The 72,089-nt window shown below is 32.5% G+C and overlaps 1 protein-coding gene and 1 pseudogene across 2 annotated transcripts; both read left to right on the top strand.

Moving 5' to 3' along the window:
• The first annotated feature begins 37,323 nt into the window (after positions 1 to 37,323).
• Positions 37,324 to 38,443, top strand: LOC130975434 (uncharacterized; annotated as a pseudogene).
• Positions 38,444 to 45,593: 7,150 nt separating this feature from the next.
• Positions 45,594 to 52,844, top strand: LOC130976789 (protein SCAR2). Of its 2 annotated transcripts, none has more exons than XM_057901715.1 (9): positions 45,594 to 45,986; positions 47,248 to 47,411; positions 47,519 to 47,642; positions 47,756 to 47,876; positions 47,991 to 48,049; positions 48,169 to 51,847; positions 51,931 to 52,017; positions 52,115 to 52,219; positions 52,355 to 52,844. In XM_057901715.1, exons 1-9 carry the CDS (start codon positions 45,832 to 45,834, stop codon positions 52,406 to 52,408), a joined length of 4,548 nt encoding a protein of 1,515 aa, XP_057757698.1. In that variant the 5' UTR covers positions 45,594 to 45,831; the 3' UTR covers positions 52,409 to 52,844. The 2 variants fall into 2 exon arrangements, with proteins under 2 accessions (XP_057757698.1, XP_057757697.1); XM_057901714.1 differs by having other exon boundaries at positions 47,988 to 48,049.
• Positions 52,845 to 72,089: the final 19,245 nt, after the last annotated feature.

The raw sequence follows: 72,089 nt of genomic DNA, 5'->3' as shown, positions 1-72,089 counted from the left end.
GGCTTGCTAAATCTAAACAGTCGCCCCAACCAAAGTTTTCATTATATTGTATGGAAGGAAAGATCGAGCTTCCTCTACTTTCTGTACCTCCAGATGAGCTCATTCAGCTTTATACTAGAGGAGATTAAAGAAGTATTTATTTCCTAAAAAATATAAGGACATTTAATTCAATGTTTTGTATTACATCAATGGCCGAAAAAATTGACCGTGGGATGAACAATGGAACTGCTCCTCTAATTTTTAAGCTTGGGGGGTCAAAACTACCATAGCATTGGTAGCTTACTTCCTCCTGATAGTTTGCGACCAACATTTGCCCAACTATATATCTATGACACAGAAAATGAGATTGATAATCAAATAGGCACACTTCGGTAATTTTTATGCAACCAGTCAAACTTTTTAGTTATTTATTATCTGTAAGAGAAAATAACATAATTTTTTTTTGCAGTTCCAATGAAGCTATAAATGAGCGGGATAGGAAAATTATGGCAATATTAAGAAATATGCTAGACAAATATAATAGTTTGGCAAAGAATTTTCGCTATGCAAGAGATAGGTACCAATAGAAAAATTACACAAACATAAACCTTAAGTTGATTAGTAAAAGGACTACAGATAACAGGTCATACAACTTGCCATCTGCATCTGAAATGGCTGCGTTGATTGTTGGCGATGTCGAACAACTTAGCAAAGATAGAGATATTATTATAGAGAGTCAATCTAGAAAGCTCCAGCAGATTGATATTTTTCATCCATCTTATTTAGCCTTGCAATATCCATTGTTATTTCCGTATGGGGAGGATGGATTTCGTTTGGGTATTGCAACATCAGATTCTATCTCTACTAGGCCTACAAAGAAAAACAAAATAATCACTTTGCGACAATTCTTTGCTTTTCGACTACAGAAAAGGACGGGTGAATCTCCGTTAATTCTGAGATCAAAGAGATTATTCCAATAGTTTCTGGTAGATGCCTACACAATGGTAGAATCAAATAGGTTAAAATTCTTTAGGTGTAAACAACTACAGTTGATGGTTGATAAATACAAATGTCTGCATGAAAGTCTTATAAACGGGAATGTAGATGCTGCAAGGTTTGGAAAAAGAGTCATTCTTCCCAGTACTTTTACCGGTGGACCTAGGTATATGATGAATAATTATAAAGATGCATTTGCGATTTGCAGATATGCAGGATATCCTAGCTATTTTATCACCATGACTTGTAACCCTGAATGGGATGAGATAAAAGAGAAGTGACTCCCATTGGATTGAAGGTAGAAGACCGTCCTAATATATTATGTCGAGCTTTCAAGATCAAGTTTGATGGTTTGATTGATGACCTAAAAGAGGGAAAAATCTTTGGCAAAATTTTGGGATGTAAGTCTGTGTTTATGCAACGCTTTATTAAAATCTTATGTTGTAATGCTTTGCTCATTTGTCTTTTTCAATTTTCAGACGTTTGCACTGTAGAGTTTCAAAAGAGAGGGCTTCTACATGCACATATCCTTTTATTCATGAGTAACGAGTTCAAGCCACAAACACCAGATGACATAGACAAACATATAACAGCTGAGATTCCTGATGAAAATGAAAGGCTAAATCTACATGGAACTTTTCAAAATTATATGGTACATGGTCCATGTGGTCCGTACAACAAGAATTCACCTTGCACGAAGAATAAATCATGTTCAAAGTTCTATCCTAAAGAGTTTAGACAGCAAACACTCATTGATGAGGCCAGATTTTCCAAATATAGGTGTACTGATAACGGTCGAACAATGAAGAAAAGGGAATGTGTACTAGACAATAAGTTCATTTTTTCGTATAATCCAGAATTGTTGCTCAAGTTCGGGTGCCACATAAATGTGGAATACACATGCCAAATAAGTTCTATTAAGTATCTGTTTAAGTATGTACACAAGGGTAATGACCGCGTAACAGCTACTCTAAACAATGCTGGAGATCCGTCAGAAGCCACACAAGTTGTTGACGAAATTAGGAATTACTACGATTGTAGGTACATTTCGGCATGTGAGGCAGTCTAGCATCTATTTGGATATGAAATCCAAGAGAAAGAACCATTTGTGATTAGACTTCCATTCTATTTGGAGGATGAGCAACTTGTGGTTTATGGTGAAACTTCTAATGTGAATGATATCGTCGAAAGAGCAATATCTCATAAGTTCATGTTTTTGGGATGGATTACGGCGAACATGTCATATCCCTATGCTTGAAGTCTGACTTATGCTGAGTTTCTAACCAAGTTTGTTTGGAAGGACGATTCTTCAAAGTGGTTTCCTCGAAAGAAAGGCTTCGCAATTGGAAGGTTGACTCATGTACCTGCAGGTAATGATGAGTTTATATTCAATTTTGATCTTACTTATTTAATGATTTAAATTTAAAATCTTAACAGCCTGTACCACACGTCCATTTTATTCGATTTATCTACACTAGAAAATAAATGTTCAAATAACTTTCAACAGTTATAATCTGTAGATTATACAATTTTTATTTTTCTATATTTTTTAAGAAAATTATTCTTATACGGATGTGTAGCTATAATAATTAAAATAGCATAGCTTAATCTATTTAACAAATTAAAAGTGAGATTTTAACCAAGTTTTTTGCAGCAAATACTGAAGAATATTACCAACGACTTCTCTTGAATACTCAAAGAGGATGTATGAGTTTTCAAGATATAAGAAAAGTAGGAGGAACAATTTATGTTACATATAGAGATGCATGCTTTGCCCTTGGACTCTTGCAAGATGACAAAGAATTCATTGATGCAATTAAAGAAGCAAGTTCATGGGCCTCAGGATCATATGTTAGGAGGTTATTTGTCATTCTATTAACATCTAATAATATCTCAAGACCAGAACATGTCTGGAATAGATGTTGGCATGAACTCTCAGATGATATTTTGTATTGACAGAGAGCCATGATGACATGAGGGGTGAGTTTTTATTAATTACAATGATAAAAGTTCTTTCTTATTGATCATTTTTAGTTTGATTAAATTTTTACAGTATCGTATAATATGCAGAGTTAACAATGTCAGATGATGAGATTAAGCAGTTGTGCTTAGTGGATATAAACAAGATCTTACATTCCTATGGTAAAACCTTGAAGGACTATCCTCCTATGCTTTTAGCAACTGAACTTAATAGTTCTTTGTTAATCGAAAGGGTTATTAGGGAAGAGCTAAACTTTAATAGGGATGATTTAAAGAAAAATGCCTCAGACATATTAGCCATTGCAATACCTGAATAGAGATATGCATTCGATAAAATTGTTACAGTTGTGTATTGTGATGAAGGGGGTTTTTCTTTGTATAAGGTCATGGGGGTAATGAAAAAATATTTCTTTGAAACCTTATGTCTGCTAAGATTCGCTCAAAGGGTGATATAGTGTTAAACGTTGCTTCGAGTGGTATTCATCTTTACTTCTTCCCAATGAAAGAACCGCACACTCAAGGTTCAAAATACCGCTGAATATAACTGAGGATTCTGTATGTAACATCAAACCTGGTTCTTCTCAAGCAATGTTGCTGTTGAAAGCCAAACTTATAATTTGGGATGAGGCTCCAATGGTTAGTAGGTACTGCTATGAAGCGCTTGATAAATGCTTGGGTGATATAATGAGGTGTTCTCCAATATATAGCAAAGATTTTCCCTTTGGAGGAAAAGTGGTTATACTAGGTAGAGACTTTAGACAAATTCTTCCTGTCATTCTACGAGAATCGAGACAAGATATCGTTCATTCAACCGTGAATTCGTCTTACCTTTGAAAGTTTTGTCAGGTGCTCAAACTAACAAAAAATATGAGACTCTCTGTAGGGACGACTGCTTCAGATCAAGATGAGACAGAGCAATTTGGTGAGTGGTTATTGAAAGTTGGTGATGGTCTAATAGGTGATAATATGGATGGTGAATCTGAGATATGTCTTCCAGGAGATATTGTTATTCCTTCTTTGGACCAGGCATTTGATGAGTTTGTTCATTTTTCTTATTCAAATATTTTAGAAAACATGTCCTCAAAGGATTTTTTCAAAGCAAGAACTATAATGGCTCCCACGCTAGACATCGTTGAAGAGATCAACAACCATCTGATGGCTATCATTCCTGGAGAAAAAAAATTATATCTTAGTTCAGATTCTATTCGTATGGATGAAGGGAATATGGATAGTCAACTAGATCTCTATGGTCCTGAATTACTGAATAGCATAAATTGTTCTGGTTTGCCTCCACATAAATTAATACTCAAGGTTGGTGTTCCGGTGATATTACTGAGAAATATTGACCAATCCAGTGGTCTTTATAATGGTACAAGGCTACAAGTTAGGAAGCTTGGAAATCATGTCATAGAATGTGAAGTCTTAACGGGTAACAATGTTGGTCATATTGCTTTGATTCCAAGAATGAATATGGTACTAACAAATGAAATCGTCCCAGTTAGATTCCAACGAAGACAATTTCCCATAATAGTATCGTTTGCCATGACAATTAATAAGTTCCAGGGACAAATTTTATCTCATGTTGGATTGTACTTGTCCAAACCAGTTTTTACACATGGCCAACTATATGTGGCACTTTCAAGAGTTAAGAGTAAGAGAAGTTTAAAAATTTTACTTATGAATCACGTAGGAATGTCTGCAAATTTAACCATCAATGTTGTTTATAGAAAAGTTTCTAAAAAAATAGTATTATAATATAAATATTTTAATTTTATTTTAAATTCTGTGTCAGTAGATAATTATTTTACCTTAAAAAATATAAAATAATTATTACTCATTTTTTTAAGTTAAACTTTAATTTTGATAATAATTTTATAAATTTTTAAAAATAATAATTATTTTATATTTTTATTTTAAATATCGAAGCATATAATTTTTTTTTATAAATTATTTCGTGCTTAGTACGGGCTCATACACTAGTTTATACAAATAACTGATGTTATAACTGTATTTTTGATGTATACATAGAATAGTTACAAATATACTACTCATCCAATAATGATTCGGATTTTAAACATTCTGTAAATCTAACTATTCTATTATATTAATTTTTTTAATTAACTAATTAATCATGTTTCCTATATTTAAGGAACGACTAAAATTTGATTTAATCTAAATTTTATAAGAGAAAGTATAGGAAATTAATGAAATATTTATATAATTTGTAAAATAGAGGTTTATAGAGTATTAGAGATATAACCATTAGTGTTATCCTTTTTCATCAAGAACTTTAGATCCGAAATGTCAAGAATTCGATCCTTGATGAACCCCAAAATAAGTTTAAACTTTTGAGATGAGTGGTTTCTTGACCTGAAATGTTGTAACTTGTAAACTACCTTGTAGAAAACACTTCAAAACGCGAAAGAGTAGCATTTTCCATTTTAAAACAAGAGTAATGCTAGGGGGCCAGCAACATTTGTGATTAGTAGCCATCAACTAGCCATCAATGATGATTTGATGGTATGAGATTGGTGTGAAATTTCATCCAATGGCTCATCTTTCTCTGCTGGTTACATGCTGGCCAAAATGTAATAAAATTACTGACTCCTAAACTTTTTCTTAAAACAATTCAAATAATTAACTTGCGCTAAAATTTCTTTCTTTTTTTCTAATTTTCAAATTGGAAGCATGTCGAAGCACGCATAGAGTAATATTTTCCATTTTAAAACAATTCAAATACAAATTTTTACTTTTAATATAATTATTATGTATTTACTAAATACATTTATTATCACTTACATTTTCAATACATTTTATTAGGTAATTAATACTTTAATCGTTCCACAAAATAAAAGATCAAATTCAACCAAAGTTATCAGATCCGAACCGACAATCAATTTGATAAAGTTATTGGTTTACTGGATTAGTAGTTCAACCGATGGTTCAGTAGTCGAATCGTTTAACCCGGTAATAATTAAATAAATATATATAATTATAATACAATATTTATTAAAAAATAAAAATTGGGGTTTAATATTTCATATTATTTAAATTTAAATAAATTATATATAAATTTCATTAGCTTATTACTTTAATATGATATATATATATATATATATATATATATATATATATATATAATTTATATAAATTATTAGCCTTTAATTTAATGGGTCTAATCTAAAAAAAAAGTTACATATAAATAAAATTAATGTTAAACATATGAACTAGTGTATGGTTGTTGGCTTAGAACATTCTCATGTGAACTTTCTTATTATATATATTATTATTAGCCTATATTTACTAAAGAAGAATGATTGGCTTAGTGGCAAGGGAGCTGAAGCTTTTGCACAAGGTTCCTGGTTCGAATCCCAGGTGCCGGTGCACTGTAGAGACACGCAGTTCATGCATCCGAACCGCATTAGTTTGCGTTGACTCGTCCGGTTTTCAACGGATTTAATCACCGTTGACCGAGTTAATTGCAGAAATAGTCTATATTATAAACCGAACCGATCAGATCACCGATTTACCAGTTTTTTAGTCGAACCGGTCAGTTCGGTCCAATTCTGATAACTATGAATTCAACATTGCTATAGGGTGTTTTATTTTTATTTTTCCTATTTTTTTTACTAGAAGCTATTAAAAATATTAGTTTGTTTACAATTAAGATTTTGTAATCAGTTTTAAAAATCAAATATACTTTTAAATTTTGAAGATTCTTTTGAAAATTAACACATTATATTTATAATTTATAAAAACCTTATTGTTACGTATTATTTTTTGAATAAATTTGGGTGAGCTTCGATTGTGTTCTAAAACATTTTTTACGTTATTATATTATTTTGGATGTGCTGCAAAAATTAAATATAGTATTCTTTTAGTTTGTTTGTTTAACACATGTTTTCTCATTTATATATCAAGAATTATAACCAATTTACGAAAAAGAATTCATCCTAAAGATTGTTGCAATTGCTACTTATTGGTCATAAGGCTCTTAACTAATTGTGTTTTGTTTTTTGTTTCTCTTTTTATGTATTATGAAAATTATTATTCTCTTTTAGTGTTCTATATAATATCACAAAAATTTTTTACACAACTATTATTTACATAAACAAAGGGAAGATCTTTTGTTAGGTTCAAGTAATATATACCGTGCAAAATTCTTATTACATCGTGTTAATGAAAAATATAGCCATACATTTAAATGAGTTAGAGGTGTTCATAAAGTATTTTATGTGATATTTTATAATTTTGGATGTATTGTAAACTTATATTTCTAGTGTCTTATAAAACATAAATTAAAAAAAAAAACATACATAACTTTCATTAAATTGAATTTTTAAATCAAACTATGATGATCGATTATAGTATTTATCATATAGTCACAGACCCAAAAAATTTTAGAAGTGTGGCAATAATATATATATTAAAATAAATTTTGTTGAATATTATTAATTATATAGAGATATAAAAATTAAAAATAGTTAATGAACATTCTCTTTCTTAAAATACTATTCATTATATATAATTTATAAAAACATAATTTTTTATTTCTAAAACTTGAACTTAAAAATATTTTAATTAAATTATAGATAACTTATTATTCTAACTAATTTTTTATGCATATTTAATAATAAAAGACTGAATCAATTGGCATATTAGCGCCTAATGATACACTAATATTTATAATTTGAAACTAGAATTATATATAAATACTAAAAAAAAATTTAAATTTGTATATAAAAAGCATGTTTATATAAAATAAAAAAACTTAATTTACAATTTTTTTCTTTCTTTCTTTTTAAAATAATTAAATTTGTTATATATTTTTAATTTAATTTTGATATAATGTTAGATGAAAGATTTTATTCATATGTTTAATTATGTATTGTAATTAACATATTTTTCATTATTATTTTTAAAAATAAAAAATATATTCTAAATTAATAAACTAATTAATTTATTTTAAAATTTTATATGCAACATAGATACATATAATAGAATAAAAAATAAAACACAAGTAATAAAGATGAATAAATTGAAAATAAAATAAAATATATAAAATCATGAAGAGAATAAAATATTAGATTAATATCTAAATTATAATTGTTTGAATTAAAATTTGTAATTGAAATTATCAAAAAGAGAAACAATAAAATTGGAAGATACATAAAATCATGGAAAGCTATATAAAAAAACATAGAAAATTTGAAATTTACCTTTTGATGAAGAGAAGATGATCAATAGACAAGAAATAGAAAAAGAAGGTTGAAAATATAAAAATAAGAAGAAGATTTAAGGGAATAAAAGAGTGACGACACAAAAATTAAATTTGATTAGTTAAATAATAGTTAAAATAATAGAAAAATAAAAAAATAAATTTAAAACTTTGGCCGAATAAGTTTAACTTATTTGTTGTAGAATCATTTAAAATTTAAAGTGAACTATATATATATATATATATATATATATATATATATATATATATATATATATTTTAAAAAAAAATAAAAAACAAAGTTGGGGCAAGTGCCCCTCATGTTGTTCCTTGGTCTATCCCTGAATTCATATTCAAAATGTAAGATAAAAAAAATTATTTATACTAAAACTAATTGAAATTAATGTATTTTCAATAAATAATTTATGTAGTATATTTTCTTAACACATACAAAATTAAAAGATTGAATACTAAAGAATTTTTTAACACATTTAAAATTCAAAAAAAAAAAGAAAAAGAAAAAGTTACTATATGCCTTGAAAGAAAAATTTGAAGGAATACATTCTTTGAAGATAAAGATGTTTTCATTTGGAAAAAAATAGAATTACGTTTCTAAGTACACATTGGCTTAAAAAGACATCGATGACATATAATAAATTTTCTAGTAAGGAATACTTTAATCTAATAAGATTACGATTTTTGTACATTTATTTTTTAATAATCTCAAATTTAATAAATCAATATGTTATACATTGTTAAATTGTTGATATTCCTGTAACTGAATTAAATCACATTTTTCTGGAAGCCTAAAATAAAGAAGAGGAAAAAAACATTCAACAGGGAGAAAACTAAATAAAGGTACATTGTTACGCTCTACACATTCAAAATTTATCTATAAGAAAACAAATAAAAAATGAAAACAAAAAAAAATTAAGATAGCAACATGTGTTTTTGGGATTTGTTTGAATTTTATTTTTTATTCTTGAATTAAATTTAAATTACCTACTTTTTTGTATTTTTAAATTTGTATTTTAAAATTTAAAAAAAAAAAGTATGAAACATCATATTTATTATATGTGTTTTTTAAATTATTTTAATTTTTTTTAAATTTATGTAATAAAAAACTAATTAAAGAATAAATTTAAAAAATATCTAGTCGTATTATAAGCATATTTAGTGTCTCTAACTAAAATTTCTCAAACTTTTTTTTCAAAAATTAAGTAATTATTTTTATCCCTGAACAAAAATTAAAATTTTATAATCATTTTTAAATGTTAAATATACTTTTAAATATTGAATATGCTTTTGAAAATTAACACATTATATTTAAAGTGATGGAGGTAAGGAGTATCAATTGAGGAGAAGGAGTTTACATATGTTCCAATATGGATCTAGTTTTGGGGTTTGCCAGAGTATTACAAAACCAAAGAATTAGCACGAAAAGTAGGTGGTGCTTTGGAAGAGGTTTTAGATGTGAACTTTTTTTAATATAAAGAAAAAGGAGGAGCATAAAATATTAAAAATGCAGATCAATTTAGATATAACCAAGTCACTGAGAAGAATTCTAATTATAGCAGGTTTGGATTGGAGAGTAATTGAATTAAAGCTGAGATATGAACGAATTGGCAAATTTTGTAATTATTGACTTACTGCAGACATGTGGGACATGAGGAGGTATGTAGCTGCCATGAGCAATTGAAGGATGCTGTGAATAGAGAAGTGAAGAAAGATATGTGGGGAGGATGGCTGCAAGATGAACAGAGTAGAAGAAAGATAGGGACAGAAAAGCAAAGCAACAAATACTATAACAGTAGGGAGGAGACAAAAGGAGTATCTCGAAACCAGAACCCTACTCCAGTTAACCTGCTTAAAGGCCTATCAAACTTATCAGTGAAAGAAAAAGCTAATAGAGAGAGTAAGGAAGATGAAGAAATCCAAAGTCAGCTGAAGATACAAGGGAAAAAGCGAAAATTCAGGTGCTAAAGAAAATCGTTGTAAATGAGAATGTTTCAGATAACTTTTTGCTGGAAAATGCGTCAGAAGTGCAAAAGAATCAAGAATTCCAACAGCAAAATCAATTTTATTTTACTAGTGTAACAAATAAGGATAATGTAGAAACTGGAAGGAGGCAAAAATTGAAACAAATGGCAAAAAAAAAAATCAGAAACAAAGTTTCTTTGCCGGATCTAAAAGAAGCATGGAGGATATGGAGGAGAGGAAAACAATAGTTGGAAATAAGAAACTTTGTCAATCAGGAGAACAATCTATGGAGATGGGATAGGGTACCACCCGACAAGAGGCACCCAACGTTCTATGAAGATGATCATATAAAATTGTCAAGGTTTGAGAAAATCCCTGACAATTCACAGCATGAAAGGATTTTGTAAAATCCATTCCCTCGAGGTATTATTTTTGAGTGAGACTAAAAATATCACCTTGAATGTGGAGAAGATTGTTAGAGCCGCTGATTTTTCTAATCTATTCTATGTTGAACCAAGAGGACAGACGGGAGGTTTTGTGGTGGCTTGGAAGGAGGAGGTGGTAGTGCAGATTTGCCACCACAAGAATTTCTACATTCACTACAAATAGAAAGATTCTAAACTACAGAATGTGTAGAATGTGATTGGAATTTACTTGAGCACAGATGATAGGTTGCGGAGTGAGCAGTTTAACAGTTTACTAGAGGTGCTTGATTCGTGTGGTAATCTTAATCTAATTATTAGAGATTTCAATGCAATAGTGGCACAACATAAGAAAGAAGGTGGAAGAGTTAAATCAGCAATTTTAATACAGACCTTCATAGACTTTATTAATGGAGGAAGCCTATGTGATCTTGGGTATGAGGGTCTGAAGTATACTTAGTCTAATAGACAGTTCGATAGTGCGCTGGTCAAGGAGAGACTAGAACGAGCATTGGTGTCTACTGAGTGAAGAAATTCCTATGCAAGGGCCTTAATATCGCATCTAAGTGAAGTTGGATCAGGCCATTTTTCTTTACTCCTAAATTCAGATGCAATGTCGCTTAAACCCGAGAGGAGATTTAGGTTTTACGAGCGATGGTGCGAGAAGGAAGAAGTGGTTGGGCTAGTGAAGGCAGTATGGGCTATAGAAGTAGAAGGGTCTCCAATGTATAAGTTATTTCAAAAATTAAAACAATGCAAGCATGCTATCATCAATTGGTAGAGGAGAACGATCTTAAACTCACAAACTCAGATTGCTCTACTCTTAGATAAGTTGGAAGAGAAAGGCAAAGGTATAGGGGCGACTGAGCTGGTCATTCGTCAATTAGAGGAGGAGCTGGAGGAGGCTTACATAATGGAGGAAAGGTACTGAAAGAAAAAGTCCAGGGTCTAGTGGCTCAAGTGGGATGATAACAACATAAAATTCTTTCATTCCAAATTCCACTCAAGAAATAGAAAAAACGAAATCTGCAGACTGACAAATGATAAAGGGAGAGCAGATCAGATCCAGAAGAAATAGCGCGCATTGTTCAAAATTATTTTGAGAATTTATTCAAATCCTCTAATCCAAAAGATACTATAGCTGAAATAGAGGATGTGCTAGTGAAAATTGAAGCCAACATCAATAGAAGACTCACTAGAACAGTTACAAAAAAGGAGGTAAAAGATGCTGTTTTTTCAATAAATTCTTTTTCTGTCCCAAGAGATAATGATTTTATTGCTAAATTTTATCAATTTTTTTTGGACATTATAAGGACTGAAGTTATACGGTCAATGGTTAGCTTTTTCTTGGGGGGTCATTTATTGAGGGCTTTTAATCATACTAATATTTGTTTGATACCAAAGGTCCCTAATGCTGATACTATGAAGCAAATTCGTCCTATTAGTCTGAGAAGTATTTTTTATAAAATTATTTTCAAGATTCTGGTGCATAGATTACAGAATTTCATGGATAAAATTATTAGCTCAAACCATAGTGCATTCATCAAAGGTCGACTTATTAGTGATAATGTGCTAATTTCTCATGAGTTCATGCACTTTCTAAAGAATAAACAGTTTGGAGAGAGGGAGATGGTTCTCAAACTAGATATGAGTAAGGCATATGACAGGGTAAAATAGAGTTTTGTCTGGGTTATGATAGAGAAGATGGATTTTTGCAAAAAGTGGGTGGACTAGATGAAGCAGTGTGTGATGACAGTCTCTTATTCTGTTACTATGAAAGGACAACCTTATGGTTTTTTTCAAACTATATAGAGGATTGCAGAAATGTGATTCTCTCTCTCTCTATTTCTTTTTTGTGCAAAGGGGCTTTCCCATCTACTCCACAGAGAAAAACAGAGGCAAGAAATTGTTGGCTTGAGACTTAATCGCAAATGCCCAGCTATTAGTCACCTATTCTTTGCGAACGACTCAATTCTGTTTAGCAGAGCTACAGTAGAGAATTGTCAACATATATTGAGTGTGCTATATACCTATTCCCGGATTAGTGGTCAAGTCATTAATTTGGACAAATCATCAATTTTTTTCAGCTATAACACACCAAAAAATATAAAGAATCAGCTAGCGGATGCATTACAGGTGCCTCATGTAGAAAACCAAGATAGATATTTGAGTCTCCCCTCCGTGATTAACAAGTCGAAGAAAGCTACCTTTAATTATATTAAGGATAGAGTTTCTAAGAAGTTTCAGCAGTGGAAACGATCTTTGCTATCAACTAGTGGCAGAGAAGTACTTATCAAAGCGATCACAACTGCTATTCCTATTTATACTTTAAGCTGTTTTAAATTTTTAGAGACCTTATTGAAAGAACTTCACAAGATGATCATGCAGTTTTGGTAGGGACAAAGATGAATAGAAAAAAAGATGCACTGAATTAAATGGATTGTAATTTGTAGACTAAAATTTTAGGGAGATTTAAATTTCAAGAAATATGGCTATGCTCGGGAAATAGAATTGGAGGCAACTGACCAGACCTGATTTACTAATTTCTAGAGTATACAGAAACACATACTTCTGGTATTCAAACTTTCTACAAGCTGACTTAGGTAACAACTCCTCTTGGGATGGAGAAGCTTGTTAGAGGGAAGGAAAGTCATAGAAAAAGGACTTATTTAAAAGATAGAAAAAAATAACTCAATAAAGGTTATGACAGATACTTGGATTAAAAATTTTTCATCACTAGCTATAATTACTCAAACAAACAGCTATCCACAAGCAGAATGGATTGAACAATTAATGATAGAGTACAAAGAATAGAATCATCAAGCAGTAAGTCAGTAATAGCATAATTCAGCCCAAAAATTACCCGAGCAATCTTACAAACCAAAATTACAACGGAAAAGATAAACTTACCTGATCATTGGAGAGAAAAGGCTTGTACATTGTATCTTTGAGGTATAAGGTAGCTCATCAATTTTATCATTCACCGCTAGAGGTGCTTCCAGATCAATGTAAGTCAAAAAAATTCTGGTCTTCCTTGTGGGATCTGAAATGCCCACAAAAAATTAGAATTTTCTTATGGAAAGTATTTCACAATGGATTACCTGTTGGAAGAAGACTCCATGAGAGGTTACTGAGATTTTTTCAATCTTTTTGAGATGTGGCCAGGAGGAGGAATCACTTCAACGTTGTTGGCTGACCTGCCCATGGGGGACGACAACCTGAAAAATTCTGGTGTGACACCCACCAACGTGGACGTTGATGCTGAAATGTGGAAATGATGGCTTAAGCTCCATGAAAATTTGGAAGGGAGCAGAAATGAAAGGAAGAAAATTCAGTTTATATATCACCTCTTGTGACAATTGTGGATAGCAAGAAATAAATTAAATTGTTAAGGAGAAAGAATTGAGCAAATTTTAGATGCAACAATTAAGTTGAAAAATGAATTTTAAGCACCAACAAGAGGAGAAAGATGAAGCTCCTCGAAGACTACATCAATCTTTCTTATTAAGTTTATTTTCTTTCACTTTTTTAAATTTTTTCTTTCTTTTAAGTGATATCATTTCAGATTATAGGATATCTCATCTTTATTCTTGTATGGAGTCCACTATAGATCCAATTTTTTAAGTTTCATTCAATAAAATTTTTATTTTTAAAAAAATGAGATGCCACATAAATGCTAACGGCACACTTCTAAAACAATTCCAAATTAAACTCGTAGTTCTATTTATTATCATAACGTAACAAATTTAGCACAATATGTATTACTTTAGTATATCAAAAAGATTTGTTGTTATTTATGGGATTAAATATTTTTTTTATTATCCCTAACGTCTTTAGTCAAAATTAAAATCGTCTCTAATTTTTTCTTTTATTAATATCATCTTTAACGTTAAAAATCGTTTTATTAAAATCTTTTTTTTTAATATTTAGACTAAACTGCCCTCTAATAAAAAATAAAAATAAAAAAACCTCTCTTCTCCTTCACCCTCATTCAATCTCTTTTTGCCTTAATTCACCCCCCACAAAAAAACAAAAAACAGAAAAAGAATATATATAATTAAAAATCTTTTTGTAGAATTAAATTATTACATAAATGAGCTAATAATATTATTTTAAGCCAAAATTTATCATAACACATCTAAAATAATATAACAGTACACAATATTTTTTGAACACGTCAACTCATATATAAGGGAAAAAAACCAAATACACAGTAGAGGAAGTTATTTAGCCATCGATTTTGATAAATTGTTTTACAATTTGAAATGTCCAACAAAAAATAATAAACATATATTAAAATTTTTAACATATCTATAATTATAAAATTACACATTAAATAATTTTTTAACACATAAAAAATAAACATGATTGTACAATAAACATTGAAAAAAATTTTGAAGAAAGGAATACATTCTTTGAAAGTATGATAATGATTAGTACACGTTAGCATAAAGACATCGATAATATATATTAATTGTTTTAATAAGGAATAATTTAATCCAATAAAATTAGAATTTTGTTTTGATGTTGTTAATGTGTATTGAGATGTATTTTAGTTTTATTTTTTATTTTTGAATTAAATTTAAATGATCTGATTTTTAGTATTTTTTTTAATTTGTATTTTAAAATTTAAAAAATGTATAAAATATTACATCTATTTGTTTATAAAAAAATGTATTTTAAAATATTATATCAATCTGGTCACACGATCGAATTATATATTGGGTCACTGATTCAACCGGTGGATCACTAATTAAACCAATTTATCCGATCTAATTAAATATAAATATAAAATTATAACAAATAAGCTTAAAATTAAAAGTTTAAAAGTATGTCTTCACAAACACACCAACAAAAATTAAGTATTAATTCTTAAACATAACTAATATTACAAAAATATATAACAAATTAATCATTAATATAAAATATTTTCTTAATTTAAATAAAAAAATATAACACAATAAGTAAATTAAAGTTCAATGATAATTTATGACAACAAAAAATTTAACTATAAAGTTGATTTACAGCAACAAAATCATATTCTATAAATTGACTGAAATCCTCTTAGCAATAACAGATTTGAATTAACTGCATTTATTGCAAGCCTTGTTGTCACCACGCTTGAATTATGTTCCTTCTCATTGAGCCATCTTACTTTATTCCTCAATATACCTACCATAAACAAATCAAATTCATATTAACATTACATGTTTGTTTTAACATCAATTAATTAGTATTAGTCACTTAATTAAGTCCCTGCAAGTATTCTTCTAACCTTAGTGGTGAGCTTCTCATCCATACTGAAAAAAGTAATGTTGAATTAAATATGTAACAATTATATAGAGTCCAGTTCCATTATATATAAACACATACTCCTTGGTTTTCTTTTCCATGGATACATAATTTCTATAATAAAAAATTTCAATCATGTTACTCATCACAATTGTAAATATTGGACCAATGAATTTGGAGAGAACAAAACCAACAAATTCAGCTCATTGATAATTTTTAGCAACAAAAATTTTACCTCCAAATATAATTTACAGCAACAGAAAATTTAGCTAAATCATTATTTCAGTAACACAGCAATAAATTCAACCACCAATGATGATAATCAGCAACAAATGATGATTTTTAGCAAAAAAAAGCTTAGTCATATTTTCAGTAACAAATTCAACTTTCATCAACAAATTCAAGGCATAGTTATGATTTACAACAATGAAATTAAAATAAAAAAGAATATGGCCGAAGAAAGCTCACCTGTCCAGAGATCAACTACCGGTAAAGGAAGCTCACAGATTGACGGCCGAAGACAATAATGACCAAATGCTAGTTCCGTCTGATTTTGCCGTCGACAAAGATGAGCACAGGGAAGGCAACAAATGAGTGCGAGATGGTGACGACACAAAACGCGAAGACCTCTTTGAGACAATGAGTGCGAGACTGAGAGAGAAGTGAGAGACTGGAAATGAGTCACGAGAAAGCTTGAGTGTGACACCATGAGAGAGCTTGAGCGAGGCAAGAGGATTTTGTTCAGAGTTTAGAGAAGTGAGTGAGAGAGCTTGAGCGAGGGTGAGGGGTTTCTTTAGAGTTCAGATTAGGGCATTAGGGTTGGGATGAGGGGCGTCCTTGAAACGACGCAGTAATTGGGACAAATCGCCCTCTTAAGTCCCTCAATTTCTTAATCATCCAGCATGATTCCTCCACCGCTTCTCCTGCTCTCTCGCACTGCTGCCTCCTCCTTCTCCCTCTGAAACTCTCTCTCTCCCTTCAGCTAACTTCTCGCTGCGCTAAAAACCTACGTCTCCGATCCAAAATAAAGCGCAAGAAGTGGTCGGAGTAGGAGGAACAAACCCTCCTATCCAAGTACTCTGAATAACTACTCCGCTTTGGCACTCTCGTTAAGCTCAACACCCATGAAAAGAAGTTCAAACTCATTGCCGACCACGTCAACTCCTTCCACCACCACTGACATCCCTTCGCCTTCCCTTTCACGTGATCATGGCGTAACATCTCCATAAAGGTTCATAACATGCGCCACCAATATCTCAGCGTCAAGCAGAAGATCCAAGCTCTCTCAGCTCACTCTTTCAACTGGTCCGATGGTCTCTATCACCGGGAGAATTTTTTTTATTACAAGGAAGTCTCCAGAGATATTCCTTCATCTCCCTCGATGCAAGAAATGGTTCTATATTTGTTGTTTTGTTGCGGAGTTTTAGATTTTTGAGTTCTGATGATGATATTATTAATGACGATGATGATTGTGATGAGAATGAAGAGGAGTGTAAGTGCAATGGTGATGATTTTGACGATGATTCCGGAGAGGACATGAGGCGAATTGGGGGTGTTGGAGCTAAAGGAGGCGGTGGGAAAGAGGGAGGAGATCGAGGATGAGGGAGAGAGAGTTTTGGAGGGAGAGGGAGGAGGCGGCAGCAGAGAGAGAGCAGGAGAAACGGATGAAGGATTATTCTGGACGGTCGAGGGACTCAGGAAGTAATTTGTCCATATTAAGAAGGAGACAAAGCTATGTGACACATTATCTGACATGTTAGCGTGTGACCTACTATCAACTAGTTGCAGGAATTGGATTGAATAAATACAAAAGTGAGTGAGGAATCAATTTCTAATTTTATAATTGTTAAGAAAAGCTTTACAGTCAACATAATAATACCCTCTACTCGAGCAGAATCATCTAAAAGATACATGTGGTTGTTGAATGTTGATAATGTGTGTGCGAAGTGTTTATTCTTTATTGATACTTGATATTTGATAATGTGTGTGTAATATTGTTATACTTGTAATGAAGGCTTATTAATTATATATGAGTAATGAGATGCAAATTGCAATTAATTTCATACAAATTCAGAAAAGGGTTTCAAACTTTTCAGTGTGGTACTGTACATGATGATAATGCTTTTTGGATGTAGCTTATTAAGAAGCATCCCTTGCATTTCTGGGAAATGCTTGCATGCCTTTTTTCTTTTCGTTTTTTGATATGTTTTCTAAAGATTCTTAGATTCTCACTGAACTTTTGAAATTTACATGAAAGGATCCAAAGGTACAAATTAAAAGGGTTCGGTTTTGTTAGGTTCATGTGATTGAAATTGAGAAGAGCTATCCAACACTATAAATGGACTGTGGACCTGCTTTCTGGTCACCTTCCCCTTTTCAACTTTCACGCCTTTGTCTCCCAAAAATTGAAAAAATGAAAGAAAATATCCCAATTAATGTTTAAATTGGTCATCAATCATCATCACACATAAGTTAATAGCGAAATTTGGTTCACAAAAAATACCAACGAAAATTAAGTTAATTTTTCTGTTAATTTTTTGTTAATGTATATTAAAGTTAAATGTTATGTGACATTTTTTTATATAATATCTTAGCAGTATGATACGTTAACAAAAAATTAATTATTAAATTATTAATTTGATTCACATTGATATTTTTAGGAATTAAATTTAAACACTAAATATTTTGAAAATTATTTCAATTATTGACTCAAACTCTCCGAATTACTAGATTAGATACTTCTTATATATTGCAAAAGAACAAAAAAATCAAATGAAGATATAGATATGTATGTGCCTATGTGGTGTATAAAATATAACATTATTTATGTATTTTTTTAATAGTTTAAAATTTTAGGAGAAAAGTAATTTAGTAGTACATTATATTAATATCTATATAGCACTATTTGTTTTTATTAGACTTCAACGATCTTTTAGTTGACGAAATAAGATTATTTTAAGTAGAATATTCTCGTAGTTATGTTGTTGGAAAAAAATTGTATATGTAACTTTTAAAGTTAAAACAAAAATGATAAAAAAAAGAGATTTTTAATATGTATCACATGATAAGAAAAATAATAATAAAAGTTATTAATTTTTATAATAAATATAAAATAAATATATTAAAATTTTAAATTTTTTATTTTTTAATTTAAAATCTTAACATATATATTAAGAACACAAGTTAGATAAGTCCATAAAAAAATTATGAATATTTAGATTAGTAGTGCAATTCAAGATCAAGTTTTGTTTTCTTCTACGCTGAAATTTAAATGCACAAGTTACCAGACTCGCTTTTATTATTTTAGGAGAACGTTTTCAACTGTAACCTTTTTCTAGTACTCTATCAAAATATTCGGTCTTTTAATATTAATAATATAATTTAGGAGTAGCTTTAATCACGGACGAAGAAGGAAGCTACGCCACTTAAATAAATTAAGCATTAAATTAAAACTCAACACAATCAATGAATCAAAGGGATCAATCTATTTTATCTTTGGATACTTAGGTAATAACATCAAACAAACCACCTTTTTTTAAAAAAAAAAAATTTAATAAGTAAAAAAATTTAGTCAACATTAATCAGAATTTATTTTATTTAGTATTCATTCATTACTGCAGTAATTAATAAATGCTAAATAAGATAAGTTTTAATTTTTTTTATCTTCCTAATATTACCATATTTTTCTGAACACATGTAATGTATTGTTTGTTATAGTAGCATAAAAACTTGTATCGTTATATAATTAACATTTTTTAAGTACATGGACAAATTATTTGTAAAGAGCTCATACCCATGCGTTATGGTAATTTTACCTAACGGATTTTAGTAACATTTAAATAACCTAAATTTTATATATATATATATGTGGTGACTTTTAAAAAGTGCACCCTTTTAAATAAAATGCTCACTTTTGAGGATGAACATTATTGTAAAAGCTAGTTACCATGATGATACACAAGTGTTGAGTGGTGGGTATGACTTATCTAAGCATGTATATTAGAAGTGCATATATAATAATGATGCAAACTTTGCTTAAAAGCCTTGGGATTTTGCTTTTGAAAGTGGGAGTAACATACATTGTGAATCTTTTTTCAATTACTAACAAGATCAACTTTCAACAAACTATATATGTTGGTTGATTATTAATGTTATATATATGGTGGTGGAATAATTCTATTTGTATTGGTGTCAACTCTACTCTTAAGTCTTACCTTTATTTTATATTATTAACACTAATTTTTTTTGTTCTATTTAATTTTTCAGTATTTAGAATCTATTAAACATGTGATTAAAAATAGGTCACATGTATAAACTCTTAACATTGATTTTCTTTAATAGATTTCATATCCAAAATCTTAAATATGAAGAGAGTTAATTTGTGTCTAATAAAAATAAAATACAAAAAGTAAAGGTCATTTATCATATTTTAAAGAGAAAATTTCACTCTCCTCTACCGTGATATGCTAAAATGATATTTTTCTCTCTCTTATTTTATAAATATACATTTTTCTCTCTTCTAACTTTAAAAAAAAAAAAACTCCTCTTTAATCCATTTTAAAATTTTTATGTTAACTAATGTTAACTTTATTCATTTTTTAAAAAAATACCCATTAGTAAAAATTTTACTTTTTTATCATTAAATTTTGCTTACCAAAATACTCTTTAATAAATTATTTTTTTATTGATTAAATTGTATTTTTAAAAAAATTAATAATTATATTATTTTTTTCTAAAATATCTTTTAATAATTTTTTAATTATTAAATTATAATTTTACCAAAATTTTCGTTAACAATTTTTTTATATTTTACTATTAATTTTTCGATATCTATATATATTATTTTAACATTAAATAAAAAATTTAGTAAGATTATTTTTCAATATCAATATATATTAATTATTATACATATTAATAGTAGTAAGATTTTTTTATTTAATGTTAAAATAATATATATTGATATCGAAAAATTAATAGTAAAATATAAAAATAATTGTTAATAAAAATTTTTGTAAAATCACAATTTAATAATTAAAAAATTATTAAAGAATAGATATCTTAGAAAAAAATAATTTAATTATTAATTTTTTTAAAAGTATTTTGATAAAAATACAATTTAATCAATAAAAAATAATTTATTAAAAGGTATTTTAGTAAGCAAAATTTAATAATAAAAAATAAAATTTTTGTTAATAGGTATTTTTTCAAAAAATAATTTATTTTTCTTAAAAAATGGATAAAATTAATATTAATTAACATAAAAAAATTTAAAATGGATTAAAGATAAGGTTTTTTAAAAATTAGAAAGGCAAAAAAGATACATTTATAAAATAAAACGGAGGAAAGTATTATTTTAACATCTCGTAGGAGATGAGAGTGGAATTTTCTCTATTTTAAAATAACAAGTTGGTCTTTCATTATTTAGGCTAAGTTAACAAATGAAAAATTTCTTACAGGTACAATATGCTTAATTTGTTTTCTTATATTGGTAATTGATAAAATTTTAAAATAAAAAAGAATAAAAAGACATGTTATATATACATATATATAAGTGATGGATATGTCGCTTTCGAATTTGGACCATCCCAGAGATTTTGGTTGTCGCTTAAGTACGCTTTGGTATGTTTTGCTTGTAAAGGGCGTAAGTCTCTGAATTTGGTATGAGTTACTTTTATTAATTCCACTATAGCTAGTTTATTAATGGATTCGGTTATAGACTTAACTGCCATATCTTTTGGTTGGTAGCCTTCAAATATGATTTCCCTCACCTGTCGAGGAGTGGGTTTAATTTCTCATTTTTGGACCCACCAAATGAACTACTCTTGCTAAATGGAACCTTATAATAAGTCTTAAGACACCTACTAACTAACCTCCCTCAGCAAGGTACAGGATGGTGAATTATTTTGTCAAGAAAAGGGGAAAAAAAAAAAAGCATCTCTTTGTTGCCAGAACCAAGTTGCTGGGAGAGAAATAATTATCTATCTATCCTTCTATACTATATATATACAACACTACTAAATATACACTAAAATCAACAATAAAAATTATTTATTAATATAAAATATATATATTAAAATATAAAATATATATTGAGTTAAACAATACATATATTTATATACATATACATAATACTTGATTTTAATATATCCATAATATATTATCCGTAAATAATAAAAATACAAAAAGAATTGGTGTCTATTTTTTTTTTCTAAAATTCCTTTTATTATATATAATTCATAAAAGATGTTATTTTTTAAGATTTGAATTCAAGACTTTTGTTATTATCAACAACTTATTATCTCAACTAATTCAACTTTTATTATTTTATATATATTTAATAGATAAAAGAATGAACAAATAGTGCCTATTAATACACTAGTTAAATATAAAATCAATTATGTAGATTTATTTAATAAATAATTATTTAAAATTAAAAAATAGTTCATAGTATAATATTAGAAAAAAATATTTATGATACAAAAATTTAAATTAAAATTAGATCCTTGTTGCATTTTTTTAAATAAATATAATTTCAACACAAGGTATAAATGTGGTTAATTTTTTTGGATATTGGATAAAAATTGGTGTAATCCTTTAATATTGGAAGTTATAGTGTTTTACAAAATTTTGGGGGCTATAGAATTCGCAGAGTGCGAATTGTCAGATTAAGTTTTTTTAATTTATAAAGACAATATACAGACTGCGTATTGTATTATTTTAATATTAAATTACAATACGCAAACTGCGTATTGTATTATTTTAATATTAAATTATAATACACAATCTGCGTATTGTAAATACACAATTTGCGTATTGTCAATACAATACGTGTTCTGCGTATTGTGTTTGCACAGAGCAGCGCCCCCATAACACTGTAAATCTCTATTTTTTGTAACATTAACGTAAAACTCTCTCCACTCTTCCATATTAAAATAAAAAATCCAAAATGTCTTTATGTATGTATAATTTAGGAATGATAAAATTTTTTAAGACATAATAATTCTAACATTGGCAATTTTATTATGCGAAAAGAGAGATAAAAATCCCCTCCTAAAAAGATTCGAGGATAGGGTGGAAAGTAGGAAGACACTCCGTATCCCGTTCTAGTTCGCTGATATATATCCTTGTTATAATCTGCGTGTTAAGTGAAAAAAAATTGCATAAAATAATTTATTAGAGAAAAAATTCATCATACATATACTTCATTTATAACACCCTATCACATAAATTTTATATTTAAGCTGTAAAACAAAGGTGATGTGATATTATAACCTTTAAAATAAAATATATACATAAATATAATTAAAAAAATTTGTAATTAGGAGCCTTGAAGAAAAGTTGAAGGAAAAACCGTAGAAAAAAAGCGCATCACACTAAAAAATATAAAACTAGGTAAAAAGAAAATGATAAAACATGAATATATAAAGAATAGAGTACTAAAATAATAGAATAGTTCCTAACGCAACCTACGAAGCTAAGGCTGGACACACACACGCAAACCTGTTTCTCCATGTCGACCTTTAAGAGGGACAAACACAAGTTATATATACATAGGAGAGTTTATAAATATAAATACATAACTAACCATTCAAAATATAACAACCTAAAGCTAAACTTTGCTTGCTCAGAAACTCCAGACGCTCAACGAGGTGCCTCTTGACCTGCATCTGAAAAATGATAACATATGTATGGAATGAGAATCGGAGGTTCTCAGCATGGTAATGGTGTCAACACAGGTAATAGATAAGGTCCTGGAAAAGTTAGAGGCAATCCTAGAATTTCGACACTCAGATTTAAAAATTAGAGTTATAAAATTAAACCAGAAATCAAGTAAACTATCTAAGGTACTTAGGTTCTAATCCAAATATAACTTAACATTTCAATCTCACTCTCCTCCAACCCTCTGAAACTCCGGTGAACTATCTTCGTCACTCTTCTGCCAGACAAAATATCTCTTAGTTGCATAGACATACAAAGAAAACACAAATAAAATACAGTTACAGCAGGTAGAACATATAGCAAATAGGCATGGTTAAGCAAATAAGCAAACCCAAGTAATACACACCCAAACAAAATAGAAAAATGCATATGATGTATAGCTGTCCTATGGCTGATGAGTCTCATCTGTTGGTTATATAGCTAAACCCCACATGTCCGGTAACTAACTCTGGACATACAGTCCCTTTGTGCTCGCATCCTCAAGATTCTATGCATATATATCTATATCAATCATCAAATTTCATCTCATTGGGGAAATTTTCGGGGAGTTAAAGTGCCCAACCACATCTTGCGATTTAGGATCAACAAAGTATCGAGTCTCAACCTGGAACGAGTGGTGGCTAGCCACTGTGTCTACCCAGAAAAACTCATATCTCAGAAAATAAAAGTGCAATAAGCCATATATTTATTCAAATTCATTCAATCATCATCATTACAGTCGTCATCCATTTCATAATCAGCATTTCTGTACTTCTCAAACTTACATAATCACTTCATAATCTTTTTCACTCCCAAGTTACCTCTCTTTTTAAATTTACCCTTTTTCCTATGATTAGGAATTAAATTTGGGACTTTAGAAGGTAACTATAGAGGTTTAGAAGTTAGAAAATAGGTTGAAAACACACTTTTCCAAAAATAGGGGTTCTGCGTACGCATGTCATGTTTTGTGTATGCGGGGGGTGTCTTTTGCCCATCTCGTGTACGTGACCGTTGTCCGTGTATGCAAGTCCCTTGGAGAGGGAGGCCGTCCCGCGTCGCGTGGTACTGCCCGCGTATGCGAGACTGTAAATCTCTCATTTTCGCGTACGCATGCTCACTTCCGCATACGCTGCACGTCTGGCAGAGCCCAGGGTTCACATCGCGTGTGTGTTCGCGTACGCATGCCCATCAGAAGTGTAAAAAAGCTATTAAATTCTGCAGAAATCACTTTTGCACACCAAATTTTTTATGCGCATAACTTTTTCGTTAAAAATCTTTTTTAGTCCATTCTTCAAACGACATAAACTTTACGAACCAAATTTTTATTTGAAAATGTTTGATAAAAATTGAGGGTCCGAAAGCCTAGTTATGGCCCACCGAATTTTGGTCAAAAATCAAGTTGTTACCATAATTACCAAACCTCTATTTTTACCAAAAACCTCATTCAACCTAAAGTTTCACACTTCAAACAACATCATTTATGACCAAAACAACTCCATAACCAATCTATCTCATCCACAACATATCAATACTCCATTATATCAATTTCATTCCAAACATTCCACATTTCAAACAACATAACTCGTATATGTATGTATGAACATCACAACTCATAATCATCATCCTTATCAATCATTATCACAAACTCATAACAAACTTAAGATTTCACCAAAACTACTAACATTAGCAAGTTCACAACATTAAACCTATCCTACAGTTAACTAGTCTAAGTTTTCACATTACATTATATATTATCTACGAGAAACTAAAATCATACCTTGGCCAATTCGTCTCTAATCTTAAAATGCCACAATAATCACTATTCCATAAAAGTCCAAGATTCCAAACGTACATCAAATACAAAACCAGCCTCCAAGGTCCAAAATCAAGCTTTCAACACCACCAATTTGTCTCTAAAACTTTTAATTCAATCTAATACCATATAAATATTACTAAATCAATATAGGGTTTGCTATACCAATAATTTCACAAGAGTTAGAGGTTCCTCACCTTACCAACATAAGTTAGGGACAAGATCCAGCAAGCTCACAAGGTTAATTTGATCCTAAACACCAAAATTCAATAAAATCTCCACACTATTGCTCAAAATTTTCAAAATTAAGGGGGTGAGCAACTGGGCAGGGAATGAGATTTACTTACCACTTTGTTTGGTTAGATTTAAAGAGCTCGACGTGGTGGTCGCGTGGTCGTAGACAGTGTGGCAATCGGAGCTCTAGATTGAAAGTTATGATGAAATAAATTTTGGAGCCAAGTGTTTGATATGTTCTTCCCCTTCTCCCCTTTGTGTTTCAGCGTGATTTAATAGAGGATAAATGTCGGTTAAGAAATGACCAAAGGATTTTCCAATTCAATGTCGCAAAGTATAGTTCCAACCGACAAATTATCCTCAAGTCAAAGTTTAGAAGAATGTCACAACAAACAATCAAATCAATAACAGGGAGTAAAATCTCGGGACGTCTTCCCTAGGACTTGTAACATGATGCACATCATTGGTTAGGAATTTTTTCGGTTTTGGATTGCTTGCGAAAGAAAAAATGACAAGTATATAGAAACAACAAACAACTAACAATTAAATTGAGATAACTAGAAATATCAATCAAGCATTTCTTAACTAACAAGCATGCATCAAGATAACTACAACTAAAAGCATATATGAATAAGAGATATGGATTTAAAATGAGAAAAATAGGAAGCCAAGACTAGTAAAGGTGAATGACAATCAATCAATATAAAGACCTTGGCTAGGGGTGAGAATTGGTGTTCTTATCCTCATTATCATTACCAATTGTGATAGAAATTGTCTATAGCTTTCACTTAGTTATCATCTAACAAATGAAGAAAAGTCAAGTGAATACAATTAACTTGAATTCATAAGTCCTAGTCAACTCCTAGTGAAAGACTAGCTTTAGTGAAGTTCAAGCTAACTAGCACCTTCCAATTACCAATCCACATTAGGATTTGACAATTCAAGAGTTTCTAATACTCAACCCCAAAGCCAAGAGTAAAAATCTACTCCATAATCATAAGATGCATTTTCACAAACACCTTATGTGTACTAAAAGAAGACATTATAAAATTGAGAAATAGATCTAAATCAAAGCTACCCACTAACAATAATTGATAATAACACACACTAAATAACACCAATGAACATAAAAGAAAACTCAATGCATTAATAGAAATTAATTCCAACAAGATCCAAATTCAAAACTCAAAATTACTAAAGTTGTAAGAGTGCTAAGTAAAATTAAAGAGTAGAAATTACAATTAAAGCAACAAGAACTGAAATTAACAAGGATATAATCCAAGGATTCAAGTAAAAATAGACAAAGAATCCTAAAACCTAGAGGGAAGTAAGAGTTTCTCTCTCTAGAATTCAAAAAACTATGTAAAAAACTAAACTAATGGCATGTATCTCCCATTCTCCTTCACTCCAACCTCTAATCTGCAGAATAAGCTTGAAACTGGGCCAGCAGGAGCTCTGAAATTGCCCCCAGTGTGTTCCCTTCAGTGAGGTACGTGCTGCTTGTCACGCGTATACGTAAGCCACGCGTATACGTCAATACCAGCTTCTCAATTCTTCTATTTCTTGTGTTCCTTCCACCTTTGCATGCTTCCTTTCCATCCTCTAAGTCATTCCTGCGCTATAAACCCTGAAATCACGTAACAAACGTATCACGGCATCGAATGATAATAAGAGAGGATTAAAAATTAGCATTTTTAAGGCCTAAGAAGCATGTTTTGAGCCATAACTCACAATTAGGAAGAAATCTTAAAAACATGCAATTTATGTGAATAAGTGTGACAAGAGTTGGCAAAATTCACTCAATTCAATCCAAAATAAACCATAAAATTATGGTTTATCATGCTTTCTTTCAGTTTGGGGAAGGAAGAGCTGAGCTCTTTCATTAAAATGTTATTGGGTTGGGCCTTGGGCCCGTTATGAGCCCAGTTGAACCAGTTCGGACTGACGGCCTAATTTGGGCCAGAATCTTTAAAATTAATGTCAAAATTCATATTTCTAATATTTCTACATCTCTAGATTAATAAAATTTAATTTTTTTAATTTGTTTAAATAATAATTAATTTATCGTCCAACTATTTATTAATTTTACGAGTTTTACGTAATTCATGATAATAACATCACTTCTATGAATCATTTTATATAGTATGACATTTTTTCAAGTTGTTGTTTTCAGAATTAGACATCATATCTGCATGTTAATTTCACTATAAAAGTTATCATTAGTGAAAGTTATCAAAAATAAATAGTGTGCACCTTGATAGCGTATAAGAAAAAGTGAATTAGTTAGAGTATAAGCTAGGTTGTTAAAAGTATATATATGCACGTGAGTCAGTTAGTTAGAATTAGTTAGTTAGTTTTTGATGAACCAATTACAATGTGACAGCTGGCCATCTTTCTTCCTATATATAGTCACTTCTCAACTGTATAGCTCAGCTTGTAGTTCATTTCATCATTGAATGAAATCAGATCACACTATTGTCTCTCTGCTCTTTTTCTTTCACTCTCTCTTTTCTCTCTTTCCTTACCAATGAAGCACAGACACTTTGCTGAGTTGTCGTGTCTGCACGTCAGGCACATTTCAGACACGATACTTATCCGACACACGTATCTGCTATGTCCAACTGTGTCTTAATAAAAAATAAAAATTCTTCTCCGGATATGCTTGGACACGCTGACACGCTTAAATACCATCACGTGTTAGCGTGTCCAATCTTATTCTTAACATGTATTCTTAAAATAAATTTAACAATAGTATATATTATTATTTATTAAAATAAAAAATATTTTAAATACTTTATATATTTAAAATAAGACATTAAAAATAATTAAAAAATTAATTTATGTTTTAATATCAATAAAATATCTAAATATCATTACAATTTATCTAAAATTTTATATTTTATATATATGTGTGTCCTTGTGTCTTATAAGATTTTAAAATTCGCATGTCGGTGTATCCCGTATCGTGTTGTGTCCAGTGTCTGTGTCAGTATCCGTGTATCATAATTCCTTACACTTCTCTTGTCTAAGCTTGTTATCTTTCATGGTATCAGAGCTTTCTTCTCCTTCTTCAATGGCTACATGTCCATAAGCTAAAATCTCAAGCAATTTGACAAATTCAACACCTAACTTCACTTCTACACTAATATCAATGCAACTAGACGATGACAACTTCTTGCAATGAAAATATCAAGCAGAGTCTACAATCGAAGGGCATGATTTACTTCATCACATCACATGGACAAACTTTCCATCAATATTCAATAAAATAGGGCAATTAAATCCAAATTATGTAGTTTGGAAGAGACATGATGCATTATTAAAGTCTTGGCTTTTAGCTTCAATGACAAAGTCTTTCACTACTCGCATGGTAGGATGTACTTTTGCGTTTGAAGTCTGAAAAAGATTAGAAGATCATTTTGTTTCACAAATTAAAGCTAAAACTATGTAATTAAAGCATAAATTGAGTTGCATTAAGATATGTTCATCTGTAAATGAATATGTGTTGACATTAAAAGGAACAATTGATACATTAGCATCCATAGGAGAACCTATGCATGAGAATGATCATGTGAATGCAATATTAAATGGCTTAATAGAGGAGTATGCAATAATAATCATTTCAGTTGTAGCAAGACCAGGAGGTATCACAGTTGAAAAACTAGAGGTGTTACTATTGTCTCATGAAAGTATGCTAGAGAGGTTTAGAAAACCAGATATCCTTTATTGAAGCAAATATTGCTCAGAGTGCATCAAACTATTCACATAACTATAATACAAGAGGAGGTTTTCGAGGTGGATTCAACAGAGGAGACTATCACAGTAAAAGAGGAGGCATGTTCAATAGAGGAGGCAGAAGCTTTTATGCAGAAAATGGGTAGCATAATAGTAACAGTCCAAGATCTGAAGGACGGTTCTATAATAGTGGAAGGTCTCAGAATAATGATAGCTCAAGATTTTATAGTAGCAATGGATCAAGACACATGAATCATGAAAAACAGCAAGCCTACAATGGTTCAAGAATGTCTAGTTATGAAATGCTAGTATGTCAAGTCTATAACAAAATTGGGCACACTGCCAAAACTTGTTGGTATCAATATGAAAAAGGTGAAAGTTTAAGGACTCAGTATGAAGGCTTAACTTCATAGAAATTGCAAGGAGCTTAAGCGAATATGAGTAATGTGCTAGCCACACCAGCAACACTTCAAGATCAAACATGGTATTCGAATTCTGGTACCACTTATCACTAACAGCAGATCAACAAAATCTGGTTGAAAGGGAAAATTATAAAGGAACAAATCAAGTCATAGTGGAAAATGGTTCAGGTTTGTATATTAACCTTGTTGAAAAGTCATTTTAAACCTGATTTGAGTAATCAAGAATTTTTGTTGCACAAGTTATTACATGTCCCTAATATCACAAAAAATTTACTCAGTGTGTATAAATTCTTTTGTGACAGTAATATCTTTGTTAAGTTTCATTCTAATAAGTGTTGTGTCAAATCCTAGGAAACTAAAGGAGTTGTGATCCATGAAAAATTTGAAAGATAAATGTACAAGTTTCTCAACTTCAATCGATCAAATTGCAAAGCTGCTTACATCTCTTCTGTGTCAAATTTTGATTAATTTCTCTTGTGGCATAATAGGTTAGGTCATGCTACTAATAATATTGTTTCTACTATTTTGAAGTCTTGTAATGTTGTTGTTACTTCTAATAAAGTCCTTTGGAGGCTTGTTGCCTAGGTAAGTCACATAGACTATCATATCCTGTCTCAAACACTGTGTACAATTTGCCCTTAAAGTTAATCTACTTAGATATCTGGGGACCATCCCCTATGCCTGACTTGAATAGGAACTTCTATTTTGTTCTTTTATTGATGCGTATAGTAAATTCACTTGGTTATATCTCGTCAAAACTCGCTCACAACTCAAATTAATTTTTAAAAATTTCCAACAAATGATTGAATTGCAATTGAATTCTAAAATAAAAATGGTACAATTTGACAATACTGTTGAGTATGTAAGTTTGGCAAAGGATTTGCAGGTACAAGGTATTTTCCATAGGTTCTCTTATCCACATGAGCATCAGCAGAATAGGAGTGCAGAACGAAAATATAGGTATATGATTGAAAAAGGCTTAGCAATGCTTACAGGAGTAGGAATGGCAGTCAAATTTTGGGAAGATCCTTTTATGACAATAGTGCACCTAATTAACTGATTTCCAATAGAAGTCTTGAAAGGCCAATCACCTTTTGAGAAGTTGCTTGGGAAGAAGTTCGATTATGGAACACTTAAGATGTTTGGATGCCAATGCTTTTCTCATTTAAGGTCATATAACAAGCATAAACTAGATTTCAGGTTTGTTCCTTGTGTTCTTTTGGGATACAGTTCAATACACAAAGAGTACAAATACCTTACTAAGCAAGAAAAAATAGTAATAACAAGCAATGTAATCTTTGATGAGCTACAATTTTCTTTCAAGAGTGACATTTTTCTTAACTTGCAGTCTCAACAAGCCTCTCCAGCTCTAGCCTTCCCTTTCCAGCTAGCTCCTTCTATTCCTCTCTTGAGAAATAATCCTTCCCCTTCTCACCACCTCTGTTAACTTCCTTTACTTCTAGCCATTCTCATTCTGTTTTCCAGCCTTCTCTCCAACCTATTCCATTAGAATTATCACCTTATCATACACAAGTCTTATTATCTTCATCTCCAGCAAGCATTCCACAATGCAATATGTCTCCAATCAATATCACTCTTAATTCACAATTTTACCACTCTACCAACCTTTTCACCAACAGCTCTATCCAATACACCAATTTTGATTTCCATTGCAGATTTAGAAATAGTCCTTCCCTATATATATATATATATATATATATATATATATATATATATATATATATATATATATATATATATATATATATATATTAATCCTTTTTCAATCACACATAATGCTCATCCCATGATTACCAGGAGCAAGAATGGAATTTTTAGACTCAGAGCCTTTTTAGCTGTTGTTGCGCCCATAACTATTAAAGACGCACTGGTTCTATAACACCTTATTACCTTAAGCCTTACCTCTAGCCATAAAGCAAATGGTGACAAAGCTCCACGACAGTTCTAAAGTTCATATAATAATATTTATCAAAGAATATAATATACTAGAAGCCCGATGAAGGAATAAGAATCCAAAGACGCAGAAAACAGAGACACAAAAGTACGAAAAGTTCACACGTGATAACTAAAGTGCAAAGGTAAGAAAAGATATCATAGATACAAGATAAATAAGGTATACACACACACACACACACACACACACACACACACACACACACAAAATAACAAAATGGGAGATAGTTACAGCCTGCGAAGTTTAGACTTACCAGTTAAAACCAATACAACAGAATTTTTGAATATTAAAATAAATACATCATGTCTCTCAAATTTGAGCCTCTAGGTAACAAGTGCAATATACAAAAGTGAGAGAATACTAAAGCAGAATAAACAAAATACAAAAGCAAGCCATCCTCCACTTTGTCACCATCCGTAAACTCACTGAGATGGGTTGTGACCTGCATCTGAAAAACAACAACATGTGATATGAGAACCAGAAGTACTCAGTATGGTAATAGTGCCCAATAGATAAGATATAAGGTCTTGGGATGCCAAAGGCAATCCTAGAACTCTAAACCAAAATATAAAGATTCAACTTAAGATAAAACTTAAACCAGAAAAGGGTTATCTATCTTAAGGGAATTCTAAACTAACAGAAATACCGCTGTCCCACAGCCTTCGCCATCCTATCCCCATGCGATCCCATCGCCACCGCCTACCGAACCTCTTCAATCCCAATAAAAAAACACAGATAATGCACTCAAGTAAAGCACATGTAATATACATTTACAGCAGAAAATTCAAGAAGCAAGTAAGCATGTTATACATTTAGGCAATGGATGCAATTAGACAAAGCAAGCAAATACATAGAAGATGCACATGATGAATGCCTGTCCTATTGGCCGTGATATCACTTGTCAGTTCTACTCCAACCTAACACATCCCCTTGGGATATTGCCTTTCGGTCACGAATAATTGATACTTCAAGGATATAGTGCCCGACCCACTCTCGCGATTCGAAAGGATGCGAGCAGGATACGCAGCCTCAGACCTCACATCTCAATGTAAATGAGATTAAACCGGTGTCGCAACCTCGATAAGCGGGCTTAACCACCGTCCTTGCCAAACGCATAGCGACTTTCCAAATCTCAACATATCAATAGTATATAGTCAGTCTTAGTAATCACTGCTCATATAGTACAATTTCTTTAATACTCATCTCATCAATTTCAAACGACCTCAATCATTCATTAGTCTCAATATATCATCATCTCAACACTCCGCCAATCCACTCAAGTCATTCCATCCATAGAAATTCTCAAGCCTAAGTCACCATCTTCTAACTCATTAACAGAAAATATCTAATTAAGTTACTTAACCCATCCTCACTAGTCTCAAAGTATAATTACTAGCTAAGAGTCTCAAAGAGTAATTAAAGAAGTTTAGAAAGTTAGAGAAACTGTTAAATTTTTAAAAACATATGTTTTCAGCAAAATTAGGGTCATGCATACGCATGCCTCCCTTTTCGCGTATGCATGGGTTAAAATGTGACAAAGTCGCGTACGCGTGCTCCATTCACGTACGCCAGTCCTTAAAACTGAATGGGTGGCTCGCATCACGTGCAACTTTCCGCATACACACACTTGTAAAATTGACAATTCCACATACGCGTGTTACAGGTCACATATGCATACCAGTAAAAATGTCATTCTCACGTAAGCATGCTAGTGTCGCGTACGCGAGAGTACTTAACAGTGACCAATCCTCGCATTGCGTGCGCTGTCCACGTACGCATGCCTAAAAAATCCTTAAAAGTGTTATTTGCTGCAGAATTCATATTTTTGTACCAAATTTCAAACGTGCATAACTTTTTCATTTTAAAATATTTTTCATTCATATTTCAAACGTCTTAAACCTCTCGGACCCAGCTTTCATTTAAATTAAGTTTTATCAAAATTAAGGGTCTAGAGCACAAGTTATGGCTCGTTAAAGTTGGTTGAAAATTAATTTTTACCAAAATTTGCAAAACTTCTAACTTTCAAAACTCGTAATGCCAAATCAATTTACTCACAGCCCAAAATAACACCAAAACAACCCAAAATCTATAGTAAACATTCTTCAACTATTCTCAATCATATAACTATCTAAATCATTCAATTCTCATTCAATTCTTTCAACAATTTTTCCCTAAAATCACAAATCTCTACAATTATCAATCCAAACCTCAATCATATCACGATTACACCATTCTAAACCATTACAATCATTATTTGCCAACATACCATCATAATCATGCTCCAACTCATACAAATTATTCAATCTTCATCAAATCCATATACCACAAACACAATTCAATTAACCATTTATTCAATTCAATCCTATCTTAAGGTCTACAAGGCTAAGTTTCACGAAACATTACATATTAACTAAAGAAAATCGAAACCATACCTTGGCCAATTTCTACACAACTCAAAATACCAAAATTTACCTCCAAACATGCTCAACAAAGCTCAACCACCAAAAGTTTAATTCCAATATCACCAACTTCACGCCAATCACAAGAATTCAAGCTATATACATACAATTTATCATAATTAATAATTAGGACTCACAAATACACCAAACCACAAGGATTTTGAAGTGGCTTACCTTATTCGACGGTATTAGGGGTAAAATTCAATAATAATCTAATGCTAGATCGCTCCTAAATAATCAAAATAAAAAATCTACTTAATGATAAAACCCAAAATTTTAAAACTGTTAGGACAGAAAACTGGACAAGATTTTGAAAGTTTCTTACCACTTTATTCAGATACAAATGACAAGCTTGGCAAGAGCATGCGTGGCCACAAACGAAACATAAATCGAAACTCTGTAGCTTAAGTTATGAGCGATCAAAGAGAAGAGTGAATAGTAACCCTTCTTCTCTCTTCTCAACTCAGCTTCTGTTTGTGTTAGTGAATTGTGGTCAATGAGGCTGACTTGGCTTCATTAACATACTTATATAAGTTAGGCTTGGGTCCAACTTGGCTTCGATCCTACCGTTTAGCATTTTTTATTCGTTTGGCTCAACTTTGGGCCAAAACCTTTAGAATTAGTGCTCAATTTTTAATTCTAAATATTTTTCTAAGAATTTTTATAGTTTTATTTTCTCTCATGCAGTATCGGACAGACTTAAGCTGGTATTGTCGGCTAATTTATCAGTTCGCATTTTTACGCAATTTTTTGCAGAAAATTACATTTTTCACTCGAAAAAATTCACTGAATCTAAATGTTACCTTTAAATTTTCTAATTAATACTTTTAAATTTTTGAACATATTTTAGACAATTAAATTATTATTTTTATATTAAATAATTGGTTAATAATCTCTAGTTCTTACAGGTTCATCCTCAGTGGAAAGTTATAATGGATGTAGAGTATCATGCTTTAATTCAGAATTAAACTTGGAAGTTGGTCCCTTTACTACAAGGCAGAGAATCTATAGGGAGCAGGTGGGTATTTCGAGTGAAGTACAACTCATATAGAAGCTTAGAAAAGTACAAAGCTAGACTGGTAGCTTAGGAATTCTCACAAAGACCAAAGTTTGGTTTTACTAAGGCTTACAATCTAATTGTCAAACCTACATCCATTCGAGTTGTTCTAACACTAGCTTTCTCCAAAGATTAGAGTGTAAGGCAGCTTGCTATGAAGAACGCTTTCTTACATGGTGACTTGGCTGAAAATGTGTATTTGAAGCAGCTATAGGGTTATGCAGTTGGTGATGGGAGTTTGGTTTGTAAGTTGAGAAAGGCCCTCTATAGTCCGAAGTAGGCTCTAAGGACTTGGTACCGTAAGCTCTCTACAGCATTACAGCATCTTAGCTTTAATCCCATTAAATCTGATGTGCTTGTACCTAGCAGGTTTAGAGGTGATTCTAATATCATAATACTGGTGTATGTAGATGATATTATCATCACAAGAGATTCTGATGCACTAATTTCTTATGTAATTCAGCAGCTTCATGTCAGGTTTACATTAAAATATATGAGTGAATTACACTACTTTTTTGAAATTCAAGTTACTAAGACAGGTGCTAGTGGTCTTATTCTATCCCAAGAAAAGTATGTGAAAGACCTATTAAAGAAGGCTAATATGGAGAGTTGCAAACCTTGTCACACACTACTACCTTCTTCAGTCAAGTTCTCAGCTTTTGGTGGTTTCTCATTTAACAATCTCAAGATGTGCAGGTTTGTTATTGGGAGTCTTTAGTACCTTATAATCAGTAGACCTAAATTATCATACTATGTGGGTAAAGTATCCCAGTTTTTTCCAAAATCATCTTGATAAACACTAGAAATTGGTGAAGTGGATGCTGGGATATGTGAAGGGCACATCCACTTTTGGCTTGCACTTGTGCAAAACTAGCGTTACCAGTATAGTAGCCTATTGTGATTCTGACTGGGGAGGGGACCTAGACAATAGAAAGTCCACTGGGGGCTTTTGTGTTTTGCTTGGTAAGAATCTGGCCTCTTGGAGCTCTAAGAAGCAAAGTGTAGTGGCAAGGTCTAGTACTGAGGCAAAGGTCAAATATAGATCCCAGTGCTTCTCAGTGATCGGGAGGTTTATTTAGAAGAACAGCAAAGAAGACCTTTTAGTGGAGGCTCAAAGAGAACCAAGGTTAGTGCAACTGGAGCATAGTCATCCTCATCAAACCCAGAAATACCATTGGCTAACGAACCCAATGTGAACTCTCCCGTTCACCCACAAGGATCAAAGAAAAGCAAGCAAAAAAGTAAGAGAAAAGAACAAATATCTGAAGATCTTAGCGAAAAAAATCATCGGTTGTTGAAAAAACTATCTCTCATGGAAGATATTAAGAATGTTAGAGAAAAGGAACTAATGGATAGGAAAAAAGAAAGAGAAGAGGAGAGGGAACATAGAGAAATGATTATGGCAATAAAGGAGAAGGAGTTATGGATTCAAGAGGCAATGAAAGAACAAGAATTAAAAACTCAAGCGGCAATGAAAAAATAAGAATTATAAACTCAGAGGTATATTAAAGAAATGGAGATAAATGCAAAAGAAAGGGAAATAAAAAGGATGGCTAAGGAAAGGAAAATGGAAATGGATATGTAAATACTTAATGCGGAGACCTCTACAATGAGTGAAAAATGACGAGCTCTTCATGAGATTGCATGTGAGAAAATAATTGCTAAGTGGTTTACTTAATGGTTCCTTATATTCGTAGAGTTACATAGTATGTTCTTATTTTTATTGCGTATTAGTGGTAGATGTAGTCTGTTTTATACATTTCTGATGTAACTTTTCAAATTAGTCAATATTATTGTTCCGTTATTGTTCATGAAAGTGACCATTGCAAAACTAGCCGTTTTAAATTTAGACAAGACAAAACTATTCGTTAAGTAGCCATTGCAAAACTAGCCATTATAGCCGTTGCAAAACTATCTGTTAAGTATCCGTTGTAAAACTAGCGGTTGAGAAGTAGGTACTTGTTGCAGACATACTTATAAATATCAACTATCAATGACTCTGCAACTCCATTTCAACTATTGTTTCTCACATCGAAAGAGTACTAAAAATTACATTTCAAGATATGGCTATGTTTAATGAGGCTTTGTATGGCAAAAGAAGACGGCAAGATAACACACTCATAGATCATTGGATCGATGAGTGTTTATTCAAAGATTCAGAAGAAGAAGATATCGATAGAAGCTTTATCCCAACTCCTCGTACATGGACCAATAGAGATTAAGAAGTAGGACATGATCGCCTTTTCCAAGATTACTTTGCAGATGAACCAATGTATAATGCTGATATTTTCGGACGGAGATTTTGAATGAGAAAACATGTGTTCCTTCGAATAGTAGACGCTCTCTCAAATGTCTATCCGTATTTCCAACAAAAGGGTTGATGCAACTGGAAAATGAGGCTTGTCACCACTCCAAAAATGCACTGTTGCGATACGGATGTTAGCATTTGGCGTAGCAACTGATGCTGTTGATGATTATGTGCACATAGGTGAGAGCACTACAATAGAATGCTTGGAATAATTTGTTGAAGGTGTCATTTCGGTATTCGAGGATGAATACTTGCAAACACCAAATCCAAATGATGTACAACGCCTGTTACAAATGGCGGAGGGTCATGGCTTTCCTGGCATGTTGGGTAGCAGTGACTACATGCATTGGCAATGGAAAAATTGTCCAAAGACATGGAAATGTATGTACATGAGTGGTTATCGTGGGGTTGCAGCCATAATACTTAAGGTTGTAGCATCTTCAGACCTATGGATATAGCATGCGTTCTTTGGAGTTTCTGGTTCAAATAACGATATCAACGTGTTAGATCATTCTCCAGTGTTCGATGATATTCTAAATGATCGTGCTCCGGAGGTAAATTATACTATTAATGATAATAATTATACTATGGGATACTATTTAGCAGATGGTATTTATCCTGAATGGGCCACATTTGTCAAATCAATCTCAAAGCCACAAGGAGAGAAATGCAAGTTATTTGCACAATACCAAGAAGGGCAAAAAAAAGATGTGGAACGAGCATTCGGAGTGTTGCAAGCACGCTTTGCAATTATACGTGGTCCAGCTCGCTTTTGGGAAAAGAAGAAGCTTGCCAACATAATGAGAGCTTGTATTATATTGCATAATATGATTGTTGAGGATAAAAGAGACACTTATGCAGGAAATTTTGCTTAAGGCTTAGAGTATGACGATGTCGAAAATGGCTTATCACAACCTCAGTTGGGAGAAGAAGATTTTGCACTGTACCATCAATTTCTCCAAAAAAACGTCCAACTTCGAAATAGGTAGCATCATAGACAATTAAAAGAGGACTTGATTAAACACATATCATAATTTCACAATGCTTGTCGTCAACTATAGAGCTTAATTATGTTTTTCTTTGTATTAAATAATTTTACAAATTAGTATAATCCCGAATTATATATTGTGTATTATTGTTACATATGAATTTTTTTAATATTAATATCTTTTAATAGTAAATTATTTTTAAATTTATAAATTTAAATAATATTATTAAAATATAATTACAATAATTTTAAATATTTTAATTAATTAATTAAGTGGGATTACAACAGGGACTAAAGTTACTTCCTCCTAATAAAGAAGAGAGATATGCTTTGAGTTCCTATTTACTGTTTATGATGATATAGAGTTATTTTTTATGATAGGTGGGCATAAATAAAGACCGAAATAAGTTTCCTACTGTCTAAAGGGACTATTAGAGGATATACTTTACATAATACGTACTGTCATTTATTTACATAGCAGACTCAGAAATAGTAGTTAGAAAATTAGTCAAAGTTAGAAGAGATATAGTAGGATGTGTAGCATGAATGAAGTGAAACTTTTTCCCCCTTCTTTTATATTTTTTCTTTCTTTGTAACTGCGAAAATAAAAGAAAGGCAGAGAGAAAACAAAGGGAGTCAGACAAAGGATGGAATAGAGAAAATAGTGGATAGTTAAGGAGCTTTTATAGGAAACTATTTTATAAGGAGCTTTTATAGGAAACTATTTTATAGTATGCTCTCTTGTTATTTATAGAAGTTAGGAAACTATATAAATGAGTGAAATAAAAATGTATTCAATTCAATTAAAAAATTAAAGGAATTCACATCCATAGCAATTATTCATTTTCTTTCTTTTTTCTCTTTAATAATTATATAGCGAGTGTATTATTGTGAGTAATGTTTAATTTCATATTACTTTCTATCTATTAGAAGTCAAAATTTCGTTGCAGACTCGACAATTGGTATCAAGAGCCAACGTTAGATTATTCCTTATTTGAGTGATAAAATTCAATTTTGAATATAATGGCTTCTACCAGTAGTAATGTCAAAGTAGACAAATATGAAATCGAGAAGTTCAATGAAAAAAAATGATTTTTCCTATTGCAGGATGCAGATAAAAAATCTGCTTATATCACAAAAGTTACACAAGGCACTAGCGAAAAAAGAGAAAAAGCCGGAAGGAATGAAAGATGAGGATTGGGAAGAATTAGATCTTGAGGCACGGGCTGCAATAATCTTATGCCTTGAGAAGGATGTTGCTTTCTTGGTGAATGAAGAAACAACTGCAGTAGGCGTCTGGACAAAGTTAGAGAGTAACTTCATGACAAAGACTCTAACTAACAGGATCTACTTAAAATCCAAATTGTATACATGCAACATGGTGGAAGGCATCTCAATCCGACAATATATCAATAAGTTTGATAGGATCATATCAAACTTAAATGATGTAGATGTGAAGGTTGATGATGAAGATCAGGCAGTCATATTGTTACTTTTATTACCGAAGTCCTTTGAAAATATAGTGCAGACATTGATGCTGGTGGGTGACACTCTGACCATGGATGAGATAAGGGCATCACTTTTAGCGGATGATCTACGTAAGGTTGCTACAAGTGTAATGTCATCTTCAAATGGAAGAGAGTATAATGATCAAGCACAAGGATTGTTCACAGCTAGAGGAATGACTAATGAAGGAGGAAAAGGTAATAAGCGTGGAAAGTCTAGGCCAAAATCTAGACTTCACACGGAGAAAACATGCTTTAAATGTGGTGAGGCTGGACATTTGAAAGCAAATTGTCCAAATAAGAAGATAACTTTCAAGAAATAGAACAACGACAACCCAAAAGAAACGCAAGAAGCAAGCTACATCTCAAATGATGAGGAGGTAATCTTTATTCTCTTTTGGGGACAACAGTCACAGGTGAGTTAGCAGTTGAAATCGGTGAAAGTAGAGATCAAACAAATTGCACAAGAATATGGCACATGCAGCTTGGACATATGTCAGAGAAGGGTCTATCATTGCTTTGTGGACAAGGTTTGCTGAAGAATATGAAGAAACCACAAATGAAATTTTGTGAGAATTGTGTGTATGAAAAGGCACATAGGGTGAAGTTTTCTATAAGCAAGCATAAAAGCAGAGGGTTGCATACTAATGTTTGGGGCTCGGTTAAAGTTACTTCCAAGGGTGGTTCCAGGTATTTTGTTACTTTTGTTAATGATTATTCCAGGTATGTTTGGATTTACTTCCTCAAACATAAGAATGAGGTATTCGATACTTTTAAGCGGCGAAGAGCAATGGTTGAAAACCGAACAGGTAGGAAGTTGAAAACTCTATGATCTGATAATGGCACAGAGTACACGGATGGGGCTTTCAAGGAGTTTTGTGATCGAGAAGGCATTGCAAGACACTGGATAGTTAGAGAAACACCACAACAGAATGGAGTCGTCGAACGACTGAATCGTACGCTACTTGAGAAGGCAAGGTGTATTCGCTCTAATTTCGGGTTAGGCAGAGAATGGTGGGCAGAATCGGTTGCTACAGCTTGCTACATAGTGAATCGATCCCCACATTCTTCTCTAGATGGAGACAGATCTTATAAGGTGTGGTCAGGAGAACATGCAGATTACGAGAAACTCCGAGTCTTTGGATGCACAACTTATTATCATATCAAAGATAATAAGCTTGATGATAGAGTTAAGAAGGCAATCTTTTTTGGGGTATCCAAGAGGGGTTCAAGGCTATCGCCTTTGGAGTGTAAATGATTCTAAGTTTGTAATTAGTAGGGATATTACCTTTGATGAACGATCTATGGTAGCTTTGTCTAAAGATATGGTGCAAGATGATGGTGATGTTGGAAAAACTTCAAATACTCAAGTGGTGGAGATAGAGTCTAAATACCAACAAATATACTCTAGTAATGTTCAAGTGGAGCATCCTAATGCTACTCGAGATGACGCAGAGGATGAACTTGATCATGAGGAAATTCAGCGAGAAAATGCACATGCATTACAACAGCAGCAGTAGGATTCTTTGGCATCTACTAGGCCAAAGAGGAATTATAAATTTGTTCAGAAGTTTGGGTTAAACAAGCCTTTGAGACATTATGGGCAGGTAAACTTGGTAGATTATGCACTCTCAGTGGAGGATGATGAGCCGGTCACCTTCAAACATACTATTAAAGACAAAGATAGAGAGAGTTGGTTGGTCGCTATGGAGGAAGAGATGCAATCTCTTCATAAGAATAAGACATGGGATGTGGTCCCATTGCCCGTGGAAAAGACTACAATTGGTTGTAAGTGGGTGTATAAAAGAAAAGAAGATCCTACTAAGTCAGATGGTACAATATTCAAAACTAGGTTAGTAGCAAAGGGATTTGCACAGAAATAAGGTGTTGATTACAATGAGATATTTTTTCCTGTGATGAAACACACTTTCATACGGGTGCTTTTAAGTCTTGTCGCTCATTGTGATGTTAAGTTGGAACAACTAGACGTGAAGACTGCATTCTTGCACGGTGACTTAGAAGAAGAAATCTACATGTATCAACCCGAGGGTTTCAAGGTTGAGGGTAAAGAAAGTCAGGTATGTCGCTTGATAAAATCACTATATGGATTGAAACAATCTCCTCGGCAATGGTATAAGCGATTTGACTCCTTTATGTTAAAACAAGGTTTTTCCAGAAGTAATTATCATTGTTGTGTATACATTCGTAAGCTTCTTAGAGGTGATTATATCTATCTTCTATTGTATGTGGATGACATGCTTATTGCCTCTAAGAGCAAGGTAGAGATAGATATGTTAAATGTTCAACTTGGTAAAGAATTTGAAACAAAAGACTTGGGTGCTGCACGAAAAATATTAGGCATGGAAATTAAAAGAGAGAGATCAAGCCAAAAATTGTTCTTGAGCCAAAGAGGATACATTGAGTGCGTCATTGAAAGGTTTGAAATGAAAAATGCTAAATCGGTGGTAACGCTGTTGGCTCCACATTTTAGCCTCTCTAGTAAACAATCTCCCACAACAGCAGAGGATAAGGCTTATATGGAAAATGTACCTTATGCTAGTGCAGTCGGTAGCCTAATGTATGCTATGGTGTGTACACACCCAGATATTTCACAGGCAGTCAGTGTTGTTAGCAGGTTCATGGCAAACCCGGGTAAGGCACATTGGGAAGCAGTCAAGTGGATATTAAGATACTTGAAGGGTACCATTGACACATGTTTATGCTTTAGTGAAAATCATGTCAAATCAGCGGCTTTGTTGATTTTGATTATGCTGGTGATCTAGATAGAAGACGTTCGACGACTGGTTATGTATATAAAATACAAGGTGCTCCAGTTAGTTGGCGATCGATGTTACAAGCTACAGTGGCAGTATCTACTACAGAGGCTGAGTACATGACAGTAGCAGAAGGGGTGAAAGAAGCATTGTGGCTAAGGGGTCTTCTAGATGATTTGGGGTTGGAGCAAGATTGCGTGAATCTGAGTTGTGATAGTCAAAGTGCAATTCATTTGGCTAAAAATCAGGTTCATCATGCTCGTACCAAGCATATTGATGTAAGATATCACTTCGTGCGCGATGTTATAGAGAAAGGTAACATTTCTCTTATAAAAGTACACACAGATGAAAATCCTACTGATATGTTGACTAAAGTAGTGTTAGGAAACAAATTCCAACACTGTTTAGAATTGCTCAATATTCCTTTATATTAGGCATTACATGAAGAAATAAAGGAACTACGATTGGTTTAATCCTAAATAAGGGTACGTAGACAGTCATTGTAAAATGATGCAAACGAATATGAATACTACACTTTGATCGTCCAAAATTTGAGTAGATTTCAAATTGTGAACGAGGTGGAGAATTGTGAGAATAAAAGAAAGACAGAGAAAAAACAAAGGGAGGCAAACAAAGAATAGAAGAGAGAAAATAGTAGATAGTTAAGGAATTTTTATAGAAAGCTATTTTATAAGGAACATTTATAGAAAACTATTTTATAGTATGCTTTCTTCTTATTTATAGAAGTTAAAAAATTATATAAATGAGTAAAATTAAAATGTATTCAATTCAATTAAAAAATTAAAGAAATTTATATCCATAGTAATTATTTTTTTTTAAAAAAATTATATAATAAATTAATTTCATATTACTTTTTATCATTAGAAGTCAAAATTATCTGCAAACTAACTGCACATTTTTCTCGCATCCAGTAAATCAGTGATGCGCCTCCATTTAGCTTCAACCTGCATTCTCTCCTCTCTCCTTACTTTTCATTATATTTTTCATAAACCCAATAATTATCAATTTCAACAATATCAATGCTCTCTGGGGAAATAGTGCTAATTTGTTGCGAAGCTTCCCCAATCCAAGGCAATATTATATCTCTCTACTCGAGTATGTGCAATTATACCAATTATGTTCAATGATATAGACGTATATGTGAAAACAAATCGCAATTAGATAAATTACAAATAAGATAAACGACATTTTGATTATTTTTTTAAGAAAAATCCGAGACATTTTTTTAGTTGATAAATACCACTGTATCTTAGAAGTTGAGACATTGACAAGGTTATGTCCAGAATAATGAAGTATGGTCAGCATCAGCTACACCCCAGTATTGTCTTTCCATTGCTATTCACACCTCAATTATATAGTCAATGCATACGTGAAAACCATCAAAGCATATAATCTTATGGGGAATATTTATCCTATTTTTTTCAATAAAAAATATTTATAATTTTATTCTAAAATACAAAAATAATTTAGTTATTTAAATACTGTTAAAATTAATGCTTATTTTATTAGTATAGGATAAACACAGTGATTATTATTATTATTATTATTATTATTATTATTATTATTATTAGGTTAGGCTTAAGATTAGGGCATTTAGCATAAAAAAAGGTTCCCTAGTAGGAAAGAATTAATGTCGGACCTGTATATTATAAATTTATAAGATTTATTTTGATAAAATTTTTAAAAAAATTATTTATTATTTAAAAAAATATGAATATTTTATTTCATATTTGTTAAAGAAAGTCCGTTTCACCTTTCTCATGTTTATATTATTATTATTATTATTATTATTATTATTATTATTATTATTATCATCTCTCTTCTAATATTTACAAGAATTTTGAAATTAAAACATAGTTTATTTTTCACTTTATATAAATTATTCAATTGTTATTGCGGTATTGCCGAATTCAAAAGTAACATGATCCAATACCGCCCCACCACATGACAAGCGCCATAATGCGCGCAAATCAAATACAGTATAGTATTTTCTTACACAATAAGAAATTACTGCTCTGTAAACATTACTTTAAGAATATTATAAGTAAAATATTTAAATAAAAATGTTTACTTGTATAATAGATATATTTTTTAAGGCACATTTTCAATGTATTAAAATTTTAGAAGCTAAATCTTATATTTATATTACGTTTAAACTTTTTAAGACTAGAGACAATAATTTAATCTTTTCATTTGGTTAAAGAACCATTTTTTTTTTTTTGCAATAACGTAGTGAAAGAGTAAAATTAAGAGGAGGAAAGATAAATTTAAAGAACAAAAACTTAACTAATTATTAACAGGAAAAAATTGGCTCATATGTGTTTTAAATGTTATTAAAAACCAAAAAATCTCACATCTAGTTATATTGTATATTGTACTGTTATAGATCTTAAAAAATAATCTTGCTATTAAGTGTTTTAAATTATTAATAAAAGATATCATAATAAGGAAATTCTTATAAAAATATAAAATAAATGTTAATTTCAAAATTTTTATATATTTAATACAATACAAAAGTAAAAGTTATTTTTAACTCTTTTAATTAATATGTTAAGACCGTGTTAAGCTAAAATGTTAAAAGAAAAATTGGAAATTAGGGAAAAGAAACGTCAGTCACTCCTTGACTCGAAGTGGAAGAATGTATCTTCTCCGATTCACACGCACAGTGACACCGTCCTTTATATGCTACTCATCCTTCTCCCTTTCCACATTTTCCAATACGTTCTTGAAAGTTTTAAATATAAACCAAAAACAAAAAGGAAAGGATTTTTTTTAAGATAGAAGAAAAAGAAAAAGAAAAAGCGCACTCTCTCTCTCACCCCCCGTGTTTCCCTCTCTTCTTTCTCTCTCTTCCATTTCCATGGTGCAACGGCCAGAACACACAGCGTCTCCGGAGAAAAGATAAGAGAACAGAGCCAGCAGAAAACGGTGATCGGAGCAGAATCAGGGTTCCGATACTGTCTGAAACTCGAAGAATGCCAATTTCGAGGTTCCACATTCGGACCGAGCACAGCTTGGCCGATCCGGAGCTCCACCGCGCCGCCGATAAGGATGATCCCGAGGCTCTCCTCGAAGCCGTCGCCATGGCTGGACTCGTCGGAGTCCTTCGCCAGCTCGGCGACCTTGCTCAGTTCAGTTCGCACTCTCTCTCTCACTCACTCACTCTGCCTCTCTCTCTCTCTCACTTCACCGTCGATGCTGCTGTTTTGGTGGTTTTGCAGTTTTCGTGATTATGCTTAGTCGAAATGAGTGTTGAGTTTGAAAAACTTTAAGAATGACAAAATAGTGTTTAATGCAGTGTTTGAAAACTTTTTGTGTTGTTGTGTTGTTTGTTATATTTTTAGCTGCTATACTGAATGGAGTGAGCTTTTGATTCAGGTAGAATTTGTTGTGGATATCGGAGTTGTTTGGTTGAGTTCGGAGTTTGCAGGAAATACGGCTTTCTAAATTTGGTGGTTGGATTAGGTGCCTGAATTAAGCTGTACTCTGTTACGAGTACTATTTTTTTAGTTTTTGTGGTAACTAGAACTCAATTTTGAAAAACCAATTTACGAGGATCACTCGTTAAATCTTAATATCTTAATGTAGTTTCTTTTAATAGTATTATTAATTCTTCTCTCGATGGTCAGATTTTTTTTTTCTTTTTTAAGTTGATCTGTTAAAAGGAATTTTGAACCAAAACAAATATAAAAAGATGAAAGTGGGCAATTAGTGATAGATTTGTCTGAATTCTGGGGTTTACGAGATAGTTCATTTTTCTTTGTATGGACTATGGACAAGAATATTTGATTGGTTGGTCTGAACCCTCAATTCCACTGAGTGATGCGTACACGACAGTTCTTGAACTAGCTGATTCCTATATTTTTTGTGTGTATAGGCAGGGTCATTTAACTTAAACATCAGTTTACATTTGATGAAATTTGTTTAAAATGTTTTTCCGCATTCATTGGATTATTTGATTTTCAAAATCAACTATGCCTTGTTATTACTGAGCTGCATTATATTGCATATACAGTTATTTTTCATTTATTGCACGAAATAGGAATTAAGTTTAAGGGCCAATCTTAGGATGTGCTATCCACAAACACTTTATTATTCACCTGAGCTATGCATTGGGTGGTCTTAGTTCCGTGATTTTTTGTTGTTTGTTTGTTTGATTGATTGGATAGTCTCGTAATTTTCATCCAAATGCTTCTGTAAAGTCTTTTTTATGTATCTTGCAACAGTTGCAATAATTTTGACATTTTGTTCCCTGGTATTAATAATTAGATAGATAGTTTAGTTTTGATGCTGAGCATCAACATTTAATCCTTTTTGGATTATGGTCTTTAGTTTTTGTAGTTAACAAGTGGTGCTGGGTTATCTGCATTTAACTATTTGATTTTTGTTAGGTTTGCTGCCGAGATCTTCCATGACTTGCATGAAGAAGTAATGGCCACTGCCGCGAGAGGCCACAGTCTTATTTCTCGTGTTCAGCAACTTGAAGCTGAAGTTCCTGCACTCGAGAAAGCTTTTTTGTCACAAACTCATCATCATTCATTCTTTACAAATGGAGGTTGTTCACTCATTTGAGTCTTATTTTTTATGATTTGCATTTGTGAGAATGTATCTGTAAGAATATAAAATTCTTTTGGCAAATTTAACATGCTTCTTGCATTGCAGGGATTGAATGGCATCCTAATCTCCAATCTGAACAGAATCTTGTTACTCGCGGAGACTTACCTCGATTTATAATGGATTCGTATGAAGAATGTCGTGCTCCCCCAAGGCTGTTCCTTCTAGACAAGTATGGTGATCAGATTCATAGGGAAAAAAAAATTCAACACTAGTAACAGCTTGTTGCTATGTAATAGAATTTTTACTATAATTTATTTTATTTGGGTTTTTTTCCTCTAAAAGGTTTGATGTGGCTGGGGCTGGGGCATGTCTGAAGCGGTATACTGATCCATCATTCTTTAAAGTGGAGTCCTCTGTAAGAACAGTAGAAGTTCACAGGGAAAAAAGGATTCGTAAGGTCAAGGTACTTTAGTGGCAATTTTACTGATTACATTGTTTTTTATTGGTTTTTTTCTTTTTGGCATAAATGACACTTACAATAGAAAAATGAATATATAAATTTTCTTTTTTCCAGCAGAAGAAAGTATCACAATCAAGGAATGGTACAAAACCTGAAGTTGTCTCATCCCATGCCAAGTGAGCTCCGATAATTTATCTGTGTTGAATTATTTTATCCTTCTGGTTCCTATAATGCAAGTAGGTTTTTAAATGGTTTATTTGTGACTCAGTTCATTCCAAATTTTCAAATATTGCAGACTGCACCAGTTGTTCCTTGAGGAGCGCATTGAGAATGCTTGCAATGATCCTGCACGTCTTGTGAAGTTGAAGAAAAAACAGTTGAATGGATCGGCAGTAGATTCAAAGACTGGGAAAAGTTACATGGAGAAGATTTTTGAGAATTCCTCACCAGATCATAAAATGGTTTGTGAAGCCTCAATCACTCCACACCCACTGAAATCAATGTTTGATGCTGATGACAATGGGATTACAGTACTTGAAATCAGTAGTCTTAGCTCTGTGAAAAGGTCACCAGGATATGAAAGCAAAAGATCATCACCACTCAATGAGCAGGAATTAGAACTGAAACCATACTCTGAAATTGATAGGGTGAGGAATGGAGATTTTGTGCAAGTGCATGAAGATGTCTTAGGAGGCGTGACACATAAAACGCCTTTAAATCATCCCAAGGTACCTGATGAGAGACAATTGGTAGTTGAACAAAAGAACAGAGAATGCATCTTGGATGGTTACCATTCTGATGACGTGACTAGCGAGGTTGATGATTACATGGATGCCTTAGCTTCCATCGAAGAACTGGAAACAGAAATTGAGTGTAGACCAAAGAAAAGCTTATTCCATATTCAAAAGACAAGTGATTCAAATGGCAAAGAAGAACATCAACTGCAAGCTCAATTTTCAGATTCTCAATCATTTGGGGACTCCTTGACATCTGAAGAAATTGATTCAGTTGATCAAGATCGAAATGATGAACGTACCGAAGTGCAAGCTCAGCTGTCAGATTCTCAATCAACACGAAGCTCCAATGCATCAGATGATAGCAGATCATCCAGAAGAGTCAGAATTGCTGAACGCACCCAACTGCAAACTCCGTTTTCAGATTCTCAATCTATTGGAAACTCCTCCATATCAGAGATTGAATATATGCCATCCAACCAGCTTGACCAAAATGTTGAGTTGCAAAGTACTCATTGTGGTGGGTTTGTCACGCATGACAAAGGACATGTTTATGGAGAAGATATCTCTGGTTTTGGACCAGCTGCTTCTGTTTCATGTCTAATGGATTCAGGACATTCATTGTTATCTTTAGATCCTGGGCCCCTCTCCTCAATGTGCCTCCCTATAAGGACTCAATCTGGTGAAACACAATCTGGCCCTGTTGAAACTCATCAAAGCTTAGAAGATGATGAAGACAGGAAGTCACTTGTTGAATCTGTGATGAAAGATGATGCTTGCTCTATTGTTTCTTCCAATAACAAATCTCTGGATAGCTTGGATGTTTGTGATCCATGTGTTAGTTCCAATGCTTTAGAAGTTTTTAATGATTTGAACTTGGCACAGGAAGATGAATATGGTAATCATTCTGCAATAACAGTATTGCAGGAAGAATCTGCTAATAAATACTCTTCTGCAATTTCGGATTCCGGTGATATGGGTTTTCAAGGAGAGAATCCAATTTTCCCATCCATGAAAGCAGACTTGAATTTGGGTACCAAGTTGGCACTTGGTGGCCGAGACTTTAATTCTGAGAATGGTGTAAATGAAATCCAACACATCTCGGAGGATTTGTCTCCTGCTTTGGAGACTCCACAAATAAGTAACATTACAGAGGAACTATCGGATTTTACTCTAAATCAACCGGATGAGCCACATTCAGCAGAATCTGAAGTTTTCTGTTCTGAGCAGCAATCAACTTTTGAAGACATACAAAGGATGCTGCTTGCTGATGAAAAAGGTGGATCCAAAGTTGAAGATGATGTTCATATTAAATATCTGTCTTCCCTTGATAACAATAAGCAGGACAATCTTGTCTTTGTAAATGACATGTCCACTGAAAAGGTTCATTCAGATCAGGCTTTTTCTGCTCTTCATTTGGTTGATAGTGCTGAAAATGGTGCAAGTACTTTTAATTCTCTGTCCTCAGGTTTTGTTTCTTCCCCATCAAGGAATGCTTCAGATTTGAGTTCTTTTAGTTCCCATCGGAATGAAATAAAATACAATGAGGCCGATTTGACAAAAGTTTATGTAGGATTGAATTCAGAGAAGAGGGTAAATAAATTGGAATCGCCTTCAGACATCATATCTTCTCCAGCTAAAAGGCTTACAGATTTGGAAGAATCTACATTTGCAGATTCTCATGAGAAAGAGATGGAAGTCAATGAGGTAGTTCCTCAGAAATATTTGACAGCCTTAGTGGCCCCAAGGGTGGTGGATCAACTTGAAATTGGTTCTGCTGACATACAGTCAAATCCGAACAGATCTGTACCCTGTGATCCATGTCATTCTGAAATATGTAACAATATCCAAGAGGAGAGAATTCAAAATCTTTCTGCTGTCAGTGAAATGAAAGTGGTGGACTCAAGTTCAGAGCTAGACTCTGAGAGGTCAGAATCTGTATGTCTTTCTCAGAATGATGTACAGAACAACAAAGAGAGTTTGTCATCACCTTCCTTTAACCAGCTGAAGCCAGAAACACATTCAGAGCTGATCGTGGAATCACCGGTTAATCAACGGGATGCAGAAGTTCAGCTCAGAAATGATGGATACCATGCCCTTGAGAAATTTCAATTTCATCACCAATCTTCAAGTCAGTTGGAACAACTAAGAATCCATCCAGATGAACAGTCATCATTTGATTTCTCGTCTAAGTCATTTTTGCAGGAGACCAGTCCCACCAAGCATGTCATGCATTCATTGCATCCCCTGATTCCGGAGTTAACCAATAATCAGGAGGAGGTACCTCCTATGCCCCCTTTACCACCAATGCAGTGGAGAACGAGCAAGGTTCAACATTCTTCCCTAGTTTCACAGAGGGAAGAAATAGAAGCAACTCATGCATCATTGCAACCAATACAGCCAGTTAAACCTGATGATAAGTCTCAGTTTGGTTTATCAACCTCTGATAGAGACACTATACTGTATCAAAATCCATTTTTGCCTGTCATGGCTGTGGAAAGCAGTAAACTCCAGCGTTCTCCTGGGTTTTTAGCTGGTTTACCAGAGCATTCAGTTGCTATTCCCTTGCAATTTCCTATCATGATAAATAAATCAAATAGTCAATATAGTTACCTGGTTATGGAAAAAAGCCAACATCAGAACTCATTTTTAACACTACCTGTGGTATCTACGAGCAGGCCTCCACATGGATATGTCATTGCTTCAGAGGGAGAAACGGTACAGAGTGCAAGTCCATGCACATCAATTCCACCTTCTGAACGTTGTGTTTCTGGATCTTATCCAATCTCTCCACAAGACAAACCGAGTGCGTCTTCAAGTGAATTAACAGAAAGGACTAGTTTGGAGGTCAAGGATGAATCTGGAGAATCGCATTTGATGCCACCTACTGAACTTGCTGCTTCTGGAAATGATCTCACCTCAGCAAGAGAACATATCACCCCAAGACAATTAACAGAAGAGACTAGTAGCTTAGAAGTTAAAACATTTGAGCAGTCTTCGATTTATTCAGAAAGGAAACAGGGAGATCCCTCTATCTCACCAATGGCACCACCAGGCATAGAAGTTGGGCAGCCCAATGACAGTCTGTTGCCTTCAAAGGGGGGAACGGCATCGCCATTGGATAAATCTTCCCGAACACCAGAGTTTGATAATAAAATGCCAAATGGAAAGCCGAAGAATAAGATTGTTCGTCCTGAGAGTCCTATAATTGATATTGTTGCTGCTCTTGACAGAAGCAAGGTAATGACAGTTTATAGGTTCTAATAGATGTGCATTTATGTGATATTTATTTTTATATAATCTGCTGCCTTTGATTGCTGCAGCTGAGAAAAGTTTCCGAACGGATTATTCCTCCAAAACCACCCAAGTTAGATGAAAGAGATTCATTGTTAGAGCAGATAAGATCAAAGGTTAGCCATACCAACTTCTAATCTTTCATCTGCATGATGTTTGTACCATTATGTATTACAAATTCTGCTTACTTTTAAAATGCAATTTTTTTTTCAGTCCTTCAACTTGAGACCTGCTGCAGCTACACGACCCATCATGCAGGGTCCGAAAACAAATTTGAGGGTTGCTGCCATCTTGGAGAAAGCAAATTCAATTCGCCAGGTCTCTCTCTCTCTCACGCACGTGTGCGCGCAGACACACATATCATATGCACATGTATATCGCAACAGCATGTGTGCTGAAACTGAACAAATAATTCTCCGTTTTCTGATTAAATTCTTTTCTTAATTTAAATAGGCATTGGCTGGAAGTGATGAAGATGATGATACAGATAGTTGGAGTGATTCTTGAGCGGGAAACACAATACATATAATTCTTTATCTTACTCCATGTTCATAGTTCACTCGGGACAACTTAAGTCCCTTCCAGAGTTCGCTTAATCACACACATATAGGTGCATGAACTTAGGAACAAGCATGCAGTGCGTTTAGTATCACTTCAAAACTCATCCATTTTTTCGGTGGTGAATACCGATTCAGTCAAAGGCTCAGCCCGTTATCGCTGACCAATCTTAGACAAATCATCCACATTTCCTTCTTTTTTTTAGAAAAAAAAAATAAGTACGTGTATATTTGTGTTGATGTGTTGTGCTTCATGATTACCCAATTTTGTAATATAGTGGTTTCTCGTAATTGCATCATGAACATGTATCATCATGTAGCTAATATGCTTGTGTCCAATACCATAGTATATTTTTAGACGCGAGTAAAATTGCTTTGAATGTATACTTGATTACTTGTAGTCGGTCCCATCGTTGCCTTTGTCTATTGATATATTTTTTACTTCTCCCTTGCAATTATATAGAAACAAGATAACTTAACAACTAAATAGAGGAATTTTATCTATTAAAAAAGTGCTTAAGCCAGTTCAAACAAATCAATAAAAATCTAGTTGAGTTCGCTTAAAAAATATAAAAAGAAAAAGAAAATTTCCAAATTGATTGAGAAGTCATGAGCAAAATGCCAGTTTCTTCATGCAACAGCAGACAAAATTAAAGAGTTGTGAAAGTAAGCTGACAAATGATAATCATAAGGTGGAATCTTGAACATTGCATTTTCTCTGGAGTTTTTTCAGTCAAAGGCAGGTCCAATTTTACCGTTCACACACTAAAATAGTTTTTGTGTAACATTTTAGAATTCACCACCTTCATGTATAGCTCTTAAACCACAAATAAAATGCTCGACTCTGGCATCAAAATATGCAGCCATTTAATCAAGATATTGATTCATATATCTTAGTAGGACAAGAAGAAAATTGAAGAAAAGCATCTATGTAAATTTCCCCAAACAAGATCATATAAAAAAGACATTTATTTTCTCCCTACACCCAGGGAGAGGAAAAAAGAAAGTTTAGTGTTTTTTTAAGAACTTTTCAAAAAATTGCAACTAAAGATCTCAACAAAGTTAACTTGATGCTCAGTGTGCTATAAATCCCAAAAGCCAATGCACCTTGCAGCACCTCACACCAAATAGTATAAAACTAACTTAGAACCTTGTCGTACAAACGTATGAGTTATAACTAGTTTTTATGATATATAATTAAAAATGGTTCTGTGAAAAGGCCTCAAATACATGGATCAATAGCAATGCGGAGGCAGCAGATTCTGACATATAATTGTTCTTTAACATTTAAGCTTTCATTATCTCATCCCTAGCTATCAAACTACCAAATGAAAAAGAAAATGGAAGGAGCTAGTAAGTTAAGTAGTCTTTTTTGTAATGATACTTGGATAGAAGCCAAGAAGAAACAGGGAAAGAAACAGCGACACAAAATTGTTATTAGCGTACACAAAATAGCTAACAATGCGAAATTTGGAAGAAAATCATACTTCCAAAGCAAAATAAAATTGAAGTTTCTTCGATCTTCCTCATGCTCAACTTGTGAACCCTGCAATTTATTTACTTGTTTTTGAGTTTGATAAATAGGAAATTAAATCAGAGAATTTATGTAATTCAAATAAAAACCTTGACTGGGAGAAGATTAATCGAAAGTTCTATCCTTGTTGGAATTTTCTCAAGATCAATTAATAATTAGTAGTTGTTTCTAATTAGTTTACCCTCGCTGATTTGAGGAAAAGTCAAGTAGTTGAGAGTCAACTTCTATTCACAAGTCCTAATCCTCTCTCTTGGGAAGGATTAGAGTTAGTGACTAACCAGCCAACCAACAACGAATCAATTACAATTGAACTCTTGAGTGTCCCAACTCAAGGTTCTCCTTTTAATCTGCTCCCAATCAAGTTAGGGAACTACTCCATTATCATAAATATAGACTTCACAAAATTAAAGAGAAAATAAAAAGAAGACATGATAAATAATAATTAAAAGATCAATTAAAAATAAAATAGTTCTTGCATTAATAAATCTCAACAAGTCATAAAAGCTTTCCAATTGTAATCCCTGAATAAGGATTAAAAATATAAAGGAGTAAATAAGGTAAAGAAAACAAACTAGAATAATCAGTTCCGGAGGTAGACTCTTCTCAGTAACTAAAGCAAAACAATCAAATTCTAAACTGAGTGTAAAAGAAAAACCTAGAGGAAGAGGTAGAATTCTCTCTCTAGATTCAAAAACTAAAACTAAAATTATGCGGAATGAGAGTCGTCTCTAGTCTCTGCATGTTTTCTGACTCTAATCTGCGTTTCTAGGCCGAAAACTGGGTTAAAACGCGGCCCAAAATCCACGCCAGCAATTTTTGTAAATTCTACAGATCGCGCACGTCACGCGACCGCGTCGTCCATGCATTCGCGTCATTCAGCGTTTTTTTCTTGCCACGCGTGCGTGTCGTCCACGCATTCGCGTCACTTGTGCAGATTCCAATCAACGCGCTCGCGTCAGGCACGCGTTCGCGTGTGATTTTCTACATTTCGCGTGGACGCGTGAGTCATGCGTCTGTGTCGCTTCTCGCTGGTCATCTCCTTAATTTCTTGTGTTCTTTCCATTTTTGCAAGCTTCCTCTCCATTCTCTAAGTCATTCCTGCCCTATGAAGCCTGAAACACTTAACACACAGATCACGGTATCGAATGGTATAAAGGAGAATAAAAATATACAATTAAAAGATTTTTAGGAAGCAAATTTTCAATCATAAAATAATTTTAGGAAGGACTTGTGATATCATGCTAATCATTTGAATAAGTTGGTGAAAGACTTGATAAAACCACTCAATTAAACACAATATAAATCATAAAATAATGGTTTATCAATCTCACATATTAAAATCCAAGATGACGGCACTTTATATTCTTTCATAACCCATGTCTCAGTTATATGGTCGTGATACCGATACAGGGCTAGGCACCCTCTTAATATGGTGAGATTGATGGGAGAACACCCTACGAGTTGTTTTGGCATAGATATCTTTGAAAAACTCCTTTTCTTCAAATCAAAGATAAGAATACCATCATCAATGTAATCTTTACTAGAGTAACACAACCAATGAATAGCGCCATGTAAGAACAACCCATAAAATTGCTGCTTCCACGTGCCCATGGATTTGGGGAGCGCTGCATCGACATTAATCCATGAATTGGTTCTTAATGAAAAGCAATCTAAGTGGTGTTTGTTGTAGTTATCAGGCCAAGATAGAACTACTAAATAGTCATCACGTGATGCATCGAAACCAAATCCATATGGAACTTTATGATCGGGATTAATAGAGCGAGGGGTCTTAATACGAGAAACGATATGAGAGTAGGATATTATTTTGCTGGATCCATTAAGTGGGTTCCATATAACAAGAAAATGTGGTTGCTCGTTGAAGAGAAGAAAGCCTCTACAGGATCCCATGAGACGAGAACGAGAAAATGGGTTCTTCTTGGGAGGGAGAGATACCTCTTTGAGTGTTGTTGGTGCTGCTAGAACATCAAATAGCGTGTGGAGCTGAACAAAGCAAGCTTTAGTATAGTCATGTACCAAGAAGAAGTATGGATGGAAAGATGCGACAGAGTAGAGGTTGTAATGCGATTCCGCAAAATGTCAATTGAATATGAGAGAGTGCCAAAGTTTTGAAACGAATCTGAGGCGAAACAAGTCTTTGGTGGGTACTGATAAACCCATATTTCGTGAGTTTTTTTGTGCTTAATTTGAGTGATTTATAAAATCCTTTACCTACTTATTCACATTAATTGTATGGTTTTACTTTCCCTTCTTTATTATGTTGTATTGTGAAAAACATGTTTCCTAAGCTTTAAAAATTAATTATTTTAATTACCTTTATTTCCATTCGATGCCGTGATTAGTGTGTTGAGTAGTTTCAGATTTTCTAAACCAGAATGACTTAGAGGATGGAAAAGGAAACATACAAAAATGGAAGGAGAAAGTAAAACGGAGCTTTAAGGAAACTGGTGTTCACGCGATCGCATGGACGACGCGATCGCGTGCCAGAAGCGAAGATTCAGCAACGCGGCCGCATGACTGACGCAACCGCGCGCCTTAAGCAGAACGCACATGACGCGGTCGCATGACTGACGCGACTGCGTGGCAAGGAAAAGCTCCGAATGACGCGACCGCGTGACCCACGCGGACGCGTGACAGAGGCCACGCACCAGAAAATTACAGAACACGCCCCAGCGAGTTCTAAACCCCTTTTTTGGCCCAAATCCAAGTCCAGAAAGCATAGACCAGAGGTTATAAAGTGGGGGAATGCATCCATTGCTGTTCAGAATTCACTTTTCATGTTTTAGATGTAATTTTTAGAGAGAGAGGCTCTCTCCTCTCTCTTAGGATTTAGGTAGGGTTTTTAGAAATTAGGATTTAGGACTTCTCTTAGCTTGTAAGAGTGACTCTCGATCCTGGTTTTATATTTCCTTGTTTTCAAAGCTTTCCTTTCACTTTATTTATTTATTCCAGCAATTGAATTGATCATTTACTTTTATAATTTAATTTATGAATTATTCCATGTTACAGATTATTATTTGAACTAATGATATTGAGGTATTTTTAGTTTATTATTGCTCTTGTTAATTTATGATTATCATTGTTTACGATTTAAAGATATTTTACTTCAGCAATTTACTTTTTCCTCTTTTGGTTCTGATTAAGAATTTAGTAACTCAACAGTTATTAAACTCAACGTAATTAATAATCGTTATCTTGCTAATTGAGCTGAACCTGAATAATCCCAACCTTTTCTTAGGAAATAATTAGGATTCAAAGGTCAATTTAATTAGTCCCTTGACTTTCCTTTGCCCTGGTAAAGGTTGACCAAGTGGAGTTTAGATTCAACTTTTATTATAGTTGAGAGAGATAACTAAGTTAGACCTCTAAATTCCCTTATCTTGTCAAGAGTTGTTTTACAGTTATTATTTATTTTTAATTGCCATTTAATTCACTCATCATTTAAATTGCTTGCTTCTTACCTTCTAAACCCCGATTACAACCTTTATAACCAATAATAAGAACATACTTCCTCGCAGTTCTTTGAGAAGACGACCCGAGGTTTGAATACTCGGTTAACAATTTCTAAAGTGGTTTGTTACTTGTGACACCCAAAACGTTTGTATGAAAGGACTTTTGAAGGTTTAGAAACTATACTTGTAACGAGGATTTATCCGCAATTTTCTAGACCACGCAAAAGTTCTCTCATCAAAATGGCGCCGTTGCCGGGGAACTGCTAACGTATGCCTTATTATTGATTATTGTAAATATTTTTCTTTTGCTTGTTTATTTATTTTCGTTTTTCCTTTTTATCTTTATTTGCTACTATGAACTCTCACCCCTCTCGCTTTGAGTTTGGTTCTAATATTGTTAAAGGAAATAGAAGTTACAGCAGGAATGTGCATCAAGGTCAGACCAATCAAGGATGGATGGAACCAAGAGGATCTAATCAACCCTTTTGGCAGCAACACCCTCCGAGATATCCTGGACAAAGATCATTCTACCGCGCATACCCAGCTGAAAGACATGGTGGACAACCTTGTAACTACCAACAAGCCCCACCCCGTGCATATGAACCATCCCTTCAACATAACCTCGAACCACCACACTTACAAGCTTCTCTTCACCATTCGCCATCATATGATCCTTCCTTACCCCAATACCAATCCAATCGTTCCCAGTCATCACCAATTCCCTATGTATCATGTCTAAGTCCAGCAAACCGCGAAGCAGAGGATCGCCTAAAAGAAACAGTAATTAAATTTCAAACAACCATTCAACAACTGGAGCAAGCACTAGTCCAATGGGCCATTAAGCGCTCAAATATACAAGGATCAACCACAGCTCCATGTGGACAACCCGATGAAGAGCGTATCATGAAAGAAATACTAGAGACTCCAGTGGACAAGGCAGAATGAATTCGTACTAGAACAAGTGGAAGAAGCTGTCATTGTTCAAGAAGAAGAGTTGGTTGAAGATCTAGGCGATGCTGAACTTCCTTGGGAATCCAGAATTGAGGAAAACTCCGTCCAGGATGCTACAGTTGATGCTAAGGAAGATACTGTACAATCTCCAAGGCAAGTCGTTTATGAGGAATCAGACGGAATAATCCAAGAAGCAAATTCCCTTGATGATGATATTCACAAGTCTAGCTCTCTTGGTGATGAACTTGCATCCGCAAGTGAATTCTCTGAAATCGAAGAATCTTCCCCAAGTGAATATGAAGATGATGCAGAGGTGGATTTCTCTCAACCTCCAATCTATGACTTGAGTGATGAGGAAGACATAGAAGACTTTGACCAGGATACAGATACAATTGAAGATCTTTGCAAAGAAGTGGAGGAATTCACTGGAGACCACAAGGGAGTAGAACTTACAGAACCACCCAAAACACCAATCCCACGGCCACTACCACCTAATGCAAGCTTCAAGTGGGTACAATCCGTAACTTATAACTTTACTTATTCACTTGAATATGGTTTACTTGAAACAGATGGCCAGCTCAGAGCTCTCTGCGGCTTTAAGAGTAAGAGGGAAATGGCTCGTACTCAGAGCTGGTGCACAAGGTTCAATAAGGTTCCACGCTTCACCTCGAAGTACACTGATTGGTATCATGCTCAATTGCATGGATCACGGAGAATGTTTGGTCACCACGGTGAGATTCTACTTTTTAACCCGCCCGAATGGAAACTTACAAATCAAAACGGAGGCGGATCTAAAAACACAGCTTGGGATCATGGATTATATTCTGACATTCGTCATCTCGGGAGGCTGAATATCTGTTTGAAGCTGCTCAGAAGCTTTACATGTCTAGTTTGGGACCCCGGAGGCTATTGGCATTCCAAGCACTGGTGAAAATTTTTGGACGAATTTAAACATAAGCCACCATAACAGGATACTCTTCCAATGTCCAACTTAAGGACTTTAACTAAAAGTGTTAGGTGGGAGACAACTCACCATGGTATGGTCGTTTCTTTTTTTTTTTTTAGTTTATTTCATCATTATTTGTTTTTATTTTTATTTTCTTTTCATTTTACTTTAGTAAACCTGGAATCATACATAGCACTCATGTTAATCACTGCATTCTGCATTGTTCATGCATTAAAAAAAAAATTTTCGCTACGCGACGCGATCGCATCAGCGACGCGTCCGCGTCGCTTGGAGAGAAAGGAAAAATAAAAATGAACAGAGAGTCACACTGGAGCGTGGCTGGAGGCGTGCTAATGGCACATATCGACCCACGCGACCGCGTCGCATGGAAATCATGGCCTTCCACGCGACCGCGTGCTCTACGCGGCCGCGTGCCCTACATTTTCGACGTCAATGGGTGCACAATGCCATATTGTGCGAGAGTGGTGCTGGATTGGTGCTGGAAGCACAATCCTTGTCACGCGACCGCGTTGCCGACGCGGCCGCATCAATTATTTTCTGACGCACACTCACGCGATCGCGTGACCCACGCGATCGCGTCACCCAATTTTGGCAATTAAAATGAATCGAACAGAGAGTTGTGCTGGAGCGAGGCTGCACTCGCGCCAGCAGCGCAACACGGGTCACGCGACCGCGTGACTGACGCGATCGCGTGCCCATACTTAACACGCATCCACGCGAACGCGTGCCCTACGCGGCCGCGCCGCACAGCTCACCCTAAAATTGCCATATATCTTATCTTTCTCTCCTCCAAATCCTAATTTTTCCTCTCCTTTCTTATTTACTTCCTCTTCCCTTCTTTCCCTTCTCATTCTTCTTTTTCTTTTTATTTTATTTATTTGCATATTTCATTCATTACATTTTAATTTTGCGCACATTTTTATTTTTCCATTGGTGTTAAAAATTTTTCTTATTCAACTGTTGCTTCTTTTCTTTAATTTATTTTGGTAACTTGTTTTACACTGTGGGATGATATTAATTGTATGCCAATGCCAATCTTTTATGATACTTGCACTCCATTTGCATTGACATGAGCTTGTATTGATACTTCCACTACCCACACTCCTCCCCTATGTTACAAATTTTATACCACTGGTATGCCATGGCTTCTATTATTTTCTCACGTACATGCTGAAGCTTCCATGTAAATGAGACCATTATCGTTTGGCATTACCCAACCCATATTTCATTTATTTTCTATCTTTATTTTTGGGTTACTTTTCTTTCCTTTTCTCTTTCAGGATGGCCACCAGGAAGGAAACGGAAAGAAGTTTACATGGGGAGACAAACAAGTCCATCTGCAAAATCTTGAAGAATAGCATCAGTTGGAACAACCTGTCCACCTGCACATCTCAGCATGCACCGAGGACGGTGCAATCTTTAAGTGTGGGGAGGTCGATACCGATCTCCATGGGTTAGTACTTTCTTGTCTCAAACACCAATGTTTAAATTTTCTTTGTAGATTAGTTGTTGCATTTGCATATTTGTTTGATCTTTGCATATTTTACCACTTGGTTAAAGTAATATTTTCTCTTTCAAGAAACCTTTTAGAGCATTTCACTAATTTGAATAAAATTTAATGTTATACTTGCCTGAAGAAATATTATTTTGGAACATGGTTTAAAGCTTGAACACACAAAACCAGTGAGATTTTGAGCCTATTTGATTGGTTGCATTTTATCAACCAATATTTTATTTTTGGTGTGTGTTTTTCTCTCTAAAATTGTGATCTTTGTCTTGCTTGATTCTATATTTCTATTGTTTAATGTATGCATACACTTATATGATTGAGGCCTTGTTTCACTGAGCTTACATACCCATATGGCCTTAACCTTTTTATTATCTATTGCAAACCAATTTTGAGCCTATTTTACCCCTCTGTTCTTTATTTTAGCACATCATTAACTCTAAGCGAAAAACAATAATGTCCTTAATTTGAATCCTTGGTTAGCTTAGACTAGTGAGAATGCTTATGAATTAAGTGTGGGGAAGAATGGGTTTGGAAACATCTGGTTTGAGAATTGAGTATGTTAGAATTTTCTGAAAATGTGAAAAAAAATGTTTAGGACATGTTCATGCATTCAATAAATTAATCATATGCATTGAAATATATATATATATATATATATATATATATATATATATATATATATATATATATATATATATATATAATGAAAAAAAAAGCAAATAAGAAAATTGGGACAAAATGCCCCAAAGTAAGTAGTGAAGACAATGCATATGTACTGTACTTAAAATTAGAATGCATGAATATGTGAAAAACATGGTTAATGGACGGCTAGATGTTGTATTATGATTACATGGATTGTTTAAGTTAGGTGAAAAAGTTTCAGTTAATTAAGGATTCAAATTTTAGTCCACTTGGCCAAATACAATCCTACCTTGACCCTAGCCCCATTACAACCCTTAAAAGACCTCTTGATTTGTGTATTGGTGCATTAAATTTTTGTTGATTGTTAGATGAAGAGCAAGCTATAGAAAGCAAGATTAGTAGAGAATTGAGAGAATTGACCCTAGACACTTGAAAGTTAGAATGATATACACTACCAAGGGTTCAGTGCTCAATTCTATGTTCCCTGCTTTCATGAGCTATCTTCTTCTTGCAAGTTATTTGTGTTGTATTTTGTGATTTGAATTAGTGAAATCCAGTTCATATTTGTCTTGAAGAACTTATTTATTTTTAACCAAGTAGGTAGAAATATTTTGCATTTAGTTGCATTTAAATTAGGTTGCATTGCATGACATTCCATCACTTTAACCTTAATTATTTATCTTGGATTTAGCATGAGGACATGCTAGTGTTTAAGTGTGGGGAGGTTGATAAACCCATATTTCGTGAGTTCTTTTGTGCTTAATTTGAGTGATTTATATAATCCTTCACCTACTTATTCACATTAATTGCATGGTTTTACTTTCCCTTCCCTATTATGTCGTATTGGGAAAAACATGTTTCATAAGCTTTAAAAATTAATTATTTTAATTACCTTTATTTCCATTCGATGCCGTGATTAGTGTGTTGAGTAGTTTCAGATTTTCTAAGGCAGAATGACTTAGAGGATGGAAAAGGAAACATACAAAAATGGAAGGAGAAAGCAAAACGGAGCTTTAAGGAAACTGGTGTTCACGCGATCGCATGGACGACGCGATCGCGTGCCAGAAGCGAAGATTCAGCGACGCGGCCGCATGACTGACGCGACCGCGTGGCAAGGAAAAGCTCCGAATGACGCGACCGCGTGACCCACGCGGACGCGTGACAGAGGCCACGCACCAGAAAATTACAGAACACGCCCCAGCGAGTTCTAAACCCCTTTTTTGGCCCAAATCCAAGTCCAGAAAGCATAGACCAGAGGTTATAAAGTGGGAGAATGCATCCATTCAGAATCAGGCTGTTCAGAATTCACTTTTCATATTTTAGATGTAATTTTTAGAGAGAGAGGCTCTCTCCTCTCTCTTAGGATTTAGGTAGGGTTTTAGAAATTAGGATTTAGGACTTCTCTTAGCTTGTAAGAGTGACTCTCGATCCAGGTTTTATATTTCCTTGTTTTCAAAGCTTTCCTTTCACTTTATTTATTTATTCCAGCAATTGAATTGATCATTTACTTTTATAATTTAATTTATGAATTATTCCATGTTACAGATTATTATTTGAATTAATGATATTGAGGTATTTTCAGTTTATTATTGCTCTTGTTAATTTATGATTATCATTGTTTACGATTTAAAGATATTTTACAACAGCAATTTACTTTTTCCTCTTTTGGTTCTGATTAAGAATTTAGTAATTCAATAGTTATTAAACTCAACGTAATTAATAATCGTTATCTTGCTAATTGAGCTGAACCTGAATAATCCCAACCTTTTCTTAGGAAATAATTAGGATTCAAAGGTCAATTTAATTAGTCCCTTGACTTTCCTTTGCCCTGATAAAGGTTGACCAAGTGGAGTTTAGATTCAACTTTTATTATAGTTGAGAGAGATAACTAAGTTAGACCTCTAAATTCCCTTATCTTGCCAAGAGTTATTTTACAGTTATTATTTATTTTTAGTTGCCATTTAATTCACTCATCATTTAAATTGCTTGCTTCTTACCTTCTAAACCCCGATTACAACCTTTATAACCAATAATAAGAACATACTTCATCGCAGTTCCTTGAGAAGATGACCCGAGGTTTGAATACTCGGTTAACAATTTCTAAAGGGGTTTGTTACTTGTGACACCCAAAACGTTTGTATGAAAGGACTTTTGAAGGTTTAGAAACTATACTTGCAACGAGGATTTATCCGCAATTTTCTAGACCACGCAAAAGTTCTCTCATCAGGTACCCTTAGAAAGATTCGGTGAATGAGCTCCAGAGGGAAGATGTCATTCATGCCCATCTGCTTCCTCTCCATGCTCCTTCTCTTTTTGTTTTGTGGTTAGGGTTATGACTTGTGACTTGTGGCCATTCATATATATTTCGGTAAGGATGGTGCTAGGTAACAATGACTTTTTTGAAAACAACAAGCTCTAAAATTAGTTTAATTCAAGTAAAATATACTACATTCTAAATTATTAATCTAAATCTTAATATTAAAATAACTATCTGTATATCTAATGAATTGAATATTCAATATATTTATTATTCATATTATTTAATATTTTCATTGTCTACTTATACTTTTTCTTTCGATAATCAATCCTCTAAAAATAAGATTTGATCTCGTGTTATATTTTTTAAGTAAAATTGAAAAAAATAATATTAAACGATACAAATTACGTCTTACCGAAAAAAATTTTATAGGAAATCTATTTCCATATATACTAGCACTATGCATTCAATCACTTTTCTTCTTTAGTCAGCAAAAAAAATCACTTTTCTTCTTTAAGTTGTATTTTTAGTAAAATTATAAATAACATCAATTTTTCATTTCATATTTTATTTAGTTAAGTAGTAGAGTAATTTGAGTTGCATACATTTTAGAATTTTATAATTTGTATTTTGGTTTTCAATAAGTTTGAAATTTAAAAAATATATAGGGTGTTCAAATCCAAACCGATCCAAATTAAATCGCTCATCTAATCCAATTCAAATCAAAAACCGATTAAAATCGCATTAATTCGCATTTGATTGGATTCTATTTTTGTAAACCGTTGGATCGGATCAGATTTTGGATCTACTTTTCATAACCGATCCAATCAAATTCAAACCGCACAATGTGCTATAATATTATTATTTTATTATTATATTTACAATTATACTTATAACATGTTCAATCTATTATATAATTTTATATTATTTATGTATTATTATTATTTAATAAATATTTTATGTTCAAAATATTATTTATTTATTTATTTTAACTAACCTATAATTTTATTTTTATTGTTATGTTATCGTTGACTTTTTAAAATATTGTTGAGACTTCTTATGTCATTATTGATTATTTAAAATTTGATGTTGAGACTTGTTCTTGTTATATGTATTTAATTTTTTTAATGTACAAAACCACAAATCCAATCTAATCCAAACCGCTTGAAATTGGATCAGATCGGATCGAATTTTTTTTAAAAGATCATCCAATCCAAATCGCACCGTAAATAAAATTAGTGTTTGGATCGGATGAATTTTTGACTCAAAACTGATCCAAACCGCATTGCGAACACCTCTAATATATATAATAAGATCACCTTATTTGATAAGAAAAGAACAACAAATATAAAAATAGAGATGAAATAACAATTATGAAAAATATAAAATTTGTGGATATATCAAAATTTAATTTTTTTTAATTTAAAATTTTTCGTTTGAAATTTAGTTATTTTTTTAAATATTTTTCATCTTATATTTTAAGTTAAATAGTGTTTGAATTTAAATTATAATTTTTAACTAAAATATTCTTATGATTTGAATTTTATATTATTTTAAATGAAATAATATTAAATATAATAGTTCAACTAGTATCATATATTAGTAACAGTTATGTTTGATATTCAAATTTTTTTGGTAGCTAAGTTAGTCCAAGTCCAATAAAAATAAGTTTTATTAGTGGAACGTGAATACATTCTCTAACTATGTGAATGTTTTTGCATTCCTCTCCTCCTTCTTCTTTTTCGCGTTTCTCCTCCTCCTTCTTCATTGCATTACTCCTCATTCTTCTTCGGATTTCTTCTTCTTTTTCACATGTTTCTTTCTCATCATTGTTCTTTTATTGTTATTACTGTATTTTTTTCTTTTCCTTCTCTTCTTCCTAGTAATTTTGCATCACTATACGTTTCTTTTTCTTTATTGTTTGATTTTTTTTATTCTTGTTGAAAGAGTAAATACAAGATAAAATAAAAAAAATAAATAAAAAAAAAAAGATGATGATAATGATGAAGAAGAAGAAGGAAGATGAGGAATTTTGAGTTATCATTAAGTAATTTTGGTGCATTCTAGATTTAAATAAGGTAAACTTTTGGTCTGTGTTTGTTTTGAATTGAGTTTGTTTGTGTGTCGGCATTATTAAGCAATTTCGACACATTCTAGTTTTGAATTTCGGTACATTCTAGATTTAAATAAGGTGCACTTTTGGTTTAAATTTATTTTGAACTGAGTTTGTTTTGCGTCGTCATCATTAAGTAATTACAGTACATTCTAGATTTAAATAAGGTGTACTTTTAGTATGAACTTATTTTAAACTGAGTTTGTTTATGTATCATCATTATTAAATAATTTCGATGCATTCTAGATTTGAACTGTTATACATATAAAAAGAAGACAACGACGATGACAATAACAATAATGAAAGAAAAAAATGAAATAAAAAAAGAGAAGCAGAAGAAAAAGTAGCAGCAGCTTCTTCTTCAAGTGTGTTAAAAATCATCCCAACTTTTAGGGCAAATAGACACAAAAAAATAAGAAAACTTATAAACACCACACTGAAAATATTTCTATATTACATCAAATTGTATTTCAAAATGTATCAAAACTACCATTAAACATAACATAAATAGATTCATCGAAAAAATAATTAAAAACTCCTACATTCCATTCAAATTCAAACCTTCAACCATGAACACTGATTCTTATAAAGAAAAATAAAATTATTCAACTCGTAGACAAAATAATTACACCAACATCAACTACTAACGAGTTACATTAACTAGGAACGAACCAAACCTCGTCCACTTAATTTGATTTAGAATAATAATTCAATTTGCCCTGATTAAACTGATCTGAACTTGCATCATTCATTGTTTTCGAACACAAAAAATCTATATAAATTTGATTTCATTGCTTGATTTCACTATTGATTAAAAACGAATTCAGATCAAACAACATTCATCCTAAAAGTAAAAATCTGTTGAGAAAAAGAGCCAAAATTAGAAGAGAATACGGAAAAATTAAAAAAATGGGCAAAAAATCAAAGTAGAAAATAAAATTTGCAGAAAACGTCGAGAGAGAATCCATTTTACATTAAACCATTATATTATGTACAAATCTAACTCGTTATTTTTTGCCATTTCCAATATGTAATAATATATGGCAGAAACAATTATACTTAGTATGATCGACAAAAATGTTCAAAAATCGATGCTTTCTTAGTTGCAACGTCTCTAACAAAGGATTGAATTCTATAAATTTATTTTCTTACTCTTTACAGGTCACAAACTTAAACTTAACCTAAATACTATTTTTTATAGATTATAAATATATTTTTTTTTCTTAGCTCAAGATTCGGTGGTCTCAAAACGTTTGGACCATTAAATGGTCCCATAACAAAATATGTTTTTTAAGGTTTTTTAATAATTGTTAAATAGTCTTTTTTTTAATTTAATTACAAATTAATTTCATATATTTTATTTAATTATAAAAACGATTTTTTATTTTATAAATAATTATTTTAACCAAAATCTATCATCTTTATTAACAATCAATAACGAATTAGATCTTCCATTGATCCTAATAAATTTTTTGGCCATTTCAATCGATTAAAATATTAAATTTGATCTGTCACGTTCGTGAGAAGTCATGAAATCGTGTTTCGTTGAAAACCAATCGATTGGATTTCAATTTATCACTAAACAATCGATTGTAAATTGCTGGAAAGCATGATTTTGCATAAATCAATCGATTGGTCATAGTAACCAATCGATCGAACAATGAATTAAATGTGAAATTTATGTAATTAAATCGATTGGTCTCACTATTCAATCGATTGGTTATAGCTAAAAATCGATTGAACTTTGCACATTCAATCAATTGGTTTGAAATTTTTATATTCCTTCAATAGGTAATCTACAATAAGTTAAGTATACTACTCATGGAATAAATCTCTCTATGCACTTGTTGGTGTAATCGATCTTTTTCATTCTACTAGAAGCCGCAAAAATTGCTCAACTTGAATATATTGGTTGGACAAGGATGTTCAAATTCACCATAATACAAAAGAAAATACTATATTTATAAGATAATAATTATTTGTTGGTACTTGTCTCTGCTGGATCTTTCAAAGTGTATGAAGTTTATGTGTCTTTTGGAACTCTAGAAACAAGATTCCCAATCCCTTGATATCTGTTGCGCAAAACCGATGATGGTTATGGTAGTCAGTTAGATATGTAATACAAGTAGTGTAATTAATTAAATATTAATAAGTTTGATTATTTATTTTAACGTTAAAAGCATCCTCGTCTGTACAATCATCGCCAATATAAATTGGGAAAACGTCATCGGAATTGTCATATCTCAAGCAGTTTTCTTCCTTGGGTTAGCTTTAGTTTCGGGTACTCATTGAGCACCAATCAAACTTGAAGCACCAATGCAGCCCAACACTGACGACGATTGAATATTTAGCCATAACAAATCGATTGAATAGTGAGACCAATCGATTGTTTTGAAGAAATCAATCGATTGAAAATCCTAAACAATCGATTGAATTACATAAATTCCACATTTAATTCATTGTTCAATCAATTGGTTACTATGACCAATCGATTGATTTATGCAAAACCATGTTTCCCAGCAATTTACAATCGATTGTTTAGTGATAAACTGAAATCCAATCGATTGAGTTAGAATTCAATCGATTGGTTTGATAGTCCAATCCATTGGTTTTCAACGAAACACGATTTTATGACTCCTCACGAACGTGACAGATCAAAATTTAATATTTTAATCGATTGGAATGGCCAAAAAATTTATTAGGATCAATAGAAGATCTAATTCGTTATTGTTTTTATTCTTGATTGTTAATAAAGATGATAGATTTTGGTTAAAATAATTATTTATAAAATAAAAAAGTATTTTTATAATTAAATAAAATATATAGAGTTAATTTGTAATTAAATTTAAGAAAAGACTATTTAATAATTATTAAAAAACCTTAAAAAATATGTTTTATTATGGGACCATTTAATAGTCCAAACATTATGGGACCACTGAATCTTAAGCTCTCTTTCTTATATATTATAAGAAAATTTTTTTTAATAGATAAACAAGTTTAAATAAGGTAGGTATTTCAAAAGATATTTATCTTATATATATATATATATATATATATATATATATATATTCCTATTCTATTAGCTTTATAAATTCCTAAAACAAGTTGATACGACGAAGAAGTAAAAAGGAAATAAAAAAATACACGGGGAGAGACGCTCTGCATAATGGAATTAGGGTTATAAATTGAGGGAGAGATCAAATTAGATTCAAATTGAAATAAATTTACATCACCTAACTATTGAAACTGTCCAATATGATAAAAGATGACAACATCAGTACTTTAACAACTGATTTAGTATTGAAATTAATACAAAAATCACTATGGTGTCTCGAGTTCTATCTGAAAAATCATTATAAAAAAAATTTTGAATTTCAAAAACATTTAAGGTAATTGTATAAATCTCAAGAATCATTAGAAAAATTTACTCAAAATCTAAATATAATCCTAATCGACTCAAATCAAATGATAGTACTTAGTTATTTGTCAATGTTTAGTATCGTAACATTTAAAATCATATTAAATTCAAATCATAACCGTATTTAATTTTAAATTTATTTAAAATTTAAAATATTATTTGAATTTGTTAATTCGTATTTACTAGGCTAAATTAAATAATATTAAATAATTAATTATTAATATAATTAAATTATAAAAGACACCAAAAAATAATTAAATTATAAAAATAATCAAATTAAATTAAACAATAAAAATTTAATTCTAGTAACTATTAAAATTTTATTACTAAAATTTATATATAATAAATTTTAAAGAAATAATAATTAAAAAAAACAATCAGAAGGAGCCTACCTGATTTTGGATCCAAATTGGAGTGGTCCAACCCAATTTTCATAACTCCTATAAAAAAAAGTGAACTTTGGAATATAATATTTTGTTATTTCCATAATTATTGTAAAATAAAATAATTTAAATTATTTATAACAGAAAAACCTAAAAAAATCATTACTCATAATAAGAACAGTTTGATAATGTTTAATAATGTTCATTATTTATCATCAATAATAAAAATCAATCTACAATTAAATTATTAATCATGAACAAACAAACTAAATTATATTAATTCAAGAAATTTAAAAAAACTCAAAATAGAGATAAGCAAGAAATTACATATAAAAAAATAATAAACTAAACAGAGATTCAGGATTTTAAATAAGGGAGAGAGAGCTCAGATGAGGACTGAACAACGGCAAAAACTCAGCCAAAATAGAGGCCGAAGCGTGACAATAACAGCGGGATGGAGCAGAAACGAGGGCTTGAGGCAAGCTCGAACAAGCGACAAAGAGGGAACACCGCGGCGAAAGCACGGCGATACAGAGGCGGTGGAAGCTCAGAACAAACACAGAAGAGATTGCAACAGAGTTCAGGGAGCTAGCATCGTCGGGACAGTGGTTGAACGACAGAGGCAGGGAGTCGTGACGAAGTTCAGGATAGTGGCTTTGAAGTTCGAACAATGGCTGCATGATGGAGGGGAAGGAAGTTGCGACGGCGGTGATAGCAAGGCGATGGCTGGACGGAGAAGGACAAAGAGAGTTGCTGAGGCTGAATGACGAGGGTGAAGACTGAAGAATGGCTTTGGCTACTGCGCGTTAGGGACTTAGGGTTCATCGGTTCCCATCTGAGCCTAAACACAAATCAAACGACGTCGTCTAGATCAATTTTCAGAAAACTGGTCGGGTCCTGATTCGGTTCGATCGATTGGTTCTTGGCCGGTTCAACGATCCAAAAGCGATTTTTAATTTTATTGGTTTTAACATCTAATCAATTTGGTTTTTTGTCCTGGTTCAACCGGTCAGTTTGAACCAATTTTCAGAATTTAGGTCCTTCCTATTAAGATGGACACAAAATACACTAATTCAGTATCTTTGGACACAATGTCTTTGTCCATGTCTTATCTGTCAAATACGATTTTGTGTCTCTGTGTCCTATCCCTGTAAATAAACACAGCCCTAAAAATAGAAATGAATTAAAAATAGCTTATTTTATTCAAAAATGATAGGTGTCCAAGTCTTTTGAGTAACCAAGTTTAACCAAATTGTTAAAAATAAAAACCATTCACGTGTCCGCCAATTTCTTTCTCCTTTATATTACTACTACTACTACTACTTGCTTTAACACCATTGTCAGCGTCGCTGGCGTCACTATCGCTGTCGTTGTCGTTACTGTCACTACTGTCTTCTTCGACGTCGTGTCGTGGTGTTGTTATTGATTAATTTCTTCATCTCTTTTTTTCCTCCTCATTATTGTCTTTGTCGTCATCTTTATCTTCTTCTTCTCTTATAAATATTCAGAAAACTAAATCATAGAAATTTTAATGTATAACACATAATTTTTGGTGCAGCAAAAATTTGTGTGCCATGCTTTGAAAATTTGTGTGCTATGTACAAAAAATTGTATACTATACCAATGAAATACATGTAGTATAAAAGGTACTGATCTATATATTACAGAAAGTTACAAACTTAAAAAATCAAGAAATCTAAAAAATAATTCCTTAGTTGGATAAATTCTATTGAAGTTGTAGTTAGTCTTAGATGAATTTGTATATATATAAGCGTCCTAAGTTGTTGAGAATATAATAATTTATTTTCATAGCTCAATTTCATCTAGTTTTATTCTATTGTAATTCTTTCCTGCAACACAATTTTATTTTCTTCTTCTATATCCAAATGCACCATTATTCATTCATGTAACACATAAATTTGTGTGAATAGCACAAAAATTTTGTTGCATAGCATAGAATTTTTTATGTGCATGATATAAATTTTGGAGGACTACATATATACCTAAAATATTGACTCACTCAACTAACAAAATACATTCACAGCAAAAATTTATGCTATGTGTAAAAATTTGTGTGCTATGTGAAAAAATATGTATGCTGTGCGTAAAAATATTTGTGTGCGTAAAAATATTTGTGTTACAACGATAAGTTTATGTTATATACAAAATTGTATATTATGCTTCAAAAATGTATGTGCTACAGAAAGTGCGTGCAAAAGCACAGTGATGTATGCACATATTTTTTTTTCGATTAGACTTTACACCAACTTAATTGGACTTATTACAAAAAACTTGTACAAGTAGCATTATTCTATTTTATTTAATCTTCATTAATTGTTATAATAATTAATAAATATTAAATAAAATAATTTTTAATTTTTTTAAT

This window comes from Arachis stenosperma, chromosome 4, assembly GCF_014773155.1.
Source record: "Arachis stenosperma cultivar V10309 chromosome 4, arast.V10309.gnm1.PFL2, whole genome shotgun sequence".
Classification (NCBI taxonomy): domain Eukaryota; kingdom Viridiplantae; phylum Streptophyta; class Magnoliopsida; order Fabales; family Fabaceae; genus Arachis; species Arachis stenosperma.
The sequence above is the reverse complement of the archived record's forward strand: the minus strand, read 5'-3'. Positions and strand labels throughout refer to the sequence as shown.

Coding starts and splice junctions, on each gene's coding strand:
- LOC130976789 (XM_057901714.1), top strand. CDS start 45,832: ATGCCAATTTCGAGGTTCCACATTCGGACCGAGCACAGCTTGGCCGAT. Junction 47,643..47,755: donor AGGCTGTTCCTTCTAGACAA/GTATGGTGATCA, acceptor TTCCTCTAAAAG/GTTTGATGTGGCTGGGGCTG. Junction 52,220..52,354: donor AAGCAAATTCAATTCGCCAG/GTCTCTCTCTCT, acceptor TAATTTAAATAG/GCATTGGCTGGAAGTGATGA.